The sequence below is a fragment of the Hyla sarda genome, chromosome 2, assembly GCF_029499605.1.
Source record: "Hyla sarda isolate aHylSar1 chromosome 2, aHylSar1.hap1, whole genome shotgun sequence".
NCBI classification, from domain to species: Eukaryota; Metazoa; Chordata; class Amphibia; order Anura; family Hylidae; genus Hyla; species Hyla sarda.
Window position 1 is genome coordinate 426,697,927 of NC_079190.1, and position 60,948 is coordinate 426,758,874.

At 45.9% G+C, this 60,948-nt stretch overlaps 1 protein-coding gene across 1 annotated transcript; it reads left to right on the forward strand.

Moving 5' to 3' along the window:
• The first annotated feature begins 40,818 nt into the window (after positions 1 to 40,818).
• On the forward strand, positions 40,819 to 46,772 carry LOC130358024 (protein spinster homolog 1-like). The gene is made up of 3 exons (XM_056560829.1): positions 40,819 to 40,969; positions 43,857 to 44,073; positions 45,206 to 46,772. Exon 3 carries the CDS (start codon positions 45,231 to 45,233, stop codon positions 46,743 to 46,745), a length of 1,515 nt encoding a protein of 504 aa, XP_056416804.1. The 5' UTR covers positions 40,819 to 40,969; positions 43,857 to 44,073; positions 45,206 to 45,230; the 3' UTR covers positions 46,746 to 46,772.
• Positions 46,773 to 60,948: the final 14,176 nt, after the last annotated feature.

Genomic DNA, 60,948 nt, shown 5'->3' on the forward strand with positions numbered 1-60,948 from the left:
GTGACAGCAACCCAAGAGAGAGAATAATGGCCGCAGCTCCCTTATATGGGCAGGGGCTGGCCGTTTTAAGATTGGTCCATGCCATCTGTCAATCAGCCTCACAAAGCATTGTGGGTATCACATGGCCTATGAACCTCCAAAGGTCCTGTTCATATACCATAGAGACTAAAGCCTCGTCACGTGACCCACAGGTCCTGCGACGCTAGCGCAAGGTAAGTACACTTTCTATATACATTTATACACATTTACCTTAACAATATACTCACTTTCTAAGGGGTGACTAGGGGAAGACTAGATCTGAGGACCCCACGGTTCCTAGGAATTCGGACTTTGGGGACCCCTACCAAGGTACTGTATGTAATACGGTATCGGGACACCACAAACCCCCTTACATAAAACAAGTCGACCCCGACGCCTGTCCCCTAAGGCAGAGGAACTAGGACGAAGGCTAAGGATGAAATTATATATATATATGTAGAAAGCCTATCAGGCTGCATTTGTGGGAGGGGCTTAGGATATTTAATCCCCGACAACCCCTCCCTAGGGGCATATGCTGGGTTGGCGAAATCGGCTGGGATTTTTGTTGCGTACGCTAGGCAGGTGGGACTGGTAACACAGGTAAGAGCCGGAGTACCGGCGGGTTGTTCACCCACTTGGGTGCCCTGGGCCGCAGCTTTTCTCCCCTCAGGCGGGCGGTCTCCGGCACCCAAGGTCCGCAAGGCGGCGGTATCCTTCAGGGGGCACCGACAGCTTAGCCAGGCTGGCCGGTCATGCAGAGATATGTGGCGCGTGGCTGCAGCGGGGGTGGGCGGGGAGACGCGACACCCGGAGTCTCCCTGCGCATCCTCATCCACACGTGGTTGGAGTGCCGTTGCACTCGGGGGGACGGTATAACCTCACGTAGGTCAGCGGGTGCTGGGGCAGGCCTCACCGGCTGGGCACGGTCGCTCTCACGCAGCCGGCGACAGGAGAAGCGTCCCACGTGGGCGCACAGCTTCAGCGTCTCACGTGACGCGTTGGGTCTCTGGTTGAGGGGAGTCAGCAGGCCAGAGGAGTAGCTGGTTTGGGCTGCAGTTCCGCCTGCGGACCGCAGGTGGTGCTGCGGTAAGAAAAAAAAAAAAAGAGGGGGGGGGGGGGGATATGTATAGTGGTATATTCATGCATACACTGTGTTGGTATTGAAGGTGGTGTTATTTTGGCAGGTGCACCGGTGTTTGGGGGGGCATAGGCCTCAAACACATGCACGTATTGAAAAAAGAAAAAAGGAGAGCACTTGTAGTGGGGTACATGCAGTGTTGGTATAAGAAGCATGGTTCCTGGCAGGTGCAGGCCTCGGATACATGCACCAATGAAAAAAATAATAATAATGTATATATATATATATATATATATATATATATATATATATATATATGTGTATATATATGTGCATATGTACAAAAAAAAAAAAAATAAGGTGGATGCCCCTCCCCCCGCATATGTACTCATACATATAAATACCCAGTAACTCGCACATACGTCATGGTTCACATCAACAGGGAGTGGGGCAGTAGGGGGGCTAGCGGGGGTTTAGTTGGGTCATTTTCAGGTTTGTTAGCTAGGTAACTCTGTGGTTAGTTTCAGCTCAGAAACACTGGTTATTATTTTGTTTCAGATTGGGTGTATTTCGGTTAGGTGGTCGCTACGTTCCTGTGTTGTACATTGCATCTACGCCTAGGGGCTTCGTTTAGTACTAGCCGCACGGCAATTTAGTTTTTTTCTGTTCTTATGTCACACTGTGGTTGTCACTTTCCTGGTAGTGGGGCCAGTTCGCGCCTTCCGTTTTCAGTTCACATAATATTGGTCTACACCAACTTAAATAGTACATACAGTAGCAGTGTTACACCGAGCGCTCCGGGTCCCCGCTCCTCCCCGGAGCGCTCGCAGCGTTCTCTCATTAGCAGCGCCCCGGTCAGACCTGCTGACCGGGTGCGCTGCGATATTACTCCCAGCCAGAATGCGATTCGCAATGCGGGACGCGCCCGCTCGCGATGCGCATCTCGGCTCCCGTACCTGACCCGTTCCCCGTCTGTGTTGTCCCGGCGCGCGCGGCCCCGCTCCTTAGGGCGCGCGTGCACCGGGTCTCTGCCATTTAAAGGGCCGCTGCGCCACTGATTGGCGCAGCAGGCCTAATCAGTATTCTCACCTGTGCACTCCCTACTTATACCTCACTTCCCCTGCACTCCCTCGCCGGATCTTGTTGCCATTGTGCCAGTGAAAGCGTTTCCTTGTGTGTTCCTAGCCTGTGTTCCAGACCTCCTGCCGTTGCCCCTGACTACGATCCTTGCTGCCTGCCCTGACCTTCTGCTACGTCCGACCTTGCTCTTGTCTACTCCCTTGTACCGCGCCTATCTTCAGCAGTCAGAGAGGTTGAGCCGTTGCTGGTGGATACGACCTGGTTGCTACCGCCGCTGCAAGACCATCCCGCTTTGCGGCGGGCTCTGGTGAATACCATTAGCAACTTAGAACCGGTCCACCAACACGGTCCACGCCAATCCCTCTCTGGCACAGAGGATCCACCTCCAGCCAGCCGAATCGTGACAAGCAGTATCACATAGACGCTGTTATCAAGAGTAGTCTGACTCCAATCCGTCAGAGGGGTTACAGTGCATTCGTTGGTCTGGCACGCGTTCAGAGCATTTCCAGGTACATGGGTAACGGTTGCTGTTATCTTGACTCTTCTTCAAGGGTGACCGTTTACCTGCGATGGTTGCTGACACGTCTTCAGGACCGTTGCTAGTTAGTCAGGGATGGTGCGTACTGTAATCTTGGCCTGCCGTCAGGAGGTATTCACTGTCATAATACACATCATGGCTTCACGCGTCATGCATTTCATAGCGCTCTCCTACATACTGTCAGTCACCTTGCACGTGGCATCAGGGGTACCAAGGGGTACACTCGACTTACGGTCATCACTCGTTTCAGGGTCCACACCTTTGCACACTTCAGGCACGGTCAGGGGTACGAGGTAATAAGTGTTCTCATTTGGTTATCCACAGGCGTTATAGGTGTCCATCGGATATTTCGATTTGTTGTGGTTTCGTTAGGGATCAGGTCAGTAGCTGTCATTGAGGGGGACACGTTGTTCAGTTTTGTCAAGATACTCACTATTATCGCTTTTTCCCCGGCACCCGTTTCGGCCCGGACAGGTCATGTCTCACGTTTCAGACATCGAGGACCCGATGTCCATCCCCGAAACTCCAGGCAGGAGCTCCATGCGAGGGACGTCCTCCTCTGCGGCATACAGAGCGTGGACGATTCCCAAGCTAATGGAGGAATTGCGCAAGAGGGCAATTCCTTTCCCAGCCACCGCTCGTAAAGCGGACTTATATAAGCTCCTCTTGGCGGATCAGGATGCTACTGGCACTCTGGAGGGTACCTCGAGCCAGTCTACACTAAATGAACTACATGCCATGATGATATCCATGATGGGCAGACTGGAGTCTCTTGAGAAGAGGGGTACTCAGGAGGCGGCAGCCCCAGTAGCCCCACAGGGGCCTGCCCCTGCGGTAGCGACTGCCCCAGTAGTGGAGGTCAACCCAGGTAGGCGTCCAGGGCCACCAAGGGTGTCACCGGTGCATTTTGTCCCGGCGGCCCTGAGGAAGGACATACTGGAAGGGAAGGACATTAACTTGGCTTCACTTCTGATATCTGCTTTTGATGTGGAGGACACTAAGACGGTAGCTTGTGCAGAGTTATCAGTGGTCCTCAAAAGCAAGGACGCTAGGTTGAAAAGGAAATTGAACATTCATGAGTATGTTATTGCCTTCAGCAAGTACAGGGAAGTGATATGCTCTGTCAGGCCGGAGAGAAGGGAGGAGCTCGACCTGTACTTGCTGAGGGTCACTGAGTATGCGTACAAGTATGGTGGTACCCACTTCTACGACTATCATAGAAGTTTCTCGGCTATGGCAGCGGCCGCTTTCAGCCAGGATGGTTACGTGACTGACTGGAGCCTAGAGGATTCGCAGATGTTTTGCAGTCATTTTGCGAATCTGAAGTTCCCAGCGTGCGCTCACTGTCAGGCCATCACTCACGCCACAGCATAGTGCGCAGGGCTTGGGCAGCATGGGGAGCATGGGGCGGCCAGACCATCCACATCCTCAGATACCTTCTCGAGGCCCGCTCCATCAGTGGATAGGTTGGGCCGTCCGGTGCATTACCTCGGTGGCTCGCAGATATGCAACAATTACAACATCTCTTCCTGCAACTACAGCAACTGCAGGTTGTTGCATGTCTGTTTTTACTGTTTTAGGGCACACCCGGGCTCGTCTTGCAGGCAAAAGGGGCCAGCATGACTAGGCGGGGCTCGCACTAGCTGCCTTACTCGTAGATCACCCAGAACCGGCCTGGGTGCAGTGGTTGGTCACCGGGTTGACAGAGGGTTTCCACACTGGCATGGTCACGATTCCACAATCCACACATGAATGTGATAATTTGTTGACGGCTCTGCACGATCCCGTAGTCATCACCGATTTAATAAACACTGAGTTATTGAAAGGTTACATGATTGGGCCCTTTGCAGTTTCTCCCTTCACTTCATGGAGAGTCAGCCCGGTAGGGGTGGTGACGGGGAAGTTCAGTGGGAAGAAAAGGATGATTTTTGACTTGTCGGCTCCCCACGGTTCAGTAATTCCCAGCATCAATTCACTCATACCATCAGATGAATTTAGCATGCAGTACTCATCGATAGACGAGGCCATTCAGCTCATCCTGAAACTCGGTCCAGGGGCCTGGATGGCTAAAGCAGACGTCACAGACGCGTTTAAGTTGCTTCCGTTACGCAGGGATCAGTGGCAATGGTTCGGTCTCAAGTGGCAGGGTTCTTATTATTTCGCTACCCAACTGGCCCAGGCATTTCACTGGCTGCTGGTCAATGTCTCCGGATGCAGCCAAGTCATCCATTACCTGGATGACTTTCTTCTGCTCAGTGGTCCGAGGGAAGAGCCAGACCAGTTGGCCAGATTACTCGGGCTGTTTGCTGACATTGGGGTGCCGGTATCTCCCAAGAAGACAGTTGGTCCAGCCAGATGCCTCACCTTTCTGGGAGTAGTCCTAGACTCAGTTACCATGCAAGTTAGCCTGCCTACCGACAAACTCAATAGAATCAGACAGACCATCCACAAGTTCACGATCTCTCGCATCACGACCAAGGTTGAATTACAAAGCTTGCTAGGTATGCTCGCTTTTGCCATGAGGGTCATTCCGCAGGGTAGGGCATTTGTGTCCAGGATCTTGTCCCTCCTACACGATGTCCCACACCAGCACAGTAGGGTATCCCTGGATCGGCAAGCCCTGGCTGATCTTGGGATGTGGGACAGGTACATGGAGCATGGGAATGGCACAGCAATGTTTGTTCCGCCAGCCTCCGAGTGGTCCCCCAAAGTCTGCACTGATGCGTCATCTTCCACCGGATATGGTGCAGTGTGGGGCAAAAGGTGGATGGCGGGGCAATGGTCCGAACAGATGTTGACGCTGGGGGGTTTTGGCAGCACTTCTGCTCTATTTGAGATATTGCCTATTGTAGCAGCAGCAGTAGTGTGGGGTGACAAATGGGCAGGGCAGACGGTGCAATTCCTATGCGACAATCAGGCGACAGTAGCCATAGTAAACAAAGGCAGTTCCAATCACACCACAGTCATGAGGTTCATTCGTAAGTTAGTCTGGGTGGCCCTGCAGTTCAAGTTTAATTTTGTGGCCATACATATACCGGGGGTGGAGAATACAGCCGCCGATGCGCTATCCAGGACTAATTTCCGTCTTTTTTCACAGGTGGTCCCACAGGCAGAGCTGGTCGGAGCTCAGGCCCCAGGTTTGGCCCAGCTAGTCATGGATTAGCCTATTACACGAAAGTGTCCCGGGACTTAATGTCTGACGCCTTGGCACCCAACACTAAGAAGGCATACCAAGCGGCTTACAACACTTTTAGGTCTTATCTATCGCATCACAATATTCCTTTTTCTTTCGACACTAAGGTCATTCTATCTTCTCTGCACTTATTTCATAGTACCATCAAATCTTATCTGTCAGGCATCCAGCACTTCATTTCTTTAGCTCACCCGGACAGGCTCTCTATTCTTTCATCTCAGGCGGTCAAGGCTGCGCTCAGAGGGGTCTTGGCCCGTAGCTCCAGAGTTCCGGCTCTCCGGAGACCTATCAGCGGTGACCTGTTCAGGGCGTTGTCCGATGCTTTGGACAGTAACCCGTTCGGTTTCGAGCGCAGCTTGATTCTAAAGTCTGCGGTTTATCTGGCTTTTTATGGTTTCCTCCGTCCGGGAGAATTCTCGTGTGCTAGGCGGGGCACCACACACTTACAGAAAGCTCACTTGAGGTGGCAGGGTTCTTGGTTTGAGGTTGCACTTTCTGTCACTAAGACATGCAGGTGGGGTGCAGTGGTGAGGTATTTCCCTTCAGGTAATAAATGGTGCCCGGTGGTGGTGTTGTCACAACTGGCCAACATGCTACACGACAAACCTCCGGAGTCACCTCTGTTGCCCTTCGGTGCAGGGGCGCTCACTACTTCCACGTTCATGTCACATATTCGCACGTTACTTCGTACGTTAGGCCACAACCCCAGGGAATACTCAGGGCACTCCTTTCGGATCGGAGCGGCATCAGCGGCCTCCAGGCATAAGGTGCCAGTACATGTGATTCAGAAGTTGGGCAGGTGGCGGTCTGATGCGTACGCCACGTATGTCCCAGATCCCTCAAGGGAGATGGCCGATGCGTTTCATCATTTAGCTTTATAATAAAGTTCACTTTCAAATTACCCTAATAGTGTTGTCTTTTTGCCCTCTAAAGGCAGACCCTCGACGCGGTTTTCAGAAACACTTCAACCGCTGTTCAAAGGGCAGGTAGTTGTTAAGCTTCGTGTTGTATTAATCATGTCTCTTTCAGGTTTCCCTGGCAGCAGGTAACAGGTAAGACCACGCACACTGATAAGTCCTGACCACAAGTAGAAAGCCTATCAGGCTGCATTTGTGGGAGGGGCTTAGGATATTTTATCCCCGGCAACCCCTCCCTAGGGGCGTATGCTGGGTTGGCGAAACCCACCCGCCTCACCCTTTCTTTCATTTATCATGTACATAAGGGGATGCCCTCTAAAGGCAGACCCTCGACGCGGTTTTCAGGCACACTTCAACCGCTGTTCAAAGGGCAGGTAGTTGTTAAGCTTCGTGTTGTATTAATCATGTCTCTTTCAGGTTTCCCTGGCAGCAGGTAACAGGTAAGACCACGCACACTGATAAGTCCTGACCACAAATATATATATATACATCCTGACACATTCTTGTGATTAGAAATAGTTCTTTTTACGGGAGACAATGCTAATCACATTAAACATTTAGAACTTTCTATACATTTTTAAAGTTCCTTAGACATATCTGAAACTCTCTAAACATTTTAAGAAGCTCTTGTTACGCCGAGCGCTCCGGGTCCCTGCTCCTCCCCGGAGCGCTCGCGGCGTTCCTCTCTCTGCAGCGCCCCGGTCAGACCCGCTGACCGGGAGCGCTGCACTGACACTGCCGGCGGGGATGCGATTCGCATAGCGGAACGCGCCAGCTCGCGAATCGCATCCCAAGTCACTCACCTGTCCCGGCCCCCGGCTGTCATGTCCTGACGCACGCGGCTCCGCTCCTTAGCTCGCTCGCGCGCCAGCTCTCTAAGATTTAAAGGGCCAGTGCACCAATGATTGGTGCCTGGCCCAATCAGCCTATTAGCTTCCACCTGCTCCCTGTGTATATTACCTCACTTCCCCTGCACTTCCTTGACGGATCTTGTTGCCTTGTGCCAGTGAAAGCGTTTAGTGTTGTCCAAAGCCTGTGTTCCAGATCTCCTGCTATCCTCTTTGACTACGAACCTTGCCGCCTGCCCCGACCTTCTGCTACGTCTGACCTTGCCTCTGCCTAATCCTTCTGTCCCACGCCTTCTCAGCAGTCAGCGAGGTTGAGCCGTTGCTGGTGGATACGACCTGGTTGCTACCGCCGCAGTAAGACCATCCCGCTTTGCGGCGGGCTCTGGTGCATACCAGTAGCAACCCTAGAACCGGTTAACCGACACGGTCCACGCCTATCCCTCGCTGACACAGAGGATCCACATCCAGCTAGCCGTATCATAACAGCTCTCTAAACATTTATTCTCAAGCCTCCTAGATTTTTATACAGCTCTCTATAACATTTAGTCTTAAGCTGTCTAGACACATATATCTCACTAAAACATTTTACTTTTTTGCCATTTAAGTTTACCTGTTAGTACACAGAAGGGTATATTGGCTTGCCTGAGGCTATCTACCAATAAGTTAGCTGCTAGGGTCAATTGGCTACACACTTCTTACCCCTAGAACACAACAGTATAACCTTACCTAGGTTACCTTTAATAAATACGTGCATCAATTTTTATTTCGCAAGAGCACCTACTGGCCAGTATTCACCAGTCTCACCGGAACTCTCCCATTTCTTACGGTCACCAGACTCCTGGCCGCTCGCACCAGTGGGTAGTCCTCCAGCAGAGTAGGCTCCAAGAGTGCCTGATAGTCCTGATTCTTCACCCCAGGTTGGGCGCGACACCAGATGACAGTCTCTGTCTGTGGCTGTAGGGTAACAGCTCGCATGTCTTGGACTCTCACCCGACAGATCCTCCCCTGATGATTCACAAACTTCTGTTCAGCTCGAAGTATCTGGAGGTGATGTTGCGCGGCTCGCCGGCCTGGTGGTGACATGTGAAGGAGAGATGCATGCAGTGAAGCAATAATATCATCAAAACAATGCCACATAATATTCATACCCAGTATAAACTCCCCTGCACCCTCCTCGCTAACACTAGTAATAATCACACCCTGCTCTTTTAAAATATGCTCTCCCACCAGTACCGTGGGCTCCCAGTAGCCATGCCTGGGTACTGGTTTACTGTTCCCTACAATCACTCTAAACTCTGCCTCCCCAGGCTCACATAATTTTTCAGGCCCCCAATACCTATAGAACACCCCTTGTGGAATCGTGGACACTTGCGAACCAATATCTATTAAAGCCTGCAGTTTTATCCCTTCTACTACTACTTGTACATAGGGGCAAGGAGCAATATTTATTGACAGTCCCTTCTTGGTGCTGGCTGTCGCTGGACCTTCTTCCGTTACTCCTGGGGTGCGGTCCTCGACCCCAGGGGACGCCCATTTAAAGCTCAGCATTGGCTCTTCCAGTGTCCTAGCTTTCCACAATGGCTGCAGACAGACCTCTGATTACCAGGTGGCCTCACAGGAGGGGTGTAAGGTGGATTGGCAGGGCGGGGGTCAGGTTTTTAAGGTGGGAGAGGCACAGGCTTAGGGGAATTGGACCGGCCTGCAATCTCTTTAAATGCCTTGGCTAACTGTTCAATGACCTGTTTTAAATCCTGCAGATCAGCAGTCCATGGACTGGGGGAAGGAGAAGCAGGGACAGGCGGTAAAGGGACCGGTGATTGGGGCGAGGCCACCTGGTGTTCTGCGGGAGGGACACTAGCTTCCTCTACTGGGGACCCAGACTCGATCACCTTGACGGCTAGTCTTTTAAAAGCTGGGAAGTCCATGTCAGGAATTTGCACCGCTAGCCTCCTAAGCTGGGCCTTGTCCCACTTATTCTGTGCCCCCTCTATAAACCGGTCCATCAGAACTCTATTGCCCTGATCAGGCGTGATGCCATCCAATTTCTGCACTGCCTCTAGCGCATTCTGCAAGGCTACCGCATATGCCCGGAGAGTCTCACCTGGTTTCTGACGTCGCTCATATAGTCTGAGGCGTACCTCAGAGGGGGAATGGTATTCAAACACTTGAGAGAGCCCTTCGAAGATCTGTCCCACTGTAGCTTTATCAGTTGCTGGGGGCCCCTGGAGCTGCCCTAGAAGCAACTGTACCTGTTGGTGAGGAGGGAGTGCATAAAACCCGAAGAGGTTATAAATCTTCTCTCTAAAATCTCTTAACGTGAAAGGGTCTCCGCTGTACGTAGGAAGCACAGGGTTTCCCAAAAAGACAGGTGCAGCAGCAGGGGCCCCCAGCATGTAGGGAACAGCTGGGGATGAAGGTGGATCCGGACTTGCTTGGGGTGAAGGTCTTGCCGTTGGTGTTGCAGGAAGACTAGGTCGTTGTTGATCAGGCATCGTCAGTGTGAGTGGCAGCATCCTTCTGACTTGCGGTGGGGACCTCATTGGCGAGGTCCCAGGAGCACCACCGTCCTGTTGGTCAGGTGGCGGTGTTGCAGGTTCTGACATTCTTTCTTTGAGTGCGCTGGCTGTTTAAATGGAGCTTGGGTCTGTATGTCTCTGACTTTGGGCTCCGGCAAGATGGCCGCTGCCGCACCGCAGGCTTCGGTGGGCGGAGCTTTTGGGTCCCGCGCGCGGAAGGCCCTGTGCCCGTTTTTACTCTTTTCAATGCGGACTGCAGCTCCGCTATACTCTTCGCCTCTCCTCTTACTATTCCTGTGGCCCCCTTGTAACGTTCACCACACGCGCCACTCTAGTACATCAAACACAGTCTCTTAAATAAACACAGTCTCTTATATGGGGGGGAGTACACTTTCACTGGTGGCAACAGCAGCAGGCACACACCCGTATCCTGTTCGTGAGACGCCAAAAAGGCTTTGTGGTGATCGCCTTGTGGGTGTAAGTGGTGGTCGGGATGTTGCTGTGGAGGTTACAAAAGGGTGCTATAAACCCATGTCAGTCGTGATGCCAGGGTGAGGGTTAAATGCTGTATGACTTGGCCTATTGCCACCCTTCCCAAGGACGATAGGTGTTTGCAGAATAAAGTATTGTCCACCAGAGCTTTGCTGAAAACTTGCATAAACTTTACTGGAGATTTTCTGTAACATGCGAACATACAAACAGTCTTTGTACAGAGTCTATGAATAGCTTAGCTGAGATTGACCGTTGGTTGGGACTTTTAGTAAGTTCTTTAGCTTGTAGAGATTTAGTATGCGCAGATCCGCTGGATGTAGGGTTTAGTTTAGGTCCAGGGTCCTTGCCAATAATTGCGGAGAATTTAGAAGAACTCACTGTGTAATTCAGCCGAGGCCGCAAGGCTTTGGCCTAGTAATTGTCATTGAAAGTTGCGGAGGTCCTACCTCATTTAGTGAGAGCAACCCAAGAGAGAGAATAATGGCCGCAACTCCCTTATATGGGCAGGGGCTGGCCGTTTTAGGATTGGCCCACGCCGTCTGTCAATCAGCCTCACAATGCATTGTGGGTATCACATGGCCTATGAACCTCCAAAGGTCCTTTTCACTAACCATAGAGACTAAAGCCTCGTCACGTGACCCGCAGGTCCTGCGATGCTAGCGCAAGGTAAGTACACTTTCTATTTACATTTATACACATTTACCTTAACAATATATTCACTTTCTAAGGGTATGTTCACACTGAGGAATTGGGGCGGAAATCGAGCAGAAATTTTCTGCCTCAAAATATTGTTACTTTTCCAAAAGAACTCACAGAGATTTCACACGGAATTTCGTGCGGAATTGGTGCGGAATTGGCGTGGAATTGGCGCAGAAATCGCGCAGAAATGCAGGTTTCATGCGAAGGAGGAGTATCAAGTATTTCTATTCATAAACTTTTTTTTTTTCATGCGGAAATTCCGCGCCAATTCAGCGCAAATTCCATGCCAATTCCGCGTGGAAATGCTTCTGACTCAAAAAATAAATAAATAACATTGATCTCTAAGGGAGAACGACGCTGAATCCGCCTGAAAGAAAGAACGTGTTCTTTCTTCAAGCGGAACAGACTTCCTCGTCAGAATTCTGCTTGAGGAAATTCCTCAGTGTGAACTGAGGGGCAGAAATTCTGCACAGCTCTATGGGGATTTTCACTGCTGAATGAATTGGAGAGGAAAAAGCGAGCAGAATTACTCGTGGAAATTCCTCTCCAATTCCTCAGTGTGAACATACCCTAAGGGGTGACTAGGGGAAGACTAGATCTGAGGACCCCACGGTTCCTAGGAACTCTGACTTTGGGGACCCCTACCAAGGTACTGTATGTAATACAGTACCGGGACACCACACATATACAGTGGTCCCTCAAGTTACAATATTAATTTGTTCCAGGACGACCATTGTATGTTGAAATCTTTGTATGTTGAGACCATAACTCTATGGAAACCTGGTAATTGGTTCTGAAGCCACCAAAATGTCATCCAAAAATAGGAAACAGTGAGGATTAAACAAAAAAAGTAGATAACTAATATAGATAAAGCAAATCCTCACATATAAAAGTAAGAAAGATCTGCTGGGAGCTGTAAATCACTTTCTATGTGGAGGACAGGAGCTCATTCAGGGTCCTGTACAGTACACGCAACGTCCTAAAAAAAAGTTACATGGAGCCGCCCTCATCTGGTGTCCAAAGGAGCAGATAACTGTGACATAGGTTAAGAGTAATACAGAACATGTAGTACCTCCCTGTACTGTAGGAGGCGCTACCAGACAGCCAGTCAGTGCATGCACTTCAGTAATTCAGGGTTTTACCAGTAAAATGTCCATTCTGATTGGTCAGTTCTTCCAGTCATCGACACGTTTCACAGATCTGGACTGTCTGTAGCATTGTATGTTGAGTCTAGTTTCAAGTTATAATGGTCCAGGAAAGACTATTGTGTGTTGAGGCCATTGTAAGTTGCGAGATCACTGTATATATAATACACAAGTGTCAAATTCAGTCAAGGACATTGAGGTCTCTTCAACAGAAACAATGTTATACCCCGCTGACCAACACCCACGCTGACAAACATCCACATTTAAAGGCTTGAGTTTTGTAGCTTATTTATGTCTTGTAGCCCTTGAAGGCTGTTTAATTTATCTCTCGATTTTCCTCTAAACCGATGCTGTATTTCAAGCTGTTTAACCGAGGACATTTACCTAGAAACCTGTTGCACTCTGGTTACTTTTTGCATTTCATTGGATTTCAGCAGCATTGGTCCAGGTGCTGTCAGGGCGTTGCTGCCGCAAACAAGGTAGAGAGAGAAACATGCTTCACTCCCTCAGGAGCATGAGACCCTCAGCACTTCTGGGCATCAGCATATGTAAAATACAAAAAACTTTATTTCTTTCTTCAGTATAAAAACATGATAGAGGTACAAATTGTAGTAAAAACAGACCGACGCGTTTCGGCAAGCAAAAGCCTTTTTCATGGTCCTCACTAAGAGAAAAATATTCAGCCGAATAAATATACACCTTGTAGCAGAAAACCTCTCCCCATTAGCACATCCCTTCCCAATTTAGAACTTGCTGTAACCCTTCATTTGCTGACTTGTAATAAACGCTACCACTGGTAACAGAACTTTATAAGTGTCTTAGTAAACTGAACAGATGGTTGCTTGCAGGAATGTATAGCCCATAGCAACCTTTAATAATATATATATATATATATATATATATATATGTGATGTCCCGATACTGCATCTTGTACGGTACCTATGTATGTGTGGGTCCCCATAGCCAGAGTCCCTAGGACGTAGGGATCCCTGTTGTGTAGCCTACCCCTTGTCGCCTCTATTCCAACTAATAGCCTAGTAATTTATGTAAGGGTAATGTACATATAGTAATATATATGTAAATAAATGGTTAATTGCCGGTTCAATGGCATTGCAGGACCTGCGGGTCACGTGACTAGGTAAACTCTATGGTATTTTGCTTAAGGACCTTTGGAGGCCCTGTGACATATGCAATCCCATTACTATGTGTAATGGTGAGTGACAGATGTTCGGACCAATCGGATTTACCCCGCCCCCTGCCCATATAAGGGAGCGGCGGCCATCTTTTCGCTCTCTTGTTCCTGGGCTGTCAAACGAGAAGGATCTGCGCAACAACTATCGCAGTGAGTTAGGCCCGAGCCTTGCAGCAACGGCTGAGTAATTCAGAATAGAGAGTGTATCAATTCCCAGACACTCTGCAGCATCACTGGGACTAATATAACCCCTAAATCCGGACGGATCTGCAAATATCTACCCTAAATTCAGAGACTTTCTAAATAGCTCAAGGTCCGCAACAACTGTCAGTCACTGAGCAATATAAGGACTGTTTGTAAGAGACTTTTACTGTGCCTTTGATGTATTGCAAGCACTTAAGTAAAGTTTTTCAAGTTCAAGTTCAATCTCCTTGTGGACCTTCAGTCATTTCATGCACCTATCGTTACTGGGAAGGGCGGAGATAGGCTGGAGCATTGCCTCAGCATACCAGCCCTCAGCCTGGCGTCACGAACTATAGGGTTAACATTAACCCCTTATATACCGATATCATACCACCACTACCATACACCCCCCAAGGGCTACCATATATATATATATATATATATATATATATATATATATATATATATATATATATATATAGAGATATATATAAAATGTAATAAACATAAATGAAAATGAAAAACACACGATGTAATCCTTCATTTGCTGAAGTAAACTCTACCATTGGTAACAGAATTTCATTGATATCCCAGTATACTGAACAGCCGGTTACAAGCAGAAATACGTTGCCCATAGCAACCTTTGAATACATATTGAACAAACTTGCCGTAACTCTTCATTTATTGGCTAATGATGAATACTACCAATGGTAACAAAACTTCATAGGCGTCTTGGTATACTGAACAGCTAGTTATCAGCAAAAGTACGTTGCCCATGGAAACCTTTAAATGCATATTAAACCAACTTGCCAAGACCCTTCGATTACTAACTTGTAATAGAACACTTCCAATGGTAACAGAACTTCATAGACGTCTGAATATGCTGGTAGGTAATTACTTGCAAGAATATGTTGCTCATATTCCAAATTCCAAAATTTTATGAAAAATGTGAAAATTTTGCATTTTTTTTTATTTTGAAACTTTCTACTTATAAGGAAAATGGACATCCCAAATAAATTATATATTGATTCACATATACAATATGTTTACTTTATGTTTATGTTTGCATCATAAAGTTGACATGTTTTTACTTTTTGGAAGACATCAGAGGGCTTCAAAGTTCAGCAGCAATTTTCCAATTTTTCACTAAATTTTCAAAATCGTAATTTTTCAAAGACTAGTTCAGTTTTGAAGTGGATTTGAAGGGCCTTCATATTAAAAAAATACCCCATAAATGACCCCATTATAAAAACTGCCCCCCTCAAAGTATTCAAAATGACATTCAGAAAGTGTGTTAACCCTTTAGGTGTTTCACAGTAATTGCAGCAAAATGAAGGAAAAAATTCAAAATCTGACCCCATTATAAAAACTGCACCCCTCAAAGTATTCAAAATGACATTCAGAAAGTGTGTTAACCCTTTAGGTGTTTCACAGTAATAGCAGCAAAATGAAGGGGAAAATTCAAAATCTCTTGAGATTACCCAATTTCTCTTGAGTAAGGAAATACCTCATATGTGGATTGAAAGTGCTCTGTGGGTGCACTAGAGGGCTCAGAAGTGAAGGAGTGACAATGATATTTTTGAGAATGAACTTTGCTTAAATGGTTTTTGGGGGGCATGTCGAATTTAGAAAGCCCCTATGGTGCCAGAACAGCAAAAAAAAAAAAAAAAAAAAAAAAAAACACATGGCATACTATTTTGGAAACGAAACCCCTCAAGGCACGTAACAAGGGGTGAGCCTTAACACCCCACAGGTGTTTGCAAATTTCCACTAAAGTTGGATGTGAAAATGAAAAATTAGATTTTTTTTTCACTAAAATGCTGGTGTTTTTCATTTTCCCAAGGGGTAATAGGAGAAAAAGCCTCACAAAATTTGTAACCCCATTTCTTCTGAGTTTGGAAATACCCCATATGTGGATGTAAAGTGCTCTGCGGGCGAACTTCAATGCTCAGAAGAGAAGGAGCGCCATTGAGCTTTCGGAGAGAGAATTTGGTTGGAAAAGAAATCGGGGGCCATGTGCATTTACAAAGCCTCCATGGTGCAAGAACATTGGACCCCCCCACATGTGACCCCATTTTGGAAACTACACCCCTCAAAGAATCTAATAAGGGGTGAAGTGAGCATTTAAACCCCACTGGCGTTTGACAGATCTTTGGAACAGTGGGCTGTGCAAATTAAATGAAAAATTATTTTTTTTCATTTTCACGGACCACTGTTCCAAAAATCTGTCAGACACCAGTGGGGTGTAAATGATCACTGCACCCCTTATTACATTATGTGAGGGGTTTAGTTTCCAAAGTGGGGTCACATGTGGGGCAGGTCCACTGTTCTGGCACCATGGGGGCTTTGTAAACACACATGGCCTTCAATTTCGGACACATTCTCTCTCCAGAAGCCCAATGGCGCTCCTTCTCTTCTGAGCATTGTAGTTCACCCACAGAGCACTTTACATCCACATATGGGGTATTTCCATACTCAGAAGAAATGGGGCTACAAATTTTGAGGGGCTTTTTTCCTATTTCCCCTTGTTAAAATGAAAAATGTAGGGTAACACCAGCATTTTAGTGAAAAACTATTTTAAATTTTTTCTTTTCACATCCAACTTTAACAAAAATTTGTCAAACACCTGTGGGGTGTTGAGGCTTACTATAACCCTTGTTACGTTCCGTGAGGGGTGTCGTTTCCAAAATAGCGTCACATGTGGGTATTTATTATTTTGCATTTATGTCAGAACCTCTGTAAAGTCAGCCACCCCTGTGCAAATCACCAATTTAGACCTCACATTCACATGGTGCGCTCTTACTTTTGAGCCATGTTGTGCACCCGCAGATCACTTTGCGTGCACTTATGGGGTATTTCTGTACTCAGGAGAAAATTGCTTTACAAATTGTAGGGGTCTTTTTTTCCTTTTATTGCTTGTGAAAATTAAAAGTATGGGGCAACACCAGAATGTTAGTGCAAAAACATTTTTTACACTAACATGCTAGTGTAGACCCCCAACTTTACCTTTTCATAAGGGGTAAAAGGAGAAAAAGCCCCGCTAAATTTGTAACACAATTTCTCCTGAGTACGGAAATACCCCATATGTGGCACTAAACTGTTGCCTTGAAATACGACAGGGCTCCAAAGCAAGAGAGTGCCATGCGCATTTGAGGCCTAAATTGGGGATTTGCATCTCCCACCAAAATACCCTACGGCAGTGTTACCCAAACAGGGTGTCTCCAGCTGTTGCAAAACTCCCAGCATGCCTTGACAGTCAGTGGTTGTCTGACAATACTGGGAGTTGTTGTTTTTCAACAGCTGGAGGAGCCTGTGCCAGGCTGTGTATATTTAGTGTATTACTTTTTATTTTGTGTTAGGGTAGTGTTTTTAGGGTACATCCACACAGACGGGGGTGTACAGTGAGTTTCTCGCTGGGAGTTTGAGCTGCGGTGGAAAATTTGCCGCATCTCAAACTAGCAGCAGAAAACTCGCTGTAGACCTCCCCCCCGTGTGAATGTACCCTGTACGTTCACATTGGGGGGGCAAACCTTCAGCTGTTGCAAAACTACAACTCCCAGCATACACCGACAGACCATACATGCTGCGAGTTGTATTTTTGCAACAGCTGGAGGCACACTGGTTGCGAAATACTGAGTTAGGACATAAACCCTGTTTCACAACGAGTGTGACTTCAACTGTTGCAAAACTGCAACTCTCAGCATGCAATGACAGCCGAAGGGCATACTAAGAGTTGTAGTTTTGCAACAGCTGGAGGCACAGTGCTACAACTCCCAGCATGCCCTTCGGCTATCCGTGCATGCTGGAAGTTGTAGTTATGCAACAGCTGGAGGCACACTTTTTAATAGAAAAAAATGTGCCTCCCGCTGTTGCATAACTACAACCCCAGCATGCACAGACTACCTAAGGGCATGCTGGGAGTTGTAGTTGGAACTCCAGCTGTTGCAAAACTGCAACTCCCAGCATGCCCTTTCACTGTGCATTCTGAGTTGTTGCTAAGCAACAGCAGGAGGTGAACAGGCCTCACCTCCTACTGTATCCTGCCACCTGCACCGCCGGACCGCCGTCGCTTCTGCCACTGCTCCTTCTGCTCCTCTCCGCTGCTGCCGTCGCTCCTGAGGAGACCCCCGCCGGGTCAGGCAAAGGTAGGAGACTGCCGCCGGCCACGATCACCGCCCTGATCGTCGCCCCAATCACTGCCCAGCAGGGTAGTGATTGGTCAGTCGTTCTGACCAAACAATCACGTGATCGTGAGGTGGCACCCTTGCCACCTCACTCCTGCTGGGTAAGGGTGAATGGGGCTGTCTAGGACAGCCCCATTCACCCTTTTCTTCTGGGTCACCGAAGACCCGATTGACCCGGAATCGCCGCAAATCGCCGATCTGAATTGACTGGTGATTTGCAGCGACTGCCGACATGGGGAGGTCTCAGGACCCCCCAGGGGTTTGCACGGGTTGCCTGCTGAATGATTTCAGCAAGCATCCCGGTCCGGTCCCCGCTCGGCCAGCGGAATTCCCATGGGCATACAGGTACACCCTTGGTCCTTAAGTACCAAGATGTCAGGGTGTACCTGTACGTCCTTGGCCCTTAAGTGGTTAAGGGAAGAATTCAGAGCCTGTTTGTCTTTTACTCTTTTCTTCCTAACCAACAGGTGCAACTGTTAATGGGACAACTCCAGTGACCGGCACAAGAGGAAGTCCGCACCTGGCCAACATCTAAGAAGGTGACGGTGGAGCAGATTTTTGAAGGACTGTACCAGGTATTTGAGTCACATTGTCCAACAGAGGTACGTCTCCGACTATATGAAAGGCGACAAAAGCCAGGTGAGACTCTGAGAGCATATGCTGTGGCCCTACAGAATGCCCTAAAGACTGTTCAGAAGCTAGATGGTATGACTCCCGAACTGTGCAATAAAGTGTTAAAGGACAGATTTATTGATGGTGCTCATAACAAATGGGATAAGGCCCAGATGAGAATGTTAGCAGTACAAAACCCAAACATGTTCTTTTCTGCCTTCAAAAGACTTGCCATACAAATGATTGAGTCCGGGACTGAATTGGTAGATGTCTGTTTTCCCCTTGCACCAGTTTAGGAACCCCTAGGGGCGATAGCCAGGCCTATACCGCCACTGTCACCAGTCCCCGCCCCACTTCAGACAATCCCGCCAGTCACCACAGTCTCAGACTTACAGATTGTTAGGCAGGACATTGAACAATTGACTAAAGCTGTCAAGGAGCTCGCCACCCAGCCTGCTCCACTCTCCTGTGAACAACCCTTAAGTAGAAAACCTGCCCCTGTTCCCCGCAACCCCAGTTACTGTACTCCTCTACCCAATAGGTATTCTGGGAATAGTAGGCCCTTCTGCACCTACTGTAACAAGTCCGGCCATTGGAAAATGCAGTGCTGGGACTTAAATAAATTCACCCTGAGGGCGAGGACCAGCCCTCAGGAGAACAGTCATCAGGTCCAACCCCCGAACAGCCTAAATCAGGACTCTCACTTTATGTCGCCTCATGCCCCCTTGTAACGGTTGTTGTTGTTAAAGGTGTACCTTTTGGAGGTGTTGATTGATACCGGGTCTACCATATCTAAACATGTTTTCTATCAGCATTGGGATGCTAGTCATTGTGTGAGCCTGACGATGTTGATTTCAGTTTAATTGCGCGCAATGGGCAACCAGTCCCCAAACATGCATAGTGGGAACCAACCATTCAATAGGGTAACCATGTGCTTACAGGGCAGGGAGTGATTGTAACTAATGGAGAAGAAAAGGGAACTGCTGATTTCATACTCGGGATGAACATCATGAGACATTGTTTTACAGAGGTTCTGGGTGCCTTTTATGCTTCTCTTTCCAATATTTCTCACTCAGATCAGCAGACTGTGCAGCACCACCTGAAAGTCCTACAGCCGAGCAGAAGTTTGCCAACAAACAAGGCAAGATATGCAGAGTACGAATTCAAGACATCACGTCGGTGACCTTGCAACCCAACACGGAGACTATCATATGCTGCAGTGCAGGTCCCCGATTCAAGAACCGTAATTATCAGGCCCTGGTGGAACCCATGCAGCTGAAAGACCATCAATTAGTCCGGGCTGTGAGAAGTCTTGTCACTGTCTCAAATGGAAGAGTACCAGTACGATTGTCTGATTCTGCCACTGTCTTACACAAGTACACTCCAGTGGTTCAGTTGTATCTCCTCGAGTCAAGAGATGACGTGACCGAACATCTGGTGGCCCGACAGCATGCAGCTCAAGTCGCCAGTGGATCCAGTACTGGTCCCTCTCAACCCTGGTGGGGTGACCAGCCAAATGTATAGAAGATGCTGGCTGGAATGAAGGAAGCGGACGGGATTCAAGAAAGCCAAAGTCCCTGGGCAGCACCAATCGTCCTCATAAAAGAAAGGAGGGAACTATCTGTTTCTGTCTACTACAGAAAACTAAACAATGTTACTCACAAGGATGATTATCCCTTACCACGAATTGAGGAGTCGCTTACTGCCCTCAGGTTTGCCACTTACTTCTCCACCTTGGCCTTAGCCTGCAGATACTGGCAAGTGCAAATGGCCCCGGAGGATCGGGAGAAGACCTCCTTCGTGACACCTATTGGTTTGTTTGAGTTTAAAAGTATGACGTTTGGGCTGTATAATGCCCCTGCTACATTTCAGGGTCTGATGGAACGGTGCCTGGGACATCTGAACTTCCAAAGTGTCTTGTTGTATCTGGATGACGTAATTGTGTATTCTACCGCCGTTTTATCCCACACTTGACAGCATTTCAACCCCTCAAGCCACCCATCTTAGCGTATATGGATTACAGTCAGCCGTTCCGGCTATATACTGATGCCAGTTTTGAAGGCCTAGTAGCCATCCTGTCCCAAAACCAAGATGGTCAAGAGCGAGTGATTGTCTATGCCAGTCGGAATCTGCGAGGAGCAGAGAAGAATGATGCCAATTATAATTCTTTCAAGTTGGAACTTCTCGTCCTGGTATGGGCCGTGACCAAGAAATTCAAAGATTATTTGGCAGCCACACCATTTACAGTCTATACCGATAACAACCCCTTGGCCTACCTCAACACTGCTAAATTGGGTGCCCTTGAACAGCGATGGGCTTCGAGGTTAGCCAACTACAGCTTCACTATCAAGTATAGAAGTCAAATGTCAATGCTGATGTGCTATCCCGGATGACCACAGGCGAAGAGCCGCCCCAAGAACACTAGTGGGAGGATGTGGAGATGCCTCCATTTGAGGTTGAGTCAATGCCAGAGAAGGTTAAAGAGCATCTCTATACCTGGAAGACTCTGCAAGATTAAAGCCGAGTCATGGGAGACCTGGTGGATTACCTCCTGACGAAAAAGGTTCCGACCCCTCTGCATCGGGCCCATTGTGACTATGAGTTCAAGCAACTGTGGCGTCAGAGGAAACGACTGTTTGTGCACAAAGGACTGTTGTATCGCAATTCTTTGAATCCGGTCTCCGGTGAACAACTACATCAGATTGTGGTTGCCAGAAGAGATGCGGCTGTGGTCCTCAACGCCCACCATGACCAGTTGGGCACTTCAGAGTTCATAAGACGGAAGCCACAGTTCGGAGAAGGTTCTACTGGATTGGGATGTGTAGCGATATTGAGGAATGGTGCGGTGAATGCTCTGTCTGCAATGTTACAAAAAATGGACGTAAGGATGTGAGGGTACCGCTCCATCCCATCCAGAGCAACAGACCTAATCAGTTGGTCGCATTAGATCCGGGTACAGCTACACTCTCACCATGGTCGACCACTTCTCCAAGTGGGTTGTTGCTCCAGTCAAAGATCTCACGGCCAGAACGGACACACAAATGTTCTACTCCAAGTGGGTACAAATGCTTGGGTGCCCAGAGACTGTCTTAACTGACCATGGACCGGCCTTCGATTGTAAGAAGCTCAAGACTACCGCCTACCATCCCCATGGAAATGGGTTATGTGAGAGGATAAATCAAGTGTTCATTCACATGCTGTGAGCAGCCTCTGTGTCACGTCATAAGGAGTGGCCTCAACTGTTACCTGAATTGGTCGAAATCTACAACAACACTGTCCACTGTTCTACTGGGTACATGTCCTTCTACCTGATGATGGGGAGGAATGGACAGCTGCCTAAGGCCCGAACCTTCGGGCTACAAGCCCCAGCTGATGACTCTCTCTTGTCACCCCACGAATGGGTATCTGATCATCAGAGGCAAATCCACGAGCCCAAGAGATTGTCAACAAAAAAATGGAGGAAACTCGACAAAGGCAACAGGATGACTACAATCGCCATGCAGCGGCCAAACCCTTACTTGTTGGTGACAAAGTCTGGTCAAAGAAGTTTCCTAGAACGGACAAGTTGGACTCCATCTGGAAGATGGAACTTACACAATAACGGCTATTCCTTACTCTGAGTCTGATGTTTACAAAGTTAGGAAGCCCGAAGGTGAACCACAGGTTGCCCACAGAAATCACCTCAAACTTTGTTTGGAGGGGGACCTGCCAGTGCTTGTGCAACCACCACTTCTTCTCATTACTACCTTGGTGCACGGAGATCAGACGGGGTTCATGCCAGGAAAGTTGACGGCGGATAACATTCGGAGGCTGTTTTTGATTCTCCAGTTACAGCCTGAGGGTGCTGTTTGTAGGGCTGTGCTTTCACTCGACGCTGCCAAAGCTTTTGACAGCATCTCGTGTAATTTATTGTGGAGTGTCATGCGTCACATGGGACTTGGGCCCCGTTTTTTGAAGTGGGGGCCATTGTTGTACGCTGCTCCTCGAACTAGAATTCGGGCTAATGCTTTACTTTCCCTTTCCTTTCCCCTGGGTATACTCCAAGGGTATCTCCTCTCCCCGTTTCTATTTGCCATAGCAATAGAGCCCTTGGTGGTACTTATTAGGGCTTCCATGGAGTTTAGAGGTTTCTGTTATGGGGATTTAGAGGAACATGTTGCCCTTTATGCAGATGATATGCTCCTCTTCCTGGGGGATGTTGCACACTCCTTGTCCCCCTTGATGGCCCTTATAGAAATGTATGGTAGTTACTCCGGCCTGTCCATCAACTGGGATAAGTCCACAATCCTTCCTCCTTCCCCTTGATCCCCTCCCCTCTATTGCTAGGGTTGGCCTCCCGGTGGTTACACAGTTTAAATATTTGGGTGCATATGTTACTGTCTTTCCCTCTGATTACGTTACTCTTAATCATGTTCCATTGCTAGACCGTAGTTCTTTCAAAGTGGCTCCTTGGCCTAAACTTCCCCTCTCCATAATTGGTAGATCTAACTTACTTAAAATGGTTCTTATGCCTCAGTTTTTGTACATTCTATATAATTCCCCTCTCTTGGTTCCTATGAAATATTTTCTTAGGATTCAGTGATTATTTAGGGAGCTTATCTGGAATGGCAAGCCGGCTAGGATTCGTCTTGAAACATTGCAACTTGGTAAGGAGGCGGGTGCTTTATCCATTCAAGATCCTTGGTTGTACTTCTTAGCATCACAGGTTCAACATTTGAAGGGGTGGGCGCAGTTTGCTACTATGGGGCGCACAAGAGATCTAGTATCAAGGCGTATTGGTAAGGTGACCCCTATTTATCTGTTGGAGATTGCTTCATAGACACTCCCCCCGACCTCCCTCCTACCTTTGTACTTATCCGTAAGGTGTGGACGAAATTTAAGACCCTTTTGCATTATCCTATATTTGTTACGTATTCTCCTCTGTGGCATAATCCTAGCCTAGCTGAATTGTGTTTGCTACCTGATGTCTCCCTCTGGGTTTTGTATCTTTCCCAGCTGTATGATGGGCCGATATTGACAATAATATAATATAATTTGCTTAATTGCGGGAGGAGTTCATGCTGCCTCAATCATTTTTTTATCGTTATCTGCAATTGCGACATGCCCTCGATAAGCAGTGATTGAATTTCGGCTCATCTGTGGTGGTTGATGAACTGTTCACTCAGATTTCTACTGAAGGTGTGATATCTGTGTTGTATAGGGACCTACTGTCTTCTTATCATGAGGCCTATCCGTTAAATACTAAGGATAAATGGGAGTTAGATGTGGGTTCCATGTCGGATGAGCAGTGGGCACAGATTGTATCTATGTCCCCACGGCTTACAGTGTCAGAAGCCCACCGGGTGTCCCAAATATTTTTTACTGCATCAGGTATATCGTACGCCCTTCTTTTTGCACAGGATTGGGCTGCAGCCGGATTTCTGCTGTCCCCACTGTTCCTTGCCCGATGCTCACTTGCTTCATGTGATGTGGGATTGTACTCATCTTGCGCACTTCTGAAATGAAGTGGGACAGCTGATTAGACGAGTGTATGGTTGTCCATTTAGTTTGTTTGCTTTTACATGTGTGCTAGGATACCTGGAGGGATTAGATGAGGATGGTGGCTTATATATTGGAATTAGCAGGATTTTATACCAAGCTCGTAAGTTGATTGCTCGGCATTGGTTTCGTCGCCTACTATTTCTGAATTGATCATAAAATTAAATCATATTATTAGACTGGAAAAAAGGGTATATATTAAGAGAAAAGCCATGAGTAAATTTGAGTCCATATGGGGTCCGTGGATAGATACCCCTGGTTTGCCTTCCACCTATTTGCGGAGGAATCCAATGGAGGTGTTTCTGGGGGGTTGGGGTCTAACCCTTGACATGGATTGTTCCCATCTTATCTAAGCCCCTATTTTGTGTTTGTCTTGGTATGTTGCTCACTGTCTAAGTCCCTGTTCTCTGTGTCAGGGTTCCGTGTACCCCTTGTTAATGCCCCCTCTCCCATACTGCTTGATATTGCACTTTCTTCTCATATGACGCTCCTGCATTATATTTGATTATGTATGTTGTTGTGATTATGCCTTTCATCTGGGGGATGATCCATTATATTGCACTGTATCATTTCTAAGGCTGGGTACCCATTACGTTTTCCCCCATATGGGAGCGCATACGGCAGGGGAGAGCTAAAAACTTTCAATCCCGTATGCCTTTCTATGTGCTCCCGCATGTAATTCATTTCAATGAGCCGACCGCAGTGAAACGTTCGGTCCGGTCGGCTAATTTTTGCCCCGACCACGGTTTTAGGTCCGGTTGTAAAAGCGCATACAGGGCAAAAATGAGCCGACTGGACCGAACGTTTCACTGCGGTCGGCTCATTGAAATGAATTACATATGGGAGCGCATAGAAAGGCATACGGGAGCACAGGTTTTTAGCTCTCCCCTGCCGTATGCGCTCCCGTATGGGGGAAAACGTAATGGGAACCCAGCCTAACATGGTTCTTTTTGTTTTATCTGCTGTGAAGGATGGACACAGGGGAGTGGAGGGGGGGGGGGTCTGTGTGGGTGGGATGGGTTTTCTGGGTTTATGTTTTTCTATTTTGTATGTTTTAATAAAAATTTCTGATTTAAAACAATAAAAAGAACACCACCTCCTCCACGTGTGGCACCCGTTCGTGAATATGTTCCTGGGGAAGGAATACATCCTTCTATGGACATCCCCATGTTTTCACCAACACAGCTGACGTACATCTGTTTGCCTCCACGACCTGTCTTGTCTCCTCTGACTCCAGCCTATGTACCTGCTCGAAGAGCTCCAGAAGTGGTCCCTGCTCCAATGGTTCCTGTTCAACCAGAAGAAACATCTGCAGCACTTCCAGATCTACTTCCAGATCCTGTCTCTCAAGAGGTGGTGCTGTGCAGATCTCAGCGGTCTACTCAGGGACAATTATATGCTTGATATCGAGAATAAAAAATAAAAATAATACATATATATATTTCCAATCAGTAACAAAATGAATATTTTTACAATAGGAGGGGGGGGTGGTCTCATTGCTGGCACCTCTAGTGATCATTAGGACATTAGAACAGTGGTCCCAACCTACTGTATCCATTGAATAGATAACTGAGAGATCTTTAAGGGTCTGAGTGCTGGGACCCATACTGATCGTCAGAACGACCTGTGGTTGTTGGTTGAACATGCATGCCCATTTAAAGTATGTGGAACCATAGAGCTTAAATTGAGTGTCGCCACACATGCTTGACCACTTCTTCATTTATACAGGGAACACAGACCCCACATCCTTTTCTAGTGATCGTGGGAATCACAGGAGCCAGACTCAGAGATTACCCTTCAAATAGATAGGTGATATTTACACCTGCCAGTTTTGTAGCAGGTTTTTTTTTTTTTTTTACTGCCATATACACATATTTTTTCTGATTCTTATGAGTCTGCTGTCCTTTAGTAGTTACCAATGTTCTTAACCTATAGTAAAATACATGTATTCTTCCATAAAAACATGCTCTCTGGATTTAGTACTACAAAAGTAACCTCCCCCTAGAAACATTACCTCTATGGTAAAATATCCTTAGGCTATGTTTAAACAGTGTTTTTTCATGTGTATTTCATTTGTAAAAATGTATCAACAAAATCATGGACAAATTGCATAGCCTATTTGTAGAAGGTATGCCTGATATAAGCTATACCTAGGATCACAGAAATCAGTCTCTTTCAGGAATGTGTGTTGCGACAAAGCAGAAAACCTGAAAAAGAAAATACTTTGCAGATACAATTGTTAGCCCTCTTCACACTGGAGCACTCAACTTGTAGTGCTAGATACGGATGCATTTTTACAGCCTCGAAAATAGGAGACATTTCACCTATTAACGTGGCTGTAAAAATGCGTCCATATTTTTACATATTTGGTGCACAGACAACTACTTTCCTATTGTAGTATAGAGCTGTAAGGATTCTGTGTCCTCCTGTACTGGCTCTGTAGGGCTGATGCAAGGATTTTTAGTTACACAAACAAAGGTGCATTTTGGTAATCCACCCGCCCCCAGTAGGAAGGTATAAAGGTAATTGCCCCCCCCCCACCATCATTAGGTAGATGCCCCCATAGGTAATCTCCCCTGGTAGGTAGGTAATGGACCCCAGCTCTTATAATCTGTTAAGTGGAGGAGGGGCCTTCACCTGGTTGCGCTTCACTGAGTGTCGTGTCACAGTTTGCCACAGAAGTGAATTAAAGTTCTACAGTCTCGTTGCCATGACTCACCCCCATAAGAATCCTTGTTTGGGTAGTAAGTAATAAGGGCATTTAGAAAGTTCATCAAAAAGCTGTCTACATCTGCATCAGACATTCTTAAGTTCACATGCAAAAGCACCAAAGCTAAGAGGAAAAATCAGAGAAAGTTTCATCATCTTAAAGGGGTAGTGACTAGCATCTTGTATTATCAAGCTGTACTTCTTTAAGCTGCATTTAAAATGTATAACCTGTATTGAACTGCATCAGGAGTTAAGTAAAGTTAAAGCTGTTGTCCCATAGGGCTGCCTGCCTACTTTCCCAGCCTACTTGAGAATCCGTTCTAAGCGATGGATCCTCAACTAGATGGCAGTCCCTGTTCTGAGTAACTTCAGGGGCATAACAAGACAATAAACAAACACTGTACAGATGTCAGAGAAGCAGGTCAGGACACATTAGTTAAACAGGCAAAGAGAAAGATACAAAACAGAGGAGATAAACAGACAAGCGGTAAAAGTGTAATCAGACAGGCCAAATTCAAACTATGTCAGGTAGTCACTTAGCCAAGGGTCAAAATACACAGGATAGGATAGGGCAGAGCCTAGCCGCAGACTAAGATGGATGTGTGAGCCTGCAGCTCTCCATCCTAGCACGCTCCCAACACCTCTCTCACCCTTCTCATCAGCATGAATATGGGCAAAATAGCGGAAACTACTGTGACCCCACTGAATCCCCGGGACCGGGGAAAAACCAAGCCGACACGGCTAAATTCCTCAAAAAGAAGAATGCAAGCTCTCCAGCCAGGCCTCCCAAGATGGTGCCTGTGACTTCCCCTAACCAGGCTTCTGAGGATGATGCAGACTCTGCTGGAGATGAGGAGAGAGCTACACCTGCGGTGGTCACACAGCACTTCCTCAAGACTTTTATGAAAAAAGCACTCTCTGAAGCCTTAAAGGGGTACTCCGCCCCTAGACATCTTATCCCCTATCCAAAGGATAGGGGATAAGATGTCAGATCGCCGGGGTCCCGCTGCTGGGCACCTCGGGGATTGCTGTTGCAGCACCCCGCTATTATTACTGCGCAGAGCGAGATCGTTCTGCACGTAATGACGGGCAATACAGGGGCCGGAGCATCGTTACGTCACGGCTCCGCCCCTCGTGACGTTACGGCCCGCCGCCCGTCAATACAAGTGTATGGGAGGGGGCGATGTCATGAGGGGCGGAGCCATGACGCCACGCTGCTCGGGCCCCTGTATCGCCCGTCATTACGTACAGAGCGAACTGTAATGTGCTGTAATGATAGCGGGGTGCTGCAGTGGCGATCCCCGGGGTTCCCAGCAGCGGGACCGCAGCAATCTAACATCTTATCCCCTATCCTTTGGATAGGGGATAAGATGCCAGGGGCGGAGTACCCCTTTAAAGCCAGTGATTGCCGCCTTGACTTAAATCAAGACAGAGGTACACACCATCGGTTACAGAACGGAGGCCCTGGAAGTAGCGTTCTCTGGTATGGATGCCCACTTTGAAATGCTGGTGAGTAAATTGGCGGCCCACGTTAATACTGCACTGTCACTGATCGAAGGTCAAGAAAACCGAAGCCGCAGGAAGAACGTCAGATTTAAGTATTCCGCCATGGACATTTTCACCAATCTCCTGGGCCCAGAAATAGCTGCACAAGTCACCATTGAGAGAATACACAGAGCATTGCGCCCTAAACCTAAATCCTCGGAACCCCCAAAGAATGTGATATGTGGACTGCTATCTTATGTGGACACTGAGTACATACTGCAAGCTGCGTGAGATCACAGACCGCTCATATGTGGAGATGCTGAAGTCACAATGTACCAAGATATCTCTCCCACCACATTGGCAAAGCGCAGGCTCCTTAAACCACTACTGGAGAAACTAAGAGAAAGAAATCTCCCCTATGCATGGCTCTTCCCATTCAGACTCTCCATTAACTTTAACGGCAGAAGGATCACGGTCCGGTCACCGGAGGACTTGGAGGCGGTTTGGTCAACCACAGATATTGCACCTATGGACATTCCGACTTTGCTCCCTGCGCCGATATGCCACTGCTACCGTCGCTCCTGAGACAGGAAGAATGGAAACAGGTCTCCAGACAGAAGACCAACAAAATGAAGAAGACACCTGTTAAAGGACAGCCACCGCCTTGCTGAGAGACACTAGCTGCGAACCCGATCCAGGCTCGGTACTCAGGTTAACTTGGGACGTTCTGACTATTCTCCTATATGTCGACTGAATGTCTTTGATCTACACTATTGTGAATATCTGTTCCTTCACCTTTTAGTGGCCGACCTTGAATCAATGGCCTTGAGTAATTTAATGCCACTGATGGAGTTGGATCATGTTATTTCTATATAGTCATATTGCACTTCAGTTATGTTTATAGCTGTGGTTTTGGTACATAGTACCCACTACTGATATTCTGCTTCATGCATACTATGTTATATAGTAGGTAGGTTCTATACTACTTGAAGTAGAGTGTTCTTACCCCGTTATATGCATCCCCCCCCCTCAATTTTATTCTTTACCCTATTGACTTCACACTCATCCCCATTTGGGATTCTCTAACCTTTCTATGCACTTGTCCCTGTATACTTCTCCTGTTAACCTTCTTTCTCCAACTTGGCCTAGGTGTTACCTTTAATACTGTTACGCCTAGCGCTCCGGGTCCCCGCTCCTCCCCGGAGCGCTCACGGCGTCTCTCTCCCTGCAGCGCCCCGGTCAGTCCCGCTGACCGGGAGCGCTGCACTGACATGGCCGTCGGGGATGCGATTCGCACAGCGGGACGCGCCCGCTCGCGAATCGCGTCCCAGGTCACTTACCCGTCCCGGGCCCCTCCTGTCATGTGCTGGCGCGCGCGGCTCCGCTCTCTAGGGCGCGCGCGCGCCAGCTCTCTGAGACTTAAAGGGCCAGTGCACCAATGATTGGTGCCTGGCCCAATTAGCTTAATTGGCTTACACCTGCTCCCTGGCTATATCTGATCACCTCCCCTGCACTCCCTTGCCGGATCTTGTTGCCCTGTGCCAGTGAAAGCGTTTAGTGTTGTCCAAGCCTGTGTTACCTGAACCCTTGCTATCCATCTTGACTACGAACCTTGCCGCCTGCCCCCGACCTTCTGCTACGTCTGACCTTGCCTCTGCCTAGTCCTTCTGTCCCACGCCTTCTCAGCAGTCAGTGAGGTTGAGCCGTTGCTAGTGGATACGACCTGGTTGCTACTGCCGCAGCAAGACCATCCCGCTTTGCGGCGGGCTCTGGTGAACACCAGTAGCTTCTTAGAACCGGTCCACCAGCACGGTCCACGCCAATCCCTCGCTGACACAGAGGATCCACTACCTGTAAGCCGAATCGTGACAGTAGATCCGGCCATGGATCCCGCTGAGGTGCCGCTGCCAAGTCTCGCTGACCTTCCCTCGGTGGTCGCTCAGCAATCGCAGCAGATTGCCCAACAAGGACAGCAGCTGTCGCAGTTGACCGCCATGTTACAGCAACTTCTGCCTCTGCTACAGCAGCAACCATCTCCTCCGCCAGCTCCTGCACCTCCTCCGCAGCGAGTGGCCGCTCCTAGCCTCCGCTTGTCCCTGCCGGACAAATTCGATGGGGACTCTAGACTCTGCCGTGGATTTCTGTCTCAGTGTTCCCTGCATATGGAGATGTTGTCGGACTTGTTTCCTACAGAACGGTCTAAGGTGGCGTTCGTAGTGAGCCTTCTTTCAGGAAAGGCCTTGTCTTGGGCCACACCGCTCTGGGACCGCAATGATCCTGCCACAGCCACAGTCCAGTCCTTCTTCGCTGAGGTCCGTAGTGTCTTCGAGGAGCCAGCCCGAGCTTCTTCTGCCGAGACTGCCCTGCTGAACCTGGTCCAGGGTAATTCTTCAGTGGGCGAGTACGCCATCCAATTTCGTACTCTTGCTTCCGAATTATCATGGAATAACGAGGCTCTCTGCGCGACCTTTAAAAAAGGCCTATCCAGTCGCATCAAGGATGTGCTGGCCGCACGAGAGATTCCTGCCAACCTGCAAGAACTTATCCATTTGGCCACCCGCATTGACATGCGTTTTTCTGAGAGACATCAAGAGCTCCGCCAGGAAAAAGACTTAGATCTCTGGGCACCTCTCCCACAGTATCCGCTGCAATCTACGCCTGGGCCTCCCGCCGAGGAGGCCATGCAAGTGGATCGGTCTCGCCTGACCCAGGAAGAGAGGAATCGCCGTAGGGAAGAAAATCTTTGTCTGTACTGTGCCAGTACCGAGCATTTCTTGGTGGATTGCCCTATCCGTCCTCCACGTCTGGGAAACGCACGCACCCAGCTCACGTGGGTGTGGCGTCTCTTGGTTCAAAGTCTGCTTCTCCACGTCTCACGGTGCCCGTGCGGATTTCTTCTTCAGCAAACTCCTCCCTCTCAGCCGTGGCCTGCTTGGACTCTGGTGCCTCTGGGAATTTTATTCTGGATTCTTTTGTGAATAAATTCCGCATTCCGGTGACCCGTCTCGTCACGCCGCTCTACATTTCCGCGGTCAATGGAGTCAGATTGGATTGCACCGTGCGTTACCGCACAGAACCCCTCTTGATGTGCATTGGTCCCCACCACGAAAGGATTGAATTTTTCGTCCTCCCCAACTGCACCTCTGAGGTCCTCCTCGGTCTGCCTTGGCTCCAGCTTCATTCTCCCACCCTCGACTGGACCACCGGGGAGATCAAGAACTGGGACTCTGCTTGCCACAAGAGATGCCTCTCCCCCCCTCCCAGTCCCGTCAGGCAAGCCTCAGTGCCTCCTCATGGCCCCCGTCCTTGTGTCACCCTGCCCCGTGCCAAGCTTCACCCTCTGCCCTCCCTCCCCATTCCCACTTCTGCTGTACTGCCTGCCTTTGAGGAAACCCTCCATTCACTCCCGGTGTCCTCGTCCCAGGTAAAGCAGTTGTCGGACAAAAAAAGGGGGAGACCTAAGGGGGGGGGGTACTGTTACGCCTAGCGCTCCGGGTCCCCGCTCCTCCCCGGAGCGCTCACGGCGTCTCTCTCCCTGCAGCGCCCCGGTCAGTCCCGCTGACCGGGAGCGCTGCACTGACATGGCCGTCGGGGATGCGATTCGCACAGCGGGACGCGCCCGCTCGCGAATCGCGTCCCAGGTCACTTACCCGTCCCGGGCCCCTCCTGTCATGTGCTGGCGCGCGCGGCTCCGCTCTCTAGGGCGCGCGCGCGCCAGCTCTCTGAGACTTAAAGGGCCAGTGCACCAATGATTGGTGTCTGGCCCAATTAGCTTAATTGGCTTCCACCTGCTCCCTGGCTATATCTGATCACCTCCCCTGCACTCCCTTGCCGGATCTTGTTGCCTTGTGCCAGTGAAAGCGTTTAGTGTTGTCCAAGCCTGTGTTACCTGAACCCTTGCTATCCATCTTGACTACGAACCTTGCCGCCTGCCCCCGACCTTCTGCTACGTCTGACCTTGCCTCTGCCTAGTCCTTCTGTCCCACGCCTTCTCAGCAGTCAGCGAGGTTGAGCCGTTGCTAGTGGATACGACCTGGTTGCTACTGCCGCAGCAAGACCATCCCGCTTTGCGGCGGGCTCTGGTGAACACCAGTAGCTTCTTAGAACCGGTCCACCAGCACGGTCCACGCCAATCCCTCGCTGACACAGAGGATCCACTACCTGTAAGCCGAATCGTGACAAATACTCTCTCAAATCCCTCCTTGAGGCCCTTCCCCCTCTCTCCCCTTCCTCTTCCCCCCCATCCCCTGCCCCCCCTTTTTTCTTCCCCTCTTACTCCACACTTTCACTGAATACGCATTCTGTATTCCCTCACAATTTTGTACTTCCCTTCTCTTCATGACATTTGGATACCTCCTCGCATCAGGTATAGGGCAGATGCTAAATATCTTCTATTCCAAGAAGTAATTACGACCTGGTCAGAACTCTCCCCATCTCTTGCCCCTTCTATTTCTCCTCTACTTCCTTCTAGCTTGATACCTGCGGTTGTGGGTTGGCTCGCTCACACTTTTCAGTCAATGTGGGACAGATTACACAAGGTTTCTGTAACCCAGTTATTCCGGGATGGAGTGGTGCCAACCTCAGAGACTTTGAGGGCACTGTTGCCCCTGCAAAGATATTCCTTCCTACACATAAACCACTTTACCACCTGCTGTTTCTCCTTTCTGGAAAAATGTGGTCAACTGAGAAAATTAACCTAGTTTGAGGAGCTATTCCTTAATCCACAACCCAGCAAGAGGAAATTGTCAAATTGTCTATCATTCATTCTATCTGCACAAAGCCAACCTCCTCCACACTTTGTGGACTCATGGGCGAAGGAGCTGAGGTTGACCTTATCAGACACAGACATAGCACTAGTACTCCTACACTCCAGGAGGCCCATTATAAAGTTGTCTCTAGATGGTATAAAACACCAGAATTTCTATATACTCACAAACTGTCTGCAACCAACCTTTGCTGGCACTGTAAAACACACATAGGAACCCACACACATTTGGTAGACCTGCCCAGCCATAACGTCCTTTTGGAAGGAGGTTACTACTACAATTGATTCTATCATGAAATCTAGGATCCCCCTCTCTCCGGCTTAGTGGCCCATTTGCTGGCAGCTGCAAAATCCATAATTCTGCTCCACTGGCTCCAAACTGAACCACCCTCAGTGGGAGAATGGCTTTCTATGGTCCACCAGGTGTGTAGATTTGAGGAGATGCATCATAGAGCAATGAGAACTCATGATAAATTCTTGAAAATTTGGAGAACCTGGTTACAATCTGAATATGGCAAACGACAAGTGGTATAATGTGATGTTCCATTAACATTCAGTTTGAAATTGATTGTGACAATTACCGCACATCATTTTGTGACAAGTGGTGAAAATTGCTGTGGAGGCATCGCACAATCATTCTGTACTGACAGAGCCGCTTCCACATGCCACAAATTGGATCTAGGTTCTTGAAAATGTGATCTTAGCAGGGCCACCTGCTACTTATTTGATTTGCTTAACCTTATGGCTTGTCCTTCTTGGTGCAGCAATTTCAATGTTAAAGTGTATTTTATTACCATCAGTGCCAAAATAACATATATAAAATAACAAGCCTATTATTATTTTCTTTTGTAAGATAAAATTGTCTTGGCTTAAGTAATGTTCTTTCGGGAAGTGTCTTTACTGGAAGGTGGGGGGTGGGGATGCTGATCACAGAGAACAGCTCTTGACTATATAAGAACACGTGTACTCTATAAGAAAATTACAGGGATATTGTAGACTGAAGCATCCCGACCAGTACCCTCTCATACTTGTTTAGCTGTGAGCCATTCCTTTTGCAGACAAAGAAATATCCCCAGTATTTTCCTATATTTCTGGTTACTGATCACAGTGAGACCAGGGGATATGTACATTACTCATAGCCGAAACCTAAAATTTATTAAAGAATTTATGTACATACCGTATTTTTCGCCCTATAGGACGCACCGGCGTATAAGACGCACCCAATTTTTAGGGGCAAAATCTAAAAAAATAAAGATTTTGAACCCAATAGTGGTCGTCAACCTGCGGACCTCCAGATGTTGCAAAACTACAACTCCCAGCATGCCCGGACAGCCGTTGGCTGTCCAGGCATGCTGGGAGTTGTAGTTTTGCAACATCTGGAGGTCCGCAGATTGAAGATCACTGCATAGGAGGTAATACTCACGTATCCCCGCCGCTCCGGACCCGTCACCGCTGCCCTGGATGTCGCTCCATCGCTGTCGCCGTGTCCCCATCTCTCCGGAACGTCTCTGCTGCCGGCCGGGTATCCTCGCTCTCCGTCGCCGTCATCACGTCGTTACGCACGCCGACGCACGTACGCGACGACGTGACGACGAGGAAGGAGAGCGCCGGCATACAGGGGATCCCTGAACGGAGAAGACACCGAGGAGGCAGGTAAGGTCCCTCCCGGTGTCCTGTAAGCACTAACCCGGCTATTCAGTCGGGCTGTTCGGGACCGCCGCAGTGAAATCGCGGCGGTCCCGAACAGTCCGACTGAACAGCCGGGTTAGTGTCACTTTCCCTTCAGACGCGGCGGTCAGCTTTGATCGCCGCGTCTGAAGGGTTAATACAGGGCATCACCGCGATCGGTGATGTCCTGTATTAGCCGCGGGTCCCGGCCGTTGGTGGCCGCAGGGACCGCCGCGAAAGGGGTGTATTCGCCGTATAAGACGCACCGACTTTTTCCCCCCAGTTTATACAGGTCATGTAAGTCTATGTACAGTGCAGCATTTTCCTATGGCTGTATTCTCCTATGTCACCTTTTTATTTTGCTCTGATGAATCTAAGGGCCCACGCACATGACAGAAATTCAGCATGGATATATTCCGTATGCAGCAGCCGCCACTGATATCTAACCGCGACATGAATGCATAATTGTAATATAATGTATTATATTACATTACAGTTACGTTTTATAGCAACAATCATACAGTGACAGGTTCAGTTCATGACCTATAATGTGTTAACAAAATGATGAAAATGATTTGTACTATTATTGATAAATGGAAGAAAGGCAGCTCCATGTTCCCTATATTTCTCAGCGTGGTCTCATCACAAGCACGCTGCTTTATTTCACCCACTTTCACTTGTGGCTAAACTGAACTTTCATGGTTCTGCTCTTTAAAGGGTATGTCTACATGATGGAATTTCCACACAAAGATTCTGCAGCAGCAGAGTCCTGTTGATATTAATAGGATTCTGCAGCACTGTGCACACGGTGGCATTACCGTTGCAAATGATCGGATATCCCGATTCCGGTGTTCGCAGAAAGAATAGACATGTCTATTCTTCCTGGGAATAGGGTTGCCATCTTTCTAGCAAAAAAAATAAAATACCGGCAACATCACAGGATACGCATATGCGGGGGGAAATATTACCATTTTTGTTTTGATGTGACTTTTTAATCGCTTTTTGTAATTAAATTTGGGAGTTGCAGTTAGTTACTAACTACAACTCCCAAGATGCCCTGATACAGCCTATGGCTCATCAGCTGCCCAAAACAAAAACTACAACTCCCAGCATGTTGGACTATATAGTAGTATGTAGTATAGGTCACTGTTTGCCAACCAGGGGTGCCCCCAGCTGTTGCAAAACTACAACTCCCAGCATGTTGGACTATATAGTAGTATGTAGTATAGGTCACTGTTTGCCAACCAGGGGTGCCCTCAGCTGTTGCAAAACTGGAACTCCCAGCATGTTGGACTGTATAGTAGTATATAGTATAGGTCAGTGTTTCTAAACCAGGTGTGCCCCAGCTGTTGCAAAACTACAACTTCCAGCATGCCCAGAAAACCGTTAGCCGTTGGCTCTGGTTTGAAAACACTGGTATAGGTTTTGGTGCTACTTTCCAGGTGATGGAGGATTGGTTGGATAAATACCGGCCACTGCATTGCCGGCACAGCCAGTATTTTGGCCACCCTGACGGTATTTTTTATATTAAAAATACTGGCCAGGTGGCAACCCAAACCTGGGAAGTCCGCATGGAAATGCATTGCCATCTATGAGGGCAGTTCCGAGTGGTCCTAGCCAGGGGCGGACAAATCCTATGTGCAGCATGTTCAGCTGCACAGGGGCCGCCACTACACATGGGCCCTCAGGCACTGGCCAAGGGCCCCCTTGAGAGAGAAGTGCAGCTGGTGAGGATCCAGGACAGTTGTCCCGATCCCCACTCAGACAAGCGCTATTTTTTTTTTACAATCCCTGCGCTGCTCCTGCTCTGGTATCATTAGGGAGACAGGCAGTAGCGCAGGGATGAAGGTATCTGATTCATGGCTCCGCCCCCAGCACAGGAAGAGGACGGAGGCCGAGAGCTGACAGGCCTCCCAGGAGCACAGCGGCTGTGAGGGGAAGTTATGTCCCCTGTCCTGCCTTTCTTCTCACTAGCAGTATAACCTGGGGCTGGGGGGGTAGCAGCCCAGTGGGGTCACTTTCCCTGCTCCGGGGTCCACAGGTCACCTACAGGTCACATTACAAGAACAATTTTTGGGAAAAATTGCGGCAAAAATGGCGCGGTTTTTACCGCGATTTCGAAAATTCACTGTAAAACTGCGCCATTTTTGCCGCGATATTTCAAAAAATTGTTCTTGTAATGTGACCTGTAGGTGACCTGTGGACCCCGGAGGAGGGAAAGTGACCCCACTGGGGCCACAACATGTGGACACACTACTTGTTTATTTATCATTAATCTTTTAAGGCAGTGTTTCCCAACCAGGGAGCCTCCAGCTGTTGCACAACTACAACTTTCGGACAGCTAAAGACTGTTCGGGCATGCTGGGAGTTGTAGTTTTGCAACAGCTGGAGGCACACTGGTTGGTAAACACAGGGGTGGACACAGACAACAGAGGGCCCCTGTGCAAAGAATATGCCTGCCCCCCCCCCCCCCCCACCCAGGTAATATGTTTGCCAGGTAAGCAGGTAGTACGTTTGCAAGTAGTAAATTAGGTAAGTAGAACATTCTCTAATTCTTTGCCGCTAGGTAGGTAGGTTACCGTATATACTCGAGTATAAGCCGACCCGAATATAAGCCGAGGCTCCTTATTTCACCCCAAAATCCCAGGAAAAAAAAAAAAAATAAATAAAAAAAATAAAAAAAATAAAAAAGTTGTTGACTCGAGTATAAGCCTAGGGTGGGAAATACATCATCCCCCCTGTCATCATCCAGACCCCCGTCATTAACACCCTCATCATCATCACCCTGTCATCTTCCCCCTTTCATCATCCCCTTTTCATCATCACCGCCTGTCATCATCCCCCCTTCATCATCCCAGACCCCCCCTTCATCATCCCCTTGTCATCATCCCACACCCCCCTTCATCATCCCCTTGTCATCATCCCCTTGTCATCATCTCCACCCCCCTTCATCATCCCCCTGTCATCATCCTCTTGTCATCATCCTCTTGTCATCATCCCACACCCCCCCTTCATCATCCCCCTGTCATCATCCCACACCCCCCCCCCTTCATCATCCCCTTGTCATAATCCCACACCCCCCCCCTTCATCATCCCCTTGTCATCATCACCACATGTCATCATCATCACCGCTTGTCAATGTCTGATACAGTGGTCTTCAACCTGCGGACCTCCAGATGTTTCAAAACTACAACTCCCAGCAAGCCTGGGCAGCCATCGGCTGTCCGGGCTTCTTGGGAGTTGTAGTTTTGAAACCTCTGAAGGTCCGCAGGATGAAGACCACTGCGGCCTTCGACATCATCCAGCCCCCTCTCACCCCCTTTAGTTCTGTACTCACCTCCGCTCGGCGCTGGTCCGGTGCTGCAGGACTGTCCGGTGTGGAGGTTGTCCGGTGGGATAGTGGTTCCGGGCTGCCATCTTCACCGGGGGGCCTCTTCTCCGCGCTTCGGGCCCGGAATAGAGGCGTTGCCTTGACGATGACGCAGAGGGACGTTGGTAATGAACGTACCTCTGCGTCGTCATCAAGGCAACGTGACTATTCCGGGCCCGAAGCGTGGAGAAGAGGCCCCCCTCGATGAAGATGGCAGCCCGGAACCACTATCCCACCGGACGACCTCCCCGCCAGACAGTCCTGCAGCACCGGACCAGCGCCGAGCGGAGATGAGTACAGAACTAAAGGGGGTGAGAGGGGCTAGATGATGTCGAAGGCCGCAGTGGTCTTCAACCTGCGGACCTCCAGAGGTTTCAAAACTACAACTCCCAGCAAGCCCGGACAGCCGATGGCTGCCCGGGCTTGCTGGGAGTTGTAGTTTTGAAACCTCTGGAGGTCCGCAGGTTGAAGATCACTGAGGGCGGAGAGTTCACTCGAGTATAAGCCGAGGGGGGTGTTTTCAGCACGAAAAATCGTGCTGAAAAACTTGGCTTATACTCGAGTATATACGGTATATGTTTGTTAGGTAGGCAGGAAAAGCATTTGCTAGGTAGGTAATATGTTTGGTTGGTAGGTAGGCAGGTATATGTTTGGTTGGTAGGTGGGTGGCCACGTTACATTTGGTAGGTAGGCCCTTAGTCCAGTGTTTTCCAAACAGGCTTTGGCTGTTTGGGCATGCTGGGAGTTGTAGTTTTGCAACAGCTGGAGGCACTCAGGTTGGGAAACACTGGACTAAGGGCCCAACTACCCACCAAAATGCCACCTTCTGCTGCCATACTCTAACTTCCAGCTTAAGACTGTCCGAGCATGCTGGGAGTTGTAGTTTTGCAACAGATGGAGAGACAATGTTTCGAAAACACTGCCGTAGTTAGTGTTTCCCAACCTGGGGGCCTCCAGCTGTTGCAAAACTACAACTCCCAGCATGCCCGGACAGTCTTAAGCTGGGAGTTAGAGTTTTTCAACAGCTGGAGGCACCCAGGTTGGAAAACAATGGACTAAGGACCTACCTACCAAACCTGAGTGTCTCCAGCTGTTGCAGAACTATAACTCCCAGCATGCCTGGACAGCTAAAGACTGTCAGGGGAATGCTGGGAGTTGTAGTTTTGCAACAGCTGGAAGTCCCCAGGTTGGAAAATACTGACTAAGGCAGTGTTTTCAAAACAGTGTCTCTCCAGGTGGTCCAAAACTACAACTCCCAGCATTCCGGGACAGTCTCTAGCTGTCAAGGCATGCTGGAAGTTATAGTTTTGCAACAGCTGGAGGCACACTTATTTGTAAACACTGGTGTAACACTGGAGGCACACTGATTTGTAAAACTGGTGCTGAAACAATGATGACACTGAGCGCACCGTGATTCACTGAACTGCAGGAAAAGCAGAAGGCGGCGAACAGAGAACGGGACACCAATATTGGAGCAACGGGGGAGCATAGACAGTTGAGTTAGTTTCTTTTGGAAAAATTTTCATCCCTGGCACAGTGGATAAAACTAAAATAAAATACTAAAAAAAGCCAGCAAGTAGAAGTAAAACGTCCGTCTTTATTCAGGGTTCTTCCTTAAAAGCCTTCACGGTGGCAGACAAACCGTGAACATATCAAAAATATGAAATATTGCACAAACAGAGGGGGGTCCCAAGCATGGCTGACGCGTTTCTGATCTATCGATCCTTACTCATAGCCAGTAGATCCTCAAATGAGGCACCTTTATATACTCCAGGGCATTTTCCCCATTCCCACAGGAAGGGGAGGGACAGGTCCACATCACATGTGCGCGTGATTAAAACAAAAACATGGGACCAAACACAGATAAATTATTCGGAGACATATCAGTAATGTCATATTAAATCTGTTTTGCTATTTAGACCATGGGGTTGAATGCAATTCAAAAGATAAATCCACATGATTTCCCTATTGTGGAGGGATCGAATATGGTCACCTCCCCTTTTATTTAGCTTCACCTTCTCAATGCCTGAGAACCTGAGGGAAGTGGTGTCTGAATGATGATATATTAGAAAATGTTTAGATATGTTAGAAATGTTCGAGCTTAAAGGGCCAGCAGCATGTCTAATGTGCTCTTGCATGCGTTTTTTAAGGGACCTTTTGGTGGAACCCACATATGTTAAGTGACATTGTGTGCACATGATTTTATATACAACAAAAGTGCTATCACAGTTTATAAAGTTGTGAATGACATGGCATTTACCATCCACCGTACCTTCTATTTTCTGGCATTTTTCGGCAAAGGGACATACCACACACCGCGATTTACCGCACTTGTGGAAGCCCTTGGTGCTAATCCACTGGGTGGTAACCCTAGCCGTGTCCACCATACTGGGAACAAGGAGACTGGATAAAGTAGGTGCCCGCCTCGCTGCAAATCTCACACCTGACTTTATAATCTCCCCTACTGTGGGATCTGTTGATAGCAAAGGTAAGTGTTTAATTACAATGTGTTTGATGTCATTAAATTCTGGACAAATGTAGGACAATTTTGTGATTCAGTTGGTTGCTTACTTGTAAAAAGGGATTTTCGATCCATAGGATCCACTCTCGACCGAGCTTTTTTCAAGAGCCATCCAGGGTAACCTCGAGCCGCCAGGCGTGTGCATGCTGCATCAGCTTCCCTGCGGTACACCTCGGCGGAAGAACTGTTCCGCTTAATTCGTATAAGTTCACCTACTGGTATGGCTCTTACTGTTTGTTTGGAATGGCATGAATTCGCCCTTCGGATGGTATTGCCTGATATCTTTTTTCTGTAAGGATCAACCTCTATTTTATTTGTATCAGGGTTGCCACGTAATATGACATCCAAAAAGGGGGTTTCACTTTTACACCATGTGTGGGTAAACGTAAGATTGAACCGATTATTATTGATATATGTCATGAATGCATCAACGGTCAGATGGTCAGACGACCAAATGATGACCACATCGTCTACATACCTCCCATACCATGCAAGGCATGTGGAAAATGGATTGGTGTCAGAAAAACTGCTCCTCCCACCAAAAAACAAAAAGCTTAGCCCGAGCTGGTGATGACTTTGCTCCCATTGAAGCACCCGTGCGCTGCAAATAAAAATTGTTACCAAACATAAAATAATTGTGTTTTAACACAAAATCTACCACCTCAATAATGTAATGTCTCAAATCCACAGAATATTTAGAAAATCTCATCAGTATATCCGAGATAGCTGATAATGCCAGGTTTTTCGGAATACTGGAATAGAGCGATTCAATGTCGCAAGTAAGCCACGACAGAGAATCGCTCCATGTGAATTCATCCATGATTTTTAGCAAGCGCTTAGTGTCCTTGATATAACTTGGGCATTGCATAACCAGAGGTTGCAGTACTGAGTCCAACCACTCGCATAGGTGCTCGTTATGGGATCCGATCCCCGCCACGATCGGACGCATCGGCGGCGGGAATCGGTCCTTATGCAGCTTGGGTAGCGAGTGGAAGATAGGAATAATTGGAGCAGGCACGAAAATATAATCCACTTCTTTTTGGGTCAAAATAGATCTGGCTTTCCCCTCTTCCAACAGAGTCAACAGTTCTTTTTTTAAAGGTTCAGTGGGATCCCCACAAAGTTTAAGGTAAGTTTTATCATCAGATAGTAGATTTTCATTTAAATTGATATACCGTCCCATGTCCATACATACTACCGAGCCGCCTTTATCGGCGGATCGGATCGTCAAATTTTTGTTTTTCTTTAATTTCTTTATGGCAGCAGCCTCCTTTTTATTCAAATTAGGACGAGTTGTATTGGACATTACTTTTGATTGTAGATTAACCAAATCTTTCATGATAAGGTCCTGGAACCAATCAAAAATTGCTGGTCTGGTCTGTATGGGGTAAAAATTTTGGTTTTTAGTGGAGAAGGTATGGGCAGTATTCACTTCATCACAAATTGATATCCCACTATTTTCAAGGAGACAGAGATCTCTAAAAGCAATTTGTTCTGCTAACGTATGCATTAGTGGTAAATCAGGGTTTATAGAAAGTTGAGGTGGGTCCGATGGTTCATCAGCATTTTCCACCAAAAAATGTTTCTTAACTGTTAAAGTTCTCACAAATTTAATTATATCCAAAATTGTCCGATAAACATCAAAATGATGTGTAGGAGAGAAACCCAGTCCTTTCCACAGGACCGAGGTTTCTTCATCTGTAATGATTTGTGCAGAAATGTTAATGACTTGAAAATCCTCTTTTATTACTTTTTCCGTTTGTCCTTGTTACGCTCCGAAACTCTTCTTTCTATGTTTTCTGCCACCGCGCCTTCCTCGTTTTTTGACTGTCTTCTCGCATTGCGATTCTTGTGAGTGTTCACATATTGCGGTTCTGAGTCCCCGCTAGTGTCCGTGGTATCTGAACAATCTGAATTTTCAGTAAACTCCTGGTCAGAAGAAACAGATTTGTAAATTACTTCTATTAAAAAATCTTAACCCTTTCAGTACTTATGAGCTTCTGAAGTTAAGGTTGTTATTTTCTGTCTAAGTGCTCTCTGATGACACCTGTCTCGGGAAACGCCCAGTTTAGAAGAGGTTTGCTATGGGGATTTGCTTCTAAACTGGGCGTTGCCCGAGACAAGTGTCACCAGAGAGGACTAAAAAAAACAACCTTAACTTCAGAAGGTCATAAGTACTGAAAGGATTAAGATTTTTTAATAGAAGCAATTTACAAATCTGTTTAACTTTCTGGAGCCAGTTGATATATAAAAAAAAGTTTTGGCCTGGAATACCCCTTTAAGTCTCAGGATGCCCTTGGTCCTAGTGGGGTTAAAAGGTCAAAAGATTAAAATATATAAACTAGGAAGACACTGTGAAGTACGGGGATATACTCGGCAGGCCTGGAGAAATATTTTTCTAAAAGATGTTTTTATGTACTTGATGTATTTCTAGGTGTATATTATATGTCAAAGAAGAAAGCAGCACTCCTAAAGCGTGAGTAGGTGCCTCCAGCTAGGGTCCGTGTCCAGGATTCTGCATACGTAGTTCCAAGGAAAATGTTGTGGCACTTAAGGTAGGGTGAAAAAATGAAAACTATTTATTCATCCCAAATGTGCAAAGAGCAACGTTTCAATGGTCTCACACCATAATTATAGAGTGTCTTGATAATGATGGTTTGAGACCATTGAAACGTTGCTCTTTGCACATTTGGGATGAATAAATAGTTTTCATTTTTTCACCATACCTTGAGTGCCACAACATTTTCCTTGGAACTACGTATGCAGAATCCTGGACACGGACCCTAGCTGGAGGCACCTACTCACGCTTGGAACTATATATATATATATATATATATATATATATATATACACACAAATCAAAAAATATCTTGCAGTCTCTTGTAATACCTTTTTTATTGGACTAACAGAATTTTGTAGAGACAAGCTTTCATGATTCCTCCCTTTATCAAGTCCAATAGACAAGGACTAATGATCAAAAGGCCTTTATCCATTATCAGGGAGGAATCCCAAAAGTTTGTCTCTACAAAATTCTGTTAGTCCAATAAAAAAGGTATTACAATCTGCATCACTGGACTAATATGGCTACTCACATTTACTATACAGATATACACATACCTGAAGATGGTTTAGAACCCTGTGATGTCACACATGCTTGTGATGATGTCACCGTAAGCTGTACAAGGAGGTGCGCGCCGGCTGCAGTCTCTTCAGTGTGTTTTGCATTCACAACCTGTGGTGCAAAGTGTTTGTTAGAGAGTTTCTATTTGCGATAGAGAATTCAAGATTTTGACCGTTCCTTGTCTGAAGAGAGAACCACAAGGTAAGTCTCAGCCTCTTCTATTCATACATACACAGGGCTTTTTGTTTGACAGTTTTTTTTTTATTGTTGTTGCTTTTTTTTTAGCAAAAAAAAACAAGAAATGAATTTCCAAAAGAAATAACAAAAGTTATATTCCTCATAGCATTGTGATAATACTTGGCTTAGGCATTAAACATAATAAAACGCACAGATAGTATCATGACCAGAGCTTTTTCTTGCAAAACTGCTAAAATGCAATTATGCCCAAAAAGGCCCCCAAGAAAAAGAGTCCTAATTCATGAAGTTCTAAAAGATATAAGTCTATGAGAAAGATTTGGTGGTGTAGTAAAAGAATGACAGAAAGATTAGGGCAGAAATATAATATTATATAATAGAATTCTGTGTGTACTAACAATAGAAATACTCCGGGTACTCCGAAAGGGAAAATTTTCAAATCAACTAGTGGCAGAAAGTCATATAGGGGACGGATAGATCCCAATGAGGTGGGGTAGGTTCATTATTAGTAAATGTATATAGCAGGATAGCCCAATTGTATCTACAGTATGAAGTTCACATGGCCCAGTGACCATACAGCCAAGCCCTTATAATCCGCCATTACTAGGACAGATTCAGGGTTATCAGATATTACTATGACCGGACAGGTTCAGGGTTATCAGATATTACTAGGACCGGACAGGTTCAGGGTTATCAGATATTACTAGGACCGGACAGGTTCAGGGTTATCAGATATTACTAGGACCGGACAGAATCAGGGTTGTCAGATATTACTAGGACCGGACAGGTTCAGGGTTATCAGATATTACTAGGACCGGACAGGTTCAGGGTTATCAGATATTACTAGGACCGGACAGGTTCAGGGTTATCAGATATTACTAGGACCGGACAGGTTCAGGGTTATCAGATATTACTAGGACCGGACAGGTTCAGGGTTATCAGACATTGGTAACCTCAGGGAAGACGTCTCCATATAAAACACGTATAGAGAAGCGTCTTCTTCTGAGGCTGCGATGGTCTTAGTGTTATCTTGTGGTTCTGTGCTGGACATTTCTGCTCTGTATGAAGGATCTATTGTATAATGACAGGAATGATGACATGTTGTCTAATGTGTTCACTTATCTCTCTCTCTCTCTAGTGTTTTCAGGCTCTGACCTGTGACCATGGCCTCTCCACAAGACCCATTGCTGAAGGAGGAGGAAGAAGCAATGGAGGACCATAGTGATATGGATGTAGAAAAGGGCGATATCCCTGAGAGGCAGAACCTGCCATCTCTAAGCGTGATGTCCACCGCACGTTCCATCATCACCGTAGTAATCCTCGCCTTTGTTAATTTGCTCATCTATGCAAATCGCTCCAGCGTGGCGGGGGTGCTGCCTTATATACAGAAAGCATATGACACCAATGCTAGTCTGTCCGGCTTATTGAATACATTGTTCATTGGAAGCTACGTGCTGGTCGCACCAATTGCCGGATATTTGGGCGACCACTGTAATAAGAAATATACTGTTTGCGCAGGAATCATCGTTTGGCTGAGCATGACACTTACCCTGTCATTCATCCCTGACGGGTACTTCCTGCTCTTCCTGCTGACGAGTGGACTGGTTGGAGCCGGAGAGGCGACTTTCTGCACCATCGCCCCCTCCATCATTGCAGACCTTTTTACAAGTGACCAGCGGACCCGCATGCTGAATGTGTTTTACTCCGTCATACCTGTAGGCTGCGGACTAGGATACATCATCGGGCCCAAAGTGACTGATGCAGCAAGGGGCGATTGGCACTGGGCGTTTCGAGTCACCCCTGGCCTGGGCCTCATAGCTGTGGCTTTGATGATTTTGGTCACAAAGGAGCTTCCAAGAACGACTACAAACGGGAAGAAGAATAACAAATCCCAGAAGTTTGCCAAATGGGCGACAGATCTGAAAAAACTATTTAAAAATCGAAGCTTCATGTTAACCACCATGGGATCGACGGCTGTATCCTTCATAGTGGGAGCCATAGGTGTATGGGGTCCGTCATACCTGACCCACGCACGAACACTCCTACAAGAGAAGGACCCTTGCCGTGCTGAACCGTGTGACTATCACGACATCCTAATATTTGGTGTGGTTACAGTCGTTTCCGGCATTCTGGGAGTTGTAGCAGGGACGGAGATAAGTAAAAGATATCGCAAATCCAACCCACGGGCGGACCCGCTTGTGTGTGGATGCGCGATGATGCTCTCCGCCCCTTTTCTTCTGTTGGCATTGACTTTTGGCAACATCAGCCTCGTTGCCACCAACATCTTCATCTTCATCGGAGAGACGCTTCTGTCAGTAAATTTCACCCTCATATCTGACATTATACTAAAAGTAGTAACTCCGTGGAGGAGATCTTCAGCCCTGGCCGTGCAGATGACAATCTATCACCTCCTAGGTGACGCCGGCAGCCCGTACCTCATCGGCCTGATATCTGACACCTTCGAACAAGGATATGCCAAATCCCCTCTTCTGAAATACCGCAGCCTGGAGTATGCCCTCATGACCTGCACCATAATGGCAGTCATCGGAGGGGCCTTCTTCATGGCCACGGCCCTATATATAGAGAGGGACGAAAAAGAAGCAGAGATGGAATCAGAACCTCCGTCATCCTCCTCCTCCTCACTGCTTCCTGCCGATGAGGACCGCGCTTCAGACTGAGGAAAAGTCATTGCTTACCTCTATCTCGTTTACTTCATTAAAAAAAATTAAGAAAAAAATAACTGCATTTGTTCTATGTTCCACTTTACCCCTTATTCTCTACCCAGGGGCGGACACAGACAGGAGAGGGCCCTTGTGCAAAGAATGTGCCTGTGCCCCCCCCCCCAAAAAACATCAATTGTTCAGCACCCCCCCTCCATGTGTCACTTACTCAGGTGGACCCCCATATGTCACTTGCTGTATAAGCTTCTAATTATTTATTAAGGCCTCCCATATGCCGCAGCTCATTCAAGCCCCCCACATTAGGTAGCATAGATTCCCAACATTAGGTAGCATAGATTCCCCACATTAGGTAGCATAGTTTCCTCACATTAGGTAGCATAGTTTCCCAACATTAGGTAGCATAGATTCCCTACATTAGGTAGCAGTTTCCCCACATTAGGTAGCATAGTTTGCCCACATTAGGTAGCATAGTTTGCCCACATTAGGCAGCATAGTTTCCCCACAATAGGTAGCACAGATTCCCCACATTAGGTAACATAGTTTCCCCACATTAGGTAGCATAGTTTCCCCACATTAGGTAGCACAGATGCCCCACATCAGGTAACATAGTTTCCCCACATTAGGTAACATAGTTTCCCCACATTAGGTAGCATAGTTTGCCCACATTAGGTAGCACAGATTCCCCACATTAGGTAACATAGTTTCCCCACATTAGGTAGCATAGTTTCCCCACATTAGGTAGCACAGATTCCCCACATTAGGTAACATAGTTTCCCCACATTAGGTAGCATAGCTTCCCCACATTAGGTAGCATACTTTCCCCACATTAGGTAGCATAGTTTCCCCACATTAGGTAGCACAGATTCCCCACATTAAGTAACACAGTTTCCCCACATTAGGTAGCATAGATTCCTCACATTAGGTAGCCATAGCATCCCCAAACACACAGACAGACACAGACACACACAGAGACACACTTACCTGCCCTGCGCAGCGCTTCTCCTCTCCGGCAGCAGCCTGACGAGTGACGTCACTGACGTCCTCCTGAGCGGGTCTGCAGAAGTACGTCACTTGTGTGACGTCCCTCGTCAGACCCCGGTCGGCCGGAGGCAGACTCACTGTCTAAAGTGCCCGCTGCGCTATTATACCCCGCAGCTGCTTTAGAACAGTGAGCAGCAGCGGCGGCAACCCTACCATGAACCTACTAGGCACAAAAAAAAAAAAAGGGGCAGCAAAATGCCACCCCTGAAAAGTGCCACCTGGGACTTATGGTCCCACCGGGTCCCATGGTAGGGCCGACCAGAGGCCCTGCTTTATTTTCTGCTGAAATTACATGGTGGTCCGGCTGTGAGATGGTTATACTGTGACATCACTGTGTATTATCCCTGTACTGTGACATCACTGTGTATATTATCCCTGTACTGTGACATCACTGTGTGTATTATCCCTGTACTGTGACATCACTGTGTGTTATCTCTGTACTGCAACATCACTGTTAATACTTACACTGCACTGTGACATCACTGTATATATTAAGCCTGTATACCCTAATGCCACTGTACATATTTACCTTGCACTGCGAGTGACAATATGTGCTTCATAATAAACTGTGACATCACTGTGCTTCATAATAAACTGACATCACTGTGCTTCATAATAAACTGTGACATCACTGTGCTTCATAATAAACTGACATCACTGTGCTTCATCCTGTAATTTGATGTCACTGTGTATAACAACCCTGTAGTGACATCACAGTTTATTATTCTTGAATGCTGACTTCACTGTGTATATTTTCCCGGTACAATGACATCCCTGTATAGTTACCCTCTACTGTGACAACATTGCGTTTATTAACCCTGTAGTGGCAAAACTGTTTATTGTCCCTGTACAGAGACATTACTGTTTATATTAACTTTGAACTGTGATGTCACAGTTTAATATGAAGCACAGTGATGTCACAGTTTATTATGAAGCACAGTGATGTCACAGTTTATTATGAAGCACAGTGATGTCACAGTTTATTATGAAGCACAGTGATGTCACAGTTTATTATGAAGCACAGTGATGTCACAGTTTATTATGAAGCGCAGTGATGTCAGTTTATTATGAAGCACAGTGATGTCACAGTTTATTATGAAGCACAGTGATGTCACAGTTTATTATGAAGCACAGTGATGTCACAGTTTATTATGAAGCGCAGTGATGTCACAGTTTATTATGAAGCGCAGTGATGTCACAGTTTATTATGAAGCGCAGTGATGTCACAGTTTATTATGAAGCACAGTGATGCCACAGTTTATTATGAAGCACAGTGATGTCACAGTTTATTATGAAGCACAGTGATGTCACAGTTTAATATGAAGCACAGTGATGTCACAGTTTATTATGAAGCACAGTGATGTCACAGTTTATTATGAAGCACAGTGATGTCACAGTTTATTATGAAGCACAGTGATGTCACAGTTTATTATGAAGCACAGTGATGTCACAGTTTATTATGAAGCACAGTGATGTCACAGTTTATTATGAAGCGCAGTGATGTCACAGTTTATTATGAAGCGCAGTGATGTCACAGTTTATTATGAAGCGCAGTGATGTCACAGTTTATTATGAAGCACAGTGATGTCACAGTTTATTATGAAGCACGGTGATGTCACAGTTTATTATGAAGCGCAGTGATGTCACAGTTTATTATGAAGCACAGTGATGTCAGTTTATTATGAAGCACAGTGATGTCACAGTTTATTATGAAGCGCAGTGATGTCACAGTTTATTATGAAGCACAGTGATGTCACAGTTTATTATGAAGCACAGTGATGTCACAGTTTATTATGAAGCACAGTGATGTCACAGTTTATTATGAAGCACGGTGATGTCACAGTTTATTATGAAGCACAGTGATGTCACAGTTTATTATGAAGCACAGTGATGTCACAGTTTATTATGAAGCACAGTGATGTCACAGTTTATTATGAAGCACAGTGATGTCACAGTTTATTATGAAGCACAGTGATGTCACAGTTTATTATGAAGCACAGTGATGTCACAGTTTATTATGAAGCACAGTGATGTCACAGTTTATTATGAAGCACAGTGATGTCAGTTTATTATGAAGCACAGTGATGTCACAGTTTATTATGAAGCACAGTGATGTCACAGTTTATTATGAAGCACAGTGATGTCACAGTTTATTATGAAGCACAGTGATGTCACAGTTTATTATGAAGTGCAATGATGTCACAGTTTATTATGAAGCGCAGTGATGTCACAGTTTATTATGAAGCGCAGTGATGTCACAGTTTATTATGAAGCACAGTGATGTCACAGTTTATTATGAAGCACAGTGATGTCACAGTTTATTATGAAGCGCAGTGATGTCATAGTTTATTATGAAGCACAGTGATGTCAGTTTATTATGAAGCACAGTGATGTCACAGTTTATTATGAAGCGCAGTGATGTCACAGTTTATTATGAAGCACAGTGATGTCACAGTTTATTATGAAGCACAGTGATGTCACAGTTTATTATGAAGCACAGTGATGTCACAGTTTATTATGAAGCACGGTGATGTCACAGTTTATTATGAAGCACAGTGATGTCACAGTTTATTATGAAGCACAGTGATGTCACAGTTTATTATGAAGCACAGTGATGTCACAGTTTATTATGAAGCACAGTGATGTCACAGTTTATTATGATGGACAGTGATGTCACAGTTTATTATGAAGCACAGTGATGTCACAGTTTATTATGAAGCACAGTGATGTCACAGTTTATTATGAAGCACAGTAATGTCACAGTTTATTATGAAGCACAGTGATGTCACAGTTTATTATGAGCACAGTGATGTCACAGTTTATTATGAAGCACAGTGATGTCACAGTTTATTATGAAGCACAGTGATGTCACAGTTTATTATGAAGCACAGTGATGTCACAGTTTATTATGAAGCGCAGTGATGTCAGTTTATTATGAAGCACAGTGATGTCACAGTTTATTATGAAGCACAGTGATGTCACAGTTTATTATGAAGCACAGTGATGTCACAGTTTATTATGAAGCACAGTGATGTCACAGTTTATTATGAAGCACAGTGATGTCACAGTTTATTATGATGGACAGTGATGTCACAGTTTATTATGAAGCACAGTGATGTCACAGTTTATTATGAAGCACAGTGATGTCACAGTTTATTATGAAGCACAGTGATGTCACAGTTTATTATGAAGCACAGTGATGTCACAGTTTATTATGAAGCACAGTGATGTCACAGAGACTACAGAATGTACAGCTGTACGTATGATGAAGATGGCGGGATGCTATTGAAACGTCACACATACATGGGGGAATAAAACACTTTGTTTTTGCACCTTATCTGGCAGTGCCGCTGGATCTTTAGTTTTGTAGATAGATAGATAGATGATATATAGATAGATAATAGATATGAGATAGATAGATATGAGATAGATAGATAGATGATATATAGATAGATAGATAGATAGATGATATATAGATAGATAGATAATAGATATGAGATAGATAGATAGATAGATATGAGATAGATAGATAGATAGATAGATCAGTGTATCCCAACCAGGGGGCCTCTAGCTATTCCAAAACGACAACTCCCAGCATGTCTTTGGCTTTATGAGCATACTGGGAGTTGTAGTTTTGCAACAGCTGGAGGCCCCCTGGTTGGGAAACACTGCTCTATCTATCTATCTATCTATCTATCTATCAATCATCTATCTATCCATCTATCTCCTATCTATCTATCTATCTATATCATATCTATCATCTATCTATCTATCATCTATTAATCTATCTTTCTATCTCATATCTATCTATATATCTATATATCATCTATCTATCTCTCATATCTATCTATCTTTCATCTATCTCTCATCTATCTGAGATAGATATGAGATAGATAGATAAATAGAAAGATAGATAGATACATAAATAGATGGATATAGATAGATGGATAGATAGCAAAAAGATAAAGGCAGCACCTCAGTTGTCCAGAGTAGGAGAAGAAAATGAAAAAGGAGATGGGGTGCACGCATTCCTAGAACCTGGGTCCACTGGTTCCTCAATCCAGAAAAGTAAAGATGATGCAGCACTCCACAATAATGCATAAGGTGGTGTTTATTCCAGCATGTGCAAAGACAACGTTTCACCAGTCTCTCACTGGCTTTCTTACTTTTCTAGATGGATAGATAGATAGATAGATAGATAGATAGATAGATAGATATGATATAGATAGATAGATATGAGATAGATAGATAGGAGATAGATGGATTGATAGATTAAAAAAAACTCCAGAAGAGCAGCACAACAAAATTAAGAAAACCAATGCAATGGTGCACGCTGGGTGTGGACCTTGGTGAGAGGTTCACTTGTACTAGAAAAAATCAAGAGACCAGCAGCACACAGAAAAATTAGTGCAAAAAAGGTGGAGATTTATTGCATTATCCCAGTGTACAAAAGAAGCGACGTTTCAGCGACCTCTCGTCGCCGTTCTCAAGCTCGCTGAAACGTCGCTTCTTTTGTACACTGGGATAATGCAATAAATCTCCACCTTTTTTGCACTAATTTTTCTGTGTGCTGCTGGTCTCTTGCTTTTTTTTTTTGGATAGATAGATAGATAATAGATAGATGATTGATATAGATCGGTGTTTCCCAACTAGGGGGGCCTCCAGCTGTTGCAAAACTACAACTCCTAGTATGCTCATAAAGCCAAAGGAATGCTGGGAGTTGTAGTTTTGCAACAGCTGGAGGCCCCCTGGCTGGGAAACACTGAACTACCTCCCACTGTCTCCTACAACTTTCCCCCTCTTCCCCAAGCAAGTTACTTACTTTAAAAGGGCAGCATCAGCAGTGGGCACTGGGCAGGTAAGTCTTCCATACTGGTGGTGTCCCGGCCTGTATACACACAGCGGGCCTGCACCACAAGGTCCAGTATACAGGGGAGTGAGAGAGGGGGAGGAGCTTCCTGTCTGCTCTTCCCAGTCTGCATAGCGCGGCCCCTGCGTGGTGACAGGGCTGCAGGCTGAAGATTTATTTTAAAAAAGGATGCCGGAGTAGAAGGCTCCGGGGGGTGGGGGGTGCTGCGGGGGCTCGGGCCCCTCACTGGTGGCCATGAGAGCTGCTAGTGACCTACTGCTGCTAGGGGTGGCACAAGGGGGGGGGGGGGCAATCATGATGTAGGGGGGGCCGTGGCCCCCTCTGGCCCCCCTAACCCCGCAACCCCCCCACCCCCCGAGACGCCACTGCCTGCAGGGGTGGTTGAACGCAGCATCCATCCGGGTGCTGTCAAACTTGCTGTGGTCGGGGAGTATGCGGTGGTATGTGGCCTAATGCTCGCCTCTGGGGCCGGACCTGGAGAGGGCAGCGGGCCCCCTCTCACGCTGGGCCCCTGTGCAGCTGAACCGGCTGCACAGGCGAAATGTCTGCCCCTGGGTAAACACTGAGATAGATAGCAACATCAATAGAGAAATGAAGATAGATGGACGACTCACCCAGTTAGCAAAATATTCTTCTTTATTCGATGCTTGTAGCGTAAAATAACAGCAGGTACAAGGGGGGTCTGTCAGCAGGAACGCAGGGCTGTGGAGTGCAACGACCATGTCGCTTCGGACTGAAGCTTCTTCCGGCCTCCAACAGGTGTTCCTGCTGTGATTTAAAACCAGGTATGTGCGGAAGGGGGGAGGGGCCTTCACCTAGACAAATAATCACCTACGTGCTGACATAATGTTAAAAACATTCTTAGCGAATTTACAAAAATGGGCTAAATTCTGCCCTATCGTTAAGTCCCGCTGGTCCCAGGGCTCCGGTTCTTAGTATCCAGCGTGTTTCCATTTGTATAAGAATATTTTCTCTATCTCCTCCTTCTTTCGGGGGAGGAATGCGCTGGATACCAAAGAACTTAAGAGCCCTGGGATCATTATCATGCTCTTCTCTCATATGTTTCATTAATTTCGGGACTCCTTTCCCTGATTTCAACAAATAAATGTGTTCTCTGTATCTGGTAGACAATTGTCTTTTCGTTTTCCCGATGTAGAATCGGGCACAGGGACACATTAATCCGTACACTACATGTGCACTTTTACATGTTATGACTTCTCTGTCAGTGATGTCCTTTCCTCCTAGGTTTACAAAGCTCACTTTCATATTTTGAGAACAATGTGAACATTGACCACAGGCGTAATTACCTGGGGGAAGGGAATTAGTCAGACAATCTTTTTTATTTTTCTGTGCGGTTTCCTTGCGTTTTTTTATTTTTTTAATGTTATCACTAATCGTGCTATTTTTTCTGAAAGTTATTAAAGGTCTATTTTTGGCTATTGTTTTCAAATCGTCATCTTGTTCTAATATTTTCCAATTGTTATGTATAGCTTTAGTTATTATACTATTTATAGGTGTATTGGCAAATGAGAAGGTGAATCTTTTATCTCCTGTGTCATTCATATTGGATATTTTTGGTTTATTGACTAATAGATCATCTCTTTTCTTTCTTTCTGCTTTCTCATATGCTTGCTGTATGAGTTTTTCAGGGTATCCTCTTTTTCTCAGCCTATCTTTTAATTCTTCTGCCTGTTTTTGATATTTATGTTCGTGTGTATTGATTCGCTTTAACCTAATAAATTGACTGTACGGCAGGCCCTTTTTTACATGGTGAGGGTGGGAGCTTTTAAAATGGAGTAGGGTGTTTCTTGCTATTTTCTTTCTAAAGCCTGTCACTGATATCATGTTACCTTCAATATTTATTTCTGTGTCTAGGAATTCTAAACTTTTATTACCATAAACTGCCGTGAAAAACATGTTGCAGGAATTCACATCATTTAGATATTGCACGAATTTGTGAAACTTTTCTTCTGTGTTACTCCACACTATTATGATATCGTCTATGTAACGCTTAAAAAAGCGTACGTATGGCAGGTAGGGATTACTATCAGAAAAAAATATATTGGTCTTCGAAAGCAGCTAAAAAAAAGAGTTGCAAATGTACAGGAAACCGAGGTCCCCATCGCGGACAGGACAACTTGACCTAAAGCCGAGTAGACAGTGCCTGGTGCTCTTCTCTTTATCACAATTCATACCTTACATACTTATAGCACATTGTGGCACGTCAAATATCTCGCACAGGAATTGAGTTATAATTAACCATGCAAATGGATACTGTCCCGGATGAAGACCCGGAATTCGATATGGGGCGTAGGAACGCAGGAGCCTACTTCACGTCTTGCAACGTGCAAAGCGATTTACAATTGATCAGCACAAAATCCCTGGAATATAAAATCATGACTCTATCTGATAAAGAAACGCGCATATTTTGGACTATCAACTCCTTACAAGCCTATATTGACAGTGGTCGTTCCCCCAGAGGTTTACGCATTTACAAACAACCTTCACAGTTCCAAGATAATAATGATTTTACTGCAAGACAAGAGACTTCGTATTATGTTTTAACTTTCTTTTACTGACTGACAGCAGCAACCAATCAAATCACATAAAAGAGAAAAAATGTATGCATGCATATGCAAATTAAGGATCGATATTATCCAATCAGCACACGCCATAGTATATATAAACTGCTGACATCAACTGAACTTCCTCTTTCTTGCTGCTGCCAGTGGCAACTTAAGATAAGAAAAATTTTGTCCTTATTATTATTTCTTGTTTTCAAGAAAGGTGTATTACCATCATTCTTAACTTTGTCTTGATAGTATTTTCTAATATACTTTTATATATAAGTAATTCCATTTTTTCTTTCATACTGTATACCCCTCTCTTTTTATATATATATATATATATATATATATATATATATATATATATATATAAGTCCATAGCGTAGATTGTCTTGTAATATCTTAGTTTCCGGCGTTGTGTATGTGTTACATATACAGCGCCGTTTATCGCCATCTTGTGTTTTCCCCCCTGCTTATCGCCAACCCATCCCTCTCTCTATACCGTTACTTACCAGCCGCGCGCACGGAGGAGCTCGAGCGCTCTTCAGCTATTTCCGGGTCTTCCGTGTGACGCACTGGTTTTTGTCAGCTGGTTCTCAGCTGCGCAGGAGTTCCCGCCCATCTTCCCTGCTCGAGCGCGTCCTGTCACTCGGCAACGGACCTGCTGACAGGAATCTTCCGTTCCCTACATCCACATCGCTACGCTACAGAGATTATAAGAATATATAATCATATATATTCTAAAACTTGTATCCTTATATATTTATACTAATTCTATTCTATTATTAAAGAATTCTCTACTTTACTAAATAATATTTTATATGTATGAAGGATTTGTATACATGTTCATACGATCTATATGTATATATGTGCATTCATGTATATGTATGTATATATATATTTAGGTGTGGATTAACATTTATATATTATTATATATTTCTTTCTTTATTTATTTTTTCTGAATACTATTCATTATATTCCTATACTTTTATTAGATATATCTATAATTTTTCCCTACCGAAAAAATATATTTACCATGTCCACTGAACTTAACACTAACAAATCTCCTACTCCTGAAGAGTTAGAGAAATATGCAGAAAATAAAATGCAATCAATGGTGGACAACTCAGTACGCAATGCCTTTCAATCAGCAATGTCCACAATACAAGAATCCATTTCAAAAACCATATCTATTTCGTTAGCCCAATCTCCATCCAATGCTCCGATACCAATTTTACCTTCTACTCCCTCAGATGCATTTTTCTCCACGGAAGAGTCAGTGGAAAAACTTGCTAAAGGGTTTCAAAAATCAGGAAAGGCAAAACAAAAAAGAAAATTTTTAGAGATAACTTCTTCTCCTCCTCATACTAAAAGTTACAAAAAACAAACAAAAAATATTGATGATGAAAATTTGCGCTTACCACGCAATAAACAGACTGATGCTGAAAAAGTGCATCCCAGACCCTCTACCCGGGAGGACGTACAAATTTTACGGGCAAAGAAAACATCTTTAAGGATGAAACCAGACTCTTATGTCACAGATGATTCTTCTTCTGAGGATTCCAAAGAATCTTCAGAAGATGAAGAATATCTAAGCATTGAAAATAATGATGAGAACCCGAGTACATCAATTAGTAAAGAAGATCAATCTTCTAATATTCTAGATAGTGTGGGTGAACCCTTTTTTCATCCGGAGAGCATTAAGCATCCTAGATCGGGTGAGTGGCTACCACATCCCCAAGTAGCAAAATTTCTAGAGTTCTGGGTCAATAAACCATTGGACAAAAGTTCCAGAAATAAACTTAGGGCAGAATGCCCAAGACCATATTTGGATCATAAAAAATCCTGTACTCCGGATATTGATTTGTCCCTGATAAAATTTTTATCCAAGTCGGGTCCTAATCCAAAAAAGGGCATAGACCGATCCTTTCGGTCTATTCAAGACAAGGTGCTTGATGTTTTGGGCCCTGTAACCAAAATCCTTGATATCACGGAAGAAGCATTGTCTTCTGATACTCCGGTAGACTTAAAAATCCTCAGAGGATGGGCTCAAAGAATTGTGTGTTTATTAGGCAATGCGAATGCTGCCATAACCTGTGAACGCAGACGTTCAATTTTACTCAGATTGGACCCCCAGCTAATCAACTTAGCTCAATCAGAACCATCATCCTCTACTGAGGGTTTTTTATTTGGAGACTCTTTTGTCAAAGAGCTCAACAAGTATGTCGGATTGTTCTCATCATTGGAGAAAGCACAATCCTCTATGAAAAAAGTTTTTCATTCTAAGGTTTTTGGGAAGGCCGGGAGAGGCAGGGGCCGCTCTCTCGGCTGCCAATATGCGGATCGAGGATCCTTCAGAGGCTCTGCATATACATACCGTCCCCCTCAACCTACATCCTTTCAACAACCAAGCCCCTTCTTTCCTCCAAGAGGCCGCCCATGGAGGGCTAGAGGTCAAAGAGGATATCCTAGATCTCGCCCTTCTTCAGGTAAGTCTTTTCACTCCTCTACCTTCTCAGATTCCTTTAGGGGGCAGGTTAACCCATTTTTTCCAAAACTGGTCTATGATAACAACAGATTCCTGGGTGTTGAACACAGTCATGGGATATCAGATAGAGTTTTACACTTTCCCAGTTCAGAAAGAACATCCATTTCCCATGTATTTTTCAGACCAAGAAAAAATTCTGATATCTTCAGAAATCAAGGAACTATGTTCCAAGAATGCAATAACTCAAATTCCCTTCCATTCTCCAGGTTTTCTCAGCAATTTATTTCTGGTAAAAAAGAAAGATGGAGGTCATCGACCAGTCATCAATCTAAAAAATCTGAACGAGTTCATCAGATACCAGCATTTCAAAATGGAGGGTATTCATCTCTTGAGAGATTTATTATGGCAAGGAGATTGGCTAGTGAAAATAGATCTAAAAGACGCCTATCTCTCCGTACCTATGCACCCAGAATCCCAAATATATCTCCAATTCCTGTGGGACAACATCAAATGGCAATTTCTCAGCCTTCCCTTTGGTCTATCTTCCGCTCCATGGTGCTTCACAAAACTACTGAAACCAGTAGTTTCTTATCTTCGGAGAAGAGGTGTCCGTCTAATTATTTACTTGGACGACATCCTCATCATGGCGGATTCACAAAACCTGATTCATCGTCACATGCATTGGACTCTCTCTCTTTTAACCAATTTGGGTTTCGTGATCAACTACCAAAAATCCATACTTACCCCATCTCGGGAAGTGGAATTTTTAGGTTTTATGGTCAATACTCAATCGGCCATTTTAAGCCTCCCATCACGGAAATTAAAAACTATTCGCAGAGAAATTCGCTCTGTGTTGAACAAATCTCTCATATCCCTGAGGACAATTGCGAGAATAGTCGGTCTTTTATCAGCATCGATTCAAGCGATTTTTCCAGCTCCGTTACATTACAGGGCTCTGCAACGTTTAAAAGCTCTTCATTTGAGAAACGGATTAGGATATTCAGACGAGATATCCTTGAATCCGGAGGCCAGACAAGAACTTCTTTGGTGGCTGGAACACGTTCAAGCATGGAACGGGAAGACTATCTTCAATTCCATGCCAGATCTAGTGATAGAATCAGATGCGAGCCTCTTAGGCTGGGGAGCGAGATGCGGACACCTTTCCACAGGAGGCAAATGGTCCACGGAAGAGTCTTCTCTCCACATAAATTGTTTAGAATTATTGGCCGCTTCTTTCGCTCTCAAGAGTTTTGCCAAAGAGAGATCCCATTGTTGTATTCTCTTGAGAATGGACAATATCTCAGCAGTTCAATATGTGAATAGCTTAGGAGGTACGAAATCAAAAATTCTGACAGATATTGCAAAGAAATTTTGGCATTTTTGTCTGGACAGAGACATTATTCTCAAGGCGGAATATCTTCCTGGAGTATCAAATTCCGTTGCAGATTGGAATTCCCGATATCTTGTAGATTCGAGCGATTGGATGCTGAATCAGAAAGTGTTTCAGGATATCAATCGTCTATGGGGTCCACTACATCTAGACCTCTTTGCCTCCCGTTTGAATCGTCAAATACCTCTATTTTTCAGTTGGCGTCCAGATCCAGAAGCTTTGGGAACGGACGCATTCACTCAGACCTGGCCATCAGAAATTCTTTATGCATTCCCACCATTCACTCTCATTCCGAGAGTTTTACTACAGGCGAAAGCTCAGAGGTCCATCTTAGTCCTGATCACTCCATGGTGGCCGACTCAGACATGGTTTCCTCATGTTCTGAGTATGACGATAGATTTTCCCAGAATTCTACCGTCATTCCATTCTATTCTTCTAAATCCGTCGGGATTTCCTCATCCTCTGGTCCAATCAGATCTTCTATCTCTAGTAGCCTGGTTAATTTCAGGTCAGAAAGATCTGATATTGGAATTTCACAATCGGCTCAGAAGATCTTGTCGGAAGCCTGGGCCCCAGGTACAGGAAAGGCTTATCGCTCCGCATGGAAGCTATGGTGTAATTGGTGCATGGAACGGGAATTGGATCCCGTACATGCATCTTTGAACCACATCATTAATTTTCTTTCAGAATGTTTCGATGACGGTAAAGCTTATCGAACCATTAATGTTTACAGATCCGCCATTTCATTCTATCATGAACCTTTTAATTCTCTTCCTATAGGAAAACATCCTATTATTTGTAAATTGTTACGTGGTATCCGCTTTAAGAGACCACCTACCTCAAAATACCATTATACTTGGGATGTTCATTCTCTTCTCAATCTTTTTTCTTCTTGGCCAGATAATGATTCTTTATCCTTAAAACAATTATCTGCTAAGCTAACAACCCTTCTATGCTTAATTTCTCTTAAAAGAGTATCAGACGTTAGAGCCCTCGATATTACTCATCGTATTTTTTCTCCACATGGTGTACAATTTTCTATTTTCAGACGCACCAAAACTGGTTTACGTAAAGTTTTTTACCCTTCTTTCACTCAGAATCCTAAACTTTGTGTGGTACGTTGTGTAAAAGCATATGAACTAAAAACTTCCGTTTTCCATCTTCCTTCCTATTCTCAGCTTCTCATCTCTTATGTTAAACCTCATCTTCCAGTTTCCTCACCCACTTTAGCCAGATGGGTTAAATATGCCATGTCCTTAGCTGGAATTGATATCTCCATATTTGGCGCCCATTCCACTAGAGGTGCTATGTCTACTTCTGTTTTCCAATCTGGGGGTGCTCTATCTGATATCTTAAAGGCTGCAGATTGGTCTTCTGAAACTACCTTTCGTGATTTTTATTTTAGACCAGAATCTCACATATCTTCTGTCATTTTGCATTAATCGCAGTATATTGTTTTTTTCTAATATTATTATAATAGTCATATATGTTTATGATTCATTTAATATTGTTTTAGCTTTAAACTAGCATAATACGAAGTCTCTTGTCTTGCAGTAAAATTGGGGATTTTCCTAGCCTTGGTGCAGGAAAATATAGATTTTATTAAAGACAAGAGACGAGTATTATCCCACCCTAATAACCCGTCCCTATTTTTTATTTTACAGCCTAAATCCAGATGTTTCGTCATATGAAGTAGTTGTTCAGTTCCAGTTCGATTAGTTTATGATGTTCCAACTTCTTCTCCAAGCCTACAGTTCGCATCAAGAAAGAGGAAGTTCAGTTGATGTCAGCAGTTTATATATACTATGGCATGTGCTGATTGGATAATATCGATCCTTAATTTG

Bases quoted from the DNA above. Each gene is read 5' to 3' on its own strand.
- LOC130358024 (XM_056560829.1), top strand. From the start codon at position 45,231: ATGGCCTCTCCACAAGACCCATTGCTGAAGGAGGAGGAAGAAGCAATG.